This window comes from Pinus tabuliformis, chromosome 1_2, assembly GCF_031772625.1.
Source record: "Pinus tabuliformis cultivar Carrire ecotype Pingquan chromosome 1_2, CPIR1, whole genome shotgun sequence".
In the NCBI taxonomy this organism is placed as follows: Eukaryota; Viridiplantae; Streptophyta; class Pinopsida; order Pinales; family Pinaceae; genus Pinus; species Pinus tabuliformis.
This window is the reverse complement of record NC_142298.1, coordinates 34432602-34504690: the sequence shown is the minus strand read 5'-3', so window position 1 is coordinate 34504690 and position 72089 is coordinate 34432602. Positions and strand designations below refer to the sequence as shown.

The 72089-nt window shown below is 38.3% G+C and overlaps 1 protein-coding gene across 1 annotated transcript; it reads left to right on the top strand.

Moving 5' to 3' along the window:
• The first annotated feature begins 45120 nt into the window (after positions 1 to 45120).
• On the top strand, positions 45121 to 55947 carry LOC149204276 (ubiquitin-conjugating enzyme E2 variant 1D-like). The gene is made up of 4 exons (XM_089394676.1): positions 45121 to 45360; positions 45464 to 45603; positions 45732 to 45857; positions 55505 to 55947. Exons 1-4 carry the CDS (start codon positions 45327 to 45329, stop codon positions 55643 to 55645), a joined length of 441 nt encoding a protein of 146 aa, XP_089250802.1. The 5' UTR covers positions 45121 to 45326; the 3' UTR covers positions 55646 to 55947.
• The last annotated feature ends 16142 nt before the right edge of the window (positions 55948 to 72089 follow it).

The window sequence follows — 72089 nt, the reverse complement described above, 5'->3', positions numbered from 1 at the left end:
TGCAATCTAAAAGAGTTTCTACAGCAATTGGTAATAAAGATCATTCAATTGGTATAAGAAAAGAATTCAATAAAGATGAACTGTTTCGTATAAAAAGTTAGCCGAACAGTTGTGAAAAACATATCGCATAATAAGTCACTCATATTGTTTAGATAATCTTCGGCGAAATCACATAACCAATCTTTTGTCGACGCATTTCGAACCAACCAGTGTGGTTCATCGTCAGGACAAGTTCACAGAAGTCTAAATTCCTTAATAAGTCACTCATATATTAAGCATAAATAAATAGCTATCACCATATAAAAGTGCCAAATGATAACTCAAGAATTTAAGAATTCATACATAAATAACTGAACATGAATATCACCATAACACATAAGCAGAATTTGTTAAGAGATAAAAGTACCATTTATAACGAGTCCTACTCATGAGTTCCAGCAATAATGATTTATCTCTTCTTAGTCCAAATTCCACTAAGAGTACAAAAGTGCAACATCAGTAGTAGATATTAAACGCAGATATCAATAAATCTTGTTCCATTCATTCATCAAAACCTCCTCGGAGGGTGCAAAAGTGCATGTTCTGAGGACAAGTTTTTGATAAATTTCAGGACCCTTCTCTAAATGCATGAGAAGGGTTTAAATACTACTAGCTAAATCTAAAAATAATTTATTACAAAAATGTAGGATACGATTTAAATGACCGTCCTCATTTTAGGCAAAAATAAAGCAAGACTAAAACTAAAACTAATAACTAACTATCTATGTATCTGTTTCTTGTAGTCGCAAGTGTTCAGCATTTGCTTGAGGAGAGTTGGCTGGTCGACTTCTGACTTTAGCTGTCCTGCGAAAACGGAATCGGCAAGAGCTAGCACCATCTTCTCGGCAGAATTAATGATACATTTGAGAGTCATGCACTGACTGTGTGGTTTTACCAAGTACGTCCAGTAAGAATCCCAATTCAACTTGGTTAACCTTTTGATGGACTCTGCTTTTTCTTGAGCCTTCTGTCTCCATCTTGTTTGTAGATGATGTACATTTGGTAGATATTTACATACCACTTGAAGATATCCCTGATAAATACCACTGGTTTTTAAGTTTAAGTTTTTCCTTTCGCCTTTAGCACTTTTTCTACAAATTTCCGGGTTTACAGGCGACTGAGCGATTAGAGGCTTTCGATATTAAGAGGTTTTGCCTGGCGATACGTGATTAGCATCGGAAACTGCCTCGGTTTCTTGATCCAGGCTTCCTTGATGCTATTTTTTTGCCTCTTGCGTGCCTTTTGATATAAACCTTAAATTTTGTGGAAAGAACGACTTCGTACGTTCTTGGATCTGAGTCTTAAACTGTCTATTCGTGATATCAACGCTATTTAGTACCCATTTGACCATGTCCATGTATGGAAGGATTTTGGGCCTCGCCGCTATCCGGTGCAAGAAAGAACATGCTAGTTCTGTAATAGACGCTTTAGATGACCCGTGTGAGCCAGCAGTAGCTGTAACCTCCATTACCCTGGGATTTTCTTCCTCAAGTAGACTATACATGCCTTCCCAAGTAGTAATACTGGCATCTTTGTTACAAGTGGTGTCTGTGTATAAGGGCATCATCTCTTTATCTTCAGAACCAGGAGCTTTACCCTTCTTTCCCATGATATTCTAAACACTGCTATGTACACTGCTCTACTTTTCGCTCCTATAGTTTACAAATGAGGCAAGAGTAATGATAAGAAAAAAAGGTGACGGAAAAGCTTTAAATGCCGAAAACATATAAAATATATCACCCTACGTGAAATGGCTCCTCGATCAGATCAAAACCATATTTCATTAATGATTTCCAACTAACTCATTAATTAACATTAACGCGCATAACTGGGCATCGGTTTATGGAAAAATCTTTCTCGAACAACGAGCCCTGCAGATCTGCAATAAGGCAATTTTGCGATTTGCTTCGCAATATCGCAAATTCATTGCGTATGGCAATCATCCGTTATAATGTGTTTTCTGTGAAATGCGATTTGCGAGATGTGCCATCTTATGTCGGCGGTTTGAGGCATTTCAACTTAAGTGATATTTGAGGCATGTGATGCGATGAGGGTCTTTTGATGCGTGATCTCACATCGTGATTTCGCAATCTTAGGATTTCGCATGTAGGAAGGCATCCATTACCTTTTTGCGATGCGATGCTTTTTATTAAGGGAATGGTTTTGTTCGAACTTATCATAAAACTCAAGTCTTTTTGGGATTTTCGGGTATTCTCCTAGGTTTTATGATAGTAAGATTTATTCAAAAAGGAAATACAAGTCCTAATTTATTTTTTGAATTTTATGGATAAGGGTCCCCACTTATTCAGTATTAGAAATAAAACTAAATAAGAAGGGGGGTTGTTGCTGGCCACAATAGGTTCTAACTAGAATTATCCTTCTGGATCCACCTACAATACATACCAATCAAACACATGATCAACATCCTTTACATACTTATTAAGCAATGAAACATGAAAATCGTCATGGACTTTCATTGTCGGAGGTAGTGCAAGTCTATAGGCCACTCATCCTGTAATAGCCCTGGGTTAAAAATCCATGTAATAAAGTTAATAAAGGAAAAATAATACGAAGTTCGTGGGACACGTATTCCAATATGAATGTTGGGAAAAACATCCTAGTGTGGGTGTTCATCTAGTTTATTATGGCTAAGTAAATTGGCAAAGGCTTTGGAAAGGCAAAGAGGCATTAATTGGCATTTTATTATTGAAAATAATGGAAATTAGGAGAAAATGAAGGTGAAAGGTCACAACTTGCATGTGAGGAGAAAAATGAAGGAAAAATAATGGAAATTGAAGAAAATAGAGGCCTCATTTATAAAAAGGCTTATGAGGATCAGTTCACAACCTTTTGTCAATTCATTTTTGGAGTTCTCTCACTATTCTCTCTACTCTCTCATACTCTCATACACTTAGAGTATTCTTGGAGGACTTTAGTGTTAGAAATTAATTAACGAAGCAATGAAATACATAAAATATTGTGAAAACACAAATACAAAAATGAATAAAACAAGAGAGACCCAGATATAAGCAGTTCACCCAATTTGGGCTACGTCCACGAAGAAACAGCCAGTCCTTCCTTTTATATTATCTAGCCAATTAAGAGATACAACCTACAACAAATCTGTTGTAATTTCCTCTTCGTTCTCACACAACCTCCTCTCTCTTGCGCTCAGAATAATAATCCACAACCATAATACAATTGCCTCATAAAAACCAAGGGTCTCCTTCTACGGAAAAAAACCTAAATTAATATAACTTCTACTGTCATATCATGCACCTAATGAACTTCCCAGATTGACTATGAAATTTCAATATTTTACAAGGCAAATTTTCATCTATTTTTAGCTTTGGGGGCAACAAGGAAGATAATCAGGCTCCACACCCAAAAATCTCCCACTTGGAAACTGATTATATTAACTCCATCGTTGCCTCACTTGTTGGATAATGACTCCACTTGGACTTGGTTGTTTCTCATCTTCACCATCATACTTAAATACCAATTGAAACTTAGGAGAATCTCAGTTTCTCCTTGGTTACAACTTTTATTAACATATCTGCAAGATTCTAGCTAGTGTTTATCTTTTCTAGCTTGAACTGTCCATCTTCCAACATTGACCATATGAAATGGTGCTTGAGTTGTATATGTTTAGTCTTGGAATGAAAAGCTGAGTTCTTTGTAAGATGAATGGCACTCTAATGTCATTGTATCACCTACACATCTCCTCCTTCTTGCCCAATTCATCCATAAACCTTTGTAACCAAATCATTTCTTTACTAGTCTCTGTAACAACAACATACTATGCTTCCGTTGTTGAAAGTGCAATAATGTTTTGCAATTTTGAAATCCAACTAACATTTGTTCCATCTATAGTAAACAAATACCTTGTGGTGCTCCTCATGTTATCTCTATCACCTGCCATATCTGAATCAACATATCCTTGTAGAGAAATTTTTGAACAACCAAGCATAATTCTTAATCTATGGTACCTATCAAATACTTGAGAACCCACTTTACTGCCATCCAATGCTATTTTCCTGGATTGTTCATGTACCTGTTTAAAACTCCCACTGCATGTGCAATATCAGGCCTTGTGCAAACCATTTCATAAATTAAGCTTCCAGCTATTGATGCATATGGAACTTTACACATATAATCCATCTCTTCCTGAGTCTTGGGACACATCTCCTTACTTAGTTTGAAATGGCTAGCCAAAGGTGTACTAACTAGTTTTGCATTCTACATATTAAATCTTTCCAACACATTTTCTATGTACTTACTCTGAGAGAATGTTAATTTGTAATTTTTCTTGTCTCTAGTTATTCTCATACCAAGGATTTGTTTTGCAACACCCAAATCCTTCATTGCAAATGAATTTGCCAATTTCCTTTGAGCACATTTATTTTCTTCATGTTAGACCCTGCAACAAACATGTCATCTACATACAATAACAATATAATATAGTTTCCATCATTTTGCTTTTTAAGATAAACACAATAGTCAGGGTGACATCTAGTATAAGTTTGTTCAGACATAAACCTGTTAAATTTTAGATACCACTGCCTTGGAGTATTTTTTAAGCCATACAATCTCTTCTTCAATTTGCACATTAACTTCTCCTTTCCTTTAACCTCATACCCTAATGACTGTTGCATATTATTTCTTCCTCCAAATCCCCATGGAGAAAGGTTGTCTTTACATCTAACTGCTAAAGATGCAAATCTTATGTTTCCACTAGAATTAAAATAGTTATGATTGAATTCATTTTAACAATAAGACAAAATTGTTCATCAAAGTCTATACCTTTCTTTTGTGCAAACCCCTTCACCGCAAGTCTAGCCTTATACCTCTATTTACCTCCATCTTCTTCCTTCAACTTGTAAACCCATTTATTCTGCAATGTTGTTTTACCTGTAGAAAACCTGACTAAGTCTAAAGTCTGGTTATGCATCAAGGAGTCCATCTCTTCTTCCATGGCTTGCTCCCACATATTCCTGGTTTCTACCTGCATTTCTTCTTCATATCTTTCCAGTTCACTAGAATCAGTCAACAATACATAATATAATACAGGAGAGTATCGTTCAGGGGGCCTACTTATCTAGGAAGCCCTTCTAACACCACTTTTAGGTGTTTGAGGTGCATGTTTTTGTTGTGGTTGTTGTTGTTGTTGTTGTTGTTGTTGTGGCTGCTTATCATTATGATTTTCACGCCCCTTTACTTTTTCTATGATTTCATCAATCACTTCGTATTATTTGTTTTCTTTTTCCTATTTATTTCCCTGCATTTGATCCTTATACAAGAATGATCTAGGTGGATATTGGTGGCCACCTGCCTATTCCACCTAGACCTCCAGTCGGTTTCATCTATTTCCTTGTTTATTTCAGCATTTACTATTTTTAGCATTTTTTTGGGTCCTAAACTTCTGGAGTTGTTTTGACCCCCTAAATGGTGTTTTTTTGAGGTATGTTGCAAGCTCATTGCCATAGACAAGGGCTAGCCGCAAATCCTATAGTACTCAGAGAGACCTTTCCAACAAGGTATCGTATGTGCCAATGGAGATAATATGACCAAGTTACAACCCCGGGAAGTTGGCTGCCCAACTAACCCCAACGGGGCCCATAAAATCTTATTGTTACATCTTCTGAGGTTAGAGTTTTGGTTGTTTATGGTTTTCTCTTATTGTTCAATAATAAATAGGCCCTTGAGCCTCGTTGTAACACAATTCAGAAACATGTAGCCACCATCTCTTCTTAGAGATAATCTACCATCGCCCAAGCTAGTTTATTTCCATTAAGTTTCTAATCATATTTCAATATTTTGATGTTAGTGAAAGGAAGTGTTATTTCTGCTACATCTCTATATTTATGGTTATATTTGTAATTTGTTGCATTCTTGTTTAAGTTCAGATTAGTGGTATCAGAGTGGTCTGCTCTTTCTCTGTTTTTCTTTGTATGTCCCCAACAAGGTCAGGGTATAAGGATTTAGGGCTCGAACTGGTTGAACCGTTGCAATACCAGACTCACAAACCCAGACAACCTCCCATGGCGGAAGAAAAGAAAGACAAGGGGGCAGGAGATCCTTTCAAAATATTGCTCAAGGAAGCTCTCGAGTGACAGAGGAACGCGATGATGGATAACTTTGCCCAAATCCTTTAATAGCTACCCACAGCAATGCATCTTCATCCAGTAGCCACTCTAGAGGCGTCACTCCTTTTAAGGTACAAGTTAATTTGATATTCCCATATTTGAGGGCTAGATAGATGCAGACACCCTACATAAATGGTTGAATTTTTTGGAAGGATATTTTTCAGTTCATGGCTTTTCCATTAAGGAAAATATTACTTTTTCACTTCTCAAAGCCACCCCACACGTCAAGGACTCATGGAAAACCTACTGTGAACAAAAATACGAGAGGGAATCCTCATTGTTTTTAGCTGCACCCACTTGGGATTCTTTCCGAAATGCCATCAAGGAACAATATTACACTGTCGGGAGCTATGGAGATAAATACATAAAGTGGACCATGCTATGGCAGGGAAGGGACCAAGATGTATCGGAGTTGACAAATTTTGTACTCAAGTACCACAGTTGTCTACACAAGTACATCTAGGATGAGATGGAGTTCCTGGACATCTCCTTACTTAGCATGACATGCCGATATACAATCAAGATTAAGCAGAAGTTTAAACAGAAGAAGCGAGACTTTGGATCTACGAATATGAAGCAAGGAAAAGGCACCCCCAAATGACAAAGCAAAGGCCAAAGCCAAGGTGGGGTAACCCAAGACAACCCACCGAAGCCACAAGCAAAGAAAAACACTACGAAGACAAAAAAGGACATGGGAAAATGGTGTGAGTTCCATAAGAGCTCCACTCACAACACAAGTGATTTTTGGTCCAAGCAGTCACTGGTGGCCGAGTTGAGGGCTTCCGATTCAGACGCATGTTCCGAATCTAATTCAGAACCCGACAAAGGGAATGAAAAATGGAATCAAATCATTGATGCACAACCTAGTGCCACCATTTCCACCACCAAGATCTAGAAGAATGAGCATGGAGATCTAGAGGATGGGGAACACCTCTTCCACTCATAAATGTGGGTAAAGGGTTCTCTACTACAGTTCATTGTTGACAGCAGGAGCCAAAATAACCTCATTTCAGCAGAGGTTGTGAAGCGGTTGGACCTATCGACAACAACACATCTGCAATCGTACACCATCAAATGGCTGCACCAAGGACGAGATCTCTACATCAGCCAGCAATGTCGCCTTCCCTATAGCATCAAGCCCTTCACGAATGAGGTATTGTGTGATGTTGCTCCTCCTGAAGTTTGTGATGTATTATTAGGACAACCATACTTGTGGAAGTGAAGTGCTATATATGGGTCTAGACCTCACTCTGTGATTTTTATTTTGGGCAATAAGTTGTACAAGATACCGGAGGTAGCCCCGCCTGCTGCCATCTCTTTGATCACTACAAAGCAAATCAGTAAGATCATTTCCCAGACTAGGGAATTTGTTTTCCTTATGATTTTCCCTCAGGGAAAGAAGAAGGTTGTAGCCATGGCTTTCAAACAGGTCTCCTTCGCACAGCAGCAAGAGATGGACAAGGTCATGGAGGAATACAGGGACATTTTCGCCTCACCTATAGGGGTACCTCTGCACTGTCAGGTCAAGAACTCTATTGATCTGACCCCGAGCACGCCACTGCCTAATGGACTAATCTATCAATGATCTATTTTCAAGATCATGAGGTCAGGAGGTTGATTCAGGAGTTGTTGCAGAAAGGGAACATCAGGCCAAGCTCATCACCCTGTGGGAGCTAGATTGTATTGGTACAGAAGACGCATAGGACCTAGAGACTTTGTATTGACTATCGTGTGTTGAACAAGATCATTGTCAAGAATAGGTACCCAATCCCATGGATTGATGACCTTCTTGACTAGCTCAGGGGGCCAAATATTTCAACAAGATTGACTTGAAGTCGGGTTATCACCAGGTGCCTATTGAACCCTTCGATGTGTACAAGGTTGCCTTCAAACCGAAGGAGGGCCTTTTCGAATGGTTGGTCATGCATTTCGGGTTGACGAATGCCCTCGCAACCTTCATGAGATTGATGGATGACATATTGTGACCATTCACCAATGCGTTTGTGGTGGTGTATTTATATGACATATTGATCTTCAGCTAGATTTGGGAAGAGCACCTCCACCATATTCGACGGGTCCTTCAAACTCTGCGACAACACAAGTTGTCTTCCAATTTCGAGAAATGCACCTTTTGCATGACCGAGGTTCAATATCTGGGGTACATCATTGATGAGAAGGGTTTGCATGTGGACCCATCCAAGATTCAAGTCATTCAGGATTAGCCAGCCCCAACCACTCTAATAGAGCTCTGTAGCTTTCTGGTCTTGCCAATTTCTACCACAGGCTCATGTTGATGTTCTCTCATATCACTTGACCATTAAGTGAAGTCACCAAGGGTGGAGCGAAAAAAAAAAAAAATTTAGTCTGAAACCAAACAGAAGGCGTTTGTCGAGTTGAAGCATCGTATCTACTTTACACTAGTGCTCACATTACCAGACCTGTAGCAACCATTAAAGATTGAGACAGATGCCTTCGACTATGTTATTGGTGCAGTTCTTACTCATCAGGGACATCCAATGGCTTACCACAGTCAGACACTTTTTGACACAATCCGAAAGTATCCCACTTACGACATAGAAATGTATTCCATTGTGTAGGACTGTCGTCAATGGAAGAATTATATTATGGGGAAGGAAATGGTCCTCCACATAGACCACCAACCCCTGCAGCTCATACAGACACAAGGGAAGTTGCATAACGATCACCATCAAAAACAGTCCACCTACCTGCAACAATTCCTTTTGAACATTAAGTACAAGAAGGGAAGCACCAATAATGTTGCAGACTGCCTCAGCTGACCATCAGTCATGGCGTTGATCATTGTGCTCGACTCCTATGCGAACGAGACTTTGGGGTGGCCTCATCATTACCAGAGTGATCCAGAATTTGGAAGCACATACTAGACACTCCTGGAAGGGAAGAAAGCTCCAAATTTTCAACTTCAGGATGCACTGTTATGCCACCTAGGACACATCTGTGTTCCTGCAAGTGAGCGTGCCAAGATTATTTGGGAAGCGCACTACTATCAGGTCATTGGACATTTCAGAGTAGACAAAATAGTGGTGGTAATGTAGAAGTATTTTTACTGGTTGAAACTTCATCAGGATGTTGCGAAGTACATTAGATCATGCACTGCCTATGTCATTGCCAAACCAACCGTCAAGAAGCAAGGCCTATATACTCCTTTTCCTACTTCTAGTCGACCTTGGGAATCTATCTCGATGGATTACATGTCGGGCCTTCCTTCTACTAAGCATGGCAACAACTGCGTTTTCATGGTCGTTGACAAATTCTCTAAGATGGTCATCATGGTGGCCTGTAAGAAGAGTATCACATCAAAGGCCACTGCTAGGCTCTTCTTTGAGATAGTGTGGGTACACTTAGGATCCCACAGTCCATTGTCTTAGATCGAGACAGCAGATTCCTCAGTGCATTTTGGATAAGTCTCTCATCGATGTTGGATACAAAACTTACTAAGTCCACGTCTTTCCATCCCCAAACTAATGGCCAACAGAGATTGCCAACAAGATGATCATACACATTATGTGCATATAAAACTTGAAGAATCCACGCACATGGGATGAAAGTCTCCCCTATGTCCAGCACATCTATAACAAATCTTTCCATAGCTCAACGGGCCATAGCCCCTTTTAGGTAGGGCTGGGATTTCATCCATAATGTCCCATTGATGTGGCCATACCATTTGCAGCCACTCACGAAAATTCGGCTCACATCCAGTCCAAATATGAAAGGGCTAACAACTTCATTGAATGCATTTAACACATATGTTTCGGGTGAAAGCACCCTAGGGCTTTGGATTAGAAACCCAATAGAGTAGAAGCAAACTACAACAAGAAATACTCATATAGCTCAGGTAAGATGTTTATATTATCAAACTACATAAGAATGACCGTACTCGTATTTCCTTCGTTAAAGTAGGTCTCGCAGGGTTCAGACCCTCTGCAACTCCCGATGTTCTTCAAACTTGAAAATCATTCAATTCGAACATACATAGCAGCATAGAAGTAAAGCATATTCACGAAATTGACTTTATATCATATAAAAAAATGATTGATCATACATCAAAACGACATTCATATATGAATTAAAACATAATTTGATGCATAAACATAGTTAATTTCGGAAACAAGACAACATTTATTTTATTGCAGTAAGCTATAATTAACATGGAGAGAATTCACCTGAGTCTTTCTCTGGCTCCAAGCAAAACTGTCCTCCGGATTCGTCCTATCCCAGCCTTCAAAAATCTTCTTCCATCACCAACACCATGATATCTCAAGCAAAAGGAAGGATATCTATAATCAAGGAAACGAGGGTTTTCTAAAGCTTGGGGAAGTGCATGAGGCACAGGGATTCATCAAACTCAGTCAAGGATTCTTCTCCTCCTTAAGGCCTTCCCATAGAGGTATATTTATACCTCTCCCAATTAGTTTTTTAGTTGGGAAACAGTTGGGCCACAGGCAATAGGAGGTAATCAACAGGTAAAACCCGTGAACTCCGCCCATAATTAAGGAAATTTATTCTTTTTAAGTGTTTTAATACATATACGCGGGTTGGGTATTGATTGACCCGCGTGTACACGCTTTTAGCTCAGGGCAAAGTAGCATACAGGGAATAAAACACTGTTTTTTATATATTTGAACCAAGTCTGGAAGGAGGGGTTGTTGTAGGCCATAAACAAAGCATCACATATACCAAGAGTGGTAAATTGTGCTATAACAGATGCCCCCTAATATATGAGGTTAGAAGGGGTACATGATGGCCGAAATGCATTAAGGTATGGAAAGAATCACGTCGAGACTGAGAATGACTTCACCAGAATTCAGCCTGCCAAGCCGTCAAAAGAGAGTAGAAAGAAACTATTGTCTGAGGTGGGCATACCCATGCTCAGAGAAAGTAAAGCATGTCTACATATCAAGTACAAGTGGATCCAATATGTATACTAGTATAAAGGAACTGAAAGTACATAATGGATCATCTAATCGTGATCGAAAGAGTACATGTCTGAATATCACATATAAGAGGACGATCAATGATGCTGAAGGATGAAGCTGATCACTAATGTCAAAAACTGATCCCAATAGTACCAAATGAACATGACGGAATAAAATGATACTACATCGCAACCTAGATGTTAGCATATAAGATGTCGATGCGAAGAACTGCAACATATAAGGTGGATGGTGTCAATTAGTAGCAACAGGAGCAACTAACAAGTGAACCAAAACATGTTGATGCAACCCGAGGTCTTCACCAACCGCCGCGATACATTTCTACACAATGGGAATGAATGATCTAAGGTCAACCACGTGAGAAATCGTTTGATTATCAGTCATTGATGTATACCATTAACAGACGCGAGACTACTCACTGATAATGATAATGAGAGTCAAGGTACCCAATACAAACTAACAAGTGCGAATGAATGAGCTGAAGTCAAACTCTTTAAAGAATCTATCAATCAGGAGATAATGATGGTTTCCCACTGTCGATAGCGAAGGAATCTGCCACTGATGACTGCAAAGCCCAAGGTACTGCCAAATGGACTCTAGATCTTTTTCCCAAACCAAATGAGTTGTAGTCAATAGGAAAAGATCCACTAGAAGGAATGCATTAAGGCATCCTTCATCAATCTAGCGCAAGTGTAACCCGTAGGCCAATAATGTGGAAGAAATCGAATGAAAAAGATGTAGTAACCCAACCGAAGCACGTTTCTGGCGTACACAAGATGTAGTTAGCGCATAATAGAAACCCTCTGCACCAACCAATAATGAAAGCTGACACAGAGGCAAGGAATCCACCAATAGGGTCAAATGGAAACCAAGGCATTGCATGAATCCCAATGTGTGATAATGAAAGTTGATGTCGAACACAAGGGAACCACTCAGTCAAAGACCCATGATATTGATCGACGCTGAACACAAAGTGACCTATCAATAATGAAAACAGGGCTAGGGTGCGGCTCTAGATCTTCCCTCAGAGCAATTTGTCATGGTCGATAAGGACAAGACTCGCTAGCAAGAATTCAATGGAGACCTTCTCAAACCGGCACGAGCAAAGGACCAATATAATTGATGTGATGACAAACATGACACTGACAACCAGGGATGGTCGACTGAAAAATAGGTCAAGGGACACCACAGAGAGGCCGACTCAGGTTTACTTCCCTTGAACAAAAGCACGACTCAATGATGACTATATGGTAGCATATGATAACTCTGTATAATTTTTTCATGCAAGAGGCATAAGAAAACTCTCCATATGATTGGAAGAGGTAACCAATTGGAGGAGTACTGACTCAATAACAAGGTTAAGGCGCTCCTAAGTCAAACTAAATCCCACCCCAATGGAGGAGAGACTTTCTTTTGAGTTCTTTGTTCAAGGGCGACATGACTAACTCTAGCTGCCAACAAAATATGGAAATGTCATCCTGTTCCCACTATTTTTGGAATATATAATTTTTTGTATTTTTCTTTAAGCTGGAAAAAGAATAAAAGAATGCTATAGTACAGTGGAAAGAATGAGTGTCAGAGAAACAGATGATCTAGTTCCTGGGAGGGGAACATTCCTATGCTCAATGCAGGGAGGCAAAACTGGTCAAGGACACTCAAAGGGATGCTCTTTCCACGAGTAAAAGAATGCGTCAAGTTGCAGAAAGTAAGTGATTGCATGGTTGACTTTGCAGAAGACATGGTCAAATAAGTGGCTTAAACATGAGTCCAAGTGAAGCCAGCTCAAGGCCAAAAGGTGCAAATAGTCAAAATGCAATGCAGCAGTACAACTCAACACAAAGGAGCCTCTAGGGTATAAGGCCAGAAATTAGCGCGGAAGAAAGGAGAATGTGTCTTCAACGCATCAGTCATGGCGGGACTAAAGAGGACTCTCGAGCCTACTCAGTATAGCAGCATGGGCAACCAATGTCAGCGAGGTTCTAACTAAGATGCCCATGTAAAGGATGGCTCTACCATCGCATCATGATTTCAAAATCGGTGAGTGAAAATGGTTTGCTAACCAAGATACGATGGGGTCGACCCTACGGCTAATGTATCGTTGAATGGAGGCTAGTATGCAAGATGTAGCGGAAAATGGTTTTCCCTAACCTAAATGCCAGTGAGAGAATGATACCTGCCATGACGGGTCAACGGTCATGGGACCGAAACAACATCTTGAAGAAGTCTCCAAAATTTCCTGTAAAAACAACCCACTCTCGACAATCCAAGCCCACAGGTCAAAAAATCCATGAGACAAAAATCAATTTTTGAAAAAATATTTTGCAATTTCAAAGTTATATAATGACTTTTGGACTCATAGTTTTTTCATTTCTGTTTGGAGCAAAGAGCTGTGGAGCAAAACTAAGCAAGCTTTCCTCTGAACAATTGGACCATTCAAATCACCCCAAAGTCTCCAGGTAATCCTCAAATCCTACTTGTAATGCTTTATGATAGTTTTTAAAAGTTTTTTCAAAGTTTTGACCGTGGGAAACTATGCCCAAAAATTCAACTCTGTGTACACGTGGGTTGGATGTGAGTAACCTGCGTATACGACGGCCCTACATGCGACTGTGTGTAAAGGGAACCCGCATGTACGCGAGTTAAAGTTTTAACATATAAATTAACGGTTGAAACTTCAATTTTTTACAGGATGACTATCACTTGGAGGGAAAGAGAGCATACCACTATAGATAATGAGGTAAAGAATGACCAAAATGCATTGGATGCTCAAAGAGGCTATGGCTTGCTCAAATTCTTCCAAATGCTAAATATGAAAGCCAATATGCGCTTGCTAGAACTTTTGATCCACTACTGGAGCGCAGAGGATGACGCTTTCATGATCGACCAGATGCCTCTACGGATTGAGGTCGAAGATATCTATTTTATTACCGATCTCTCCCGAAGAGGGGAGGTCGTGAATTCGACAAGCAAGACAAGAGGTAGTCTTTTGGTGGAAGACTATGTCCATATATATTTTCCTGGACATCCAGAGAATATTGGAATTCAAATTCCAATCAAACATGTGGAAAGTCTATCCTTGAGGATTTTTCTATTTACCATTGCATGGGTAAATGGGTCAGCTTCCTTGCATCAAGCGTCACGAGTATCTATGAACCTAGCAGTGGAATGTCTTACCACAGTATTTGACTGGTGCATGCCTCTTCTGACTAACATGAAGAATCAATTGGCCTCTATACAGAAGGTCAAACGAAGAATTTTGGATATGGAACCATCTTTTGTTCATTCTTCTTCGATAAGGTACCTGAGCTACGTCCCAAAGTATCAGTGTCCATCAGCAGCCCTAGAGATCCACGAATTGTTAGATGGGCGAACCTGATGAAGCGCTTTGGGGGCGGTGACGTGCCCAAAACAACCTTTGATGATGAGTTTTTCACCTGGTGGGATCAATAGATCATCGCGGTCGATGACTACCCATATGCCGGCATGGATTTCCGAGGAGATCTAGACTTAGTGTTACCACCAAATGTGGCATGGGGAGACATAGGTAACAATTTTTAAGTTTTTTTGAGTTTTTAAAGATTTTTTGGATTTTTTAATATGAAGTGAACTTAGAAAAAATATTTTTGAGGAGACAAAATACTGACAAAATATAATGACCATGTTCCAGATGTGGGTCTAGTGAGACCTGATGGATTTCCGAGGCACAAGCGTCGCGGAAGAGGGGCCGAAGAGGCGGCAGCCGAAACAAAGAGAGTCCTTTATGCTAATTAGAGAAACTTGGTGAGACTAACTCACCAAGTACCTATGATAGTTATAAAGGATCTGCCTGACGAGATGCAGCGTCGTGTAGTAGGGGTACCACGGGATTGGGTCCAGATACTTCAACGTGTAGTCAACGCTGTGATTAACTTTTTAGTCGCTCATCCTGAGCCAGCTCGATAGATAGATCTATGTATGACTGGACATGATTATGGGCATAAGCCCAAATTTTGAGGGCATCCTGTCCCAATTTTGTATATTATTTTTTGAACACTCCATCTATATACAGGCGATTTTATGATATATATACAGATTCGATTTTTTTTTATGTTATTTAATTTGATGAATGATTAATGTGCCAATCTAATGCTTGATTAGCAATAGAGTCTGCTAATGAATTCTCAGATCATGGAATGTGAACATATGTGATATAAATAAATGATCGTTGCAACACTCTCACTCTAAAAAATTGGCGATATAAATAAGGATCGCGAACCCGATAAGTGTTATTTAACTGCGACACCACTAATTGTGAGTCTAGATAAACTACCAACGAATCAATCCCATAAGATATTGCTTCGGATAGTAAATTAAGAACGACAGTATATTTGGCAATGTTGTTCAAAGCAGGGCCAATACATACTCCCCTCGACACCATCAACTGGCCAGATGGATAATAAATCACCCAAGCCACAGAAGCAAGATTCTGAGTGTGCCTACTTGCACCATCAGCGAATACAAGATATATTGAATCGTCCATCAATACCTGCCAAAGCAGATCAAAAAAAATATCGATATCACAAAAACGCCATACAGATATGTACAAAGATACAATATATACAAACAAACAATTGCTCAGTCGAAGCCTAAGCAAAATAATTCCTAAGGTAGAGCCCATTTTTGGGCTCCGCCAACTTGTTCCCTTCAAAATCAATTAATTCATAAGCCCTTTTTCCAAAACACGCTTGACTATAAAGGGACCATACCACATAGATTTGAACTTGCCTGCCCCCAGGGCGTCTTTGTCTTGGTCATAGACTAAGACAAGGTTGCCTTCAGAAAAAACCCGAGGACGGACAGCTTTATCATATTGAGTTTTAATCCTCTTCTTATGGGCTTCGTTTATTATGGCTGCATCTCGACGCTGCTCATCAAGATGTTCCAAATGAACGAGGCGTTCTTCGAGACTAGATGTCTCTGGAAGAAGTTCTACAGCTAGCTTAAGGGACAGAATTTCACATTCGATAGGGAAGATAGATTCCAACCTGTAAACTAGTTGAAAAGGAGTAAAACCAATGGAAGTCTTAACTGAGGTTCGATATGCCCAAAGCACTGGGTACAACATGACGTGCCAATTGGATCGAGTTTTATCAATTGTCCTTTGTAGGATGGTCTTAAGGGACTTATTCATAGCTTCAACTTGACCATTGGCCTGAGAATAATATGGAGATGAATGCTGCTACCGGAAGCCCAACTCAAGATCCAATTTGGTCATCAGTTGATTTTGAAAGTGACTGCCATGGTCAGTGACAATCTCTCTTGGGATACCAAATCGTGAAATAACCTGGTTGAAGAAAAACAAGTTTGTTGTCTCGCTATAGTTTTTGAAAGTAGGCATGGCCTCAGCTCACTTCGTAAAGTAGTCTATGGCCACAATGATGTACTTGTGATTCCCTGCCGAAGGTGGATTACAAGTAGTAAAATCAATGCCCCACTTCGTAAATGGACCGACAGTGATAACAGGAAAAAGTGGAGCTGGATGCACGCGCATTTTCCGAGTATAAACTTGACAAGGATGGAAACATTTGATCGCTTCAATAAAATCTTTGAAAATTGAAGGCCAGAAGTAGCCTGCTCGCAAAATTTTTTGGGCTATTGCAAGCCCTGATAGATGATCGCCACAAGCTCCACTGTGGAAATCATTAAGTACTGACTCAGCTTCTTCCAAAGTTAAGCAACACCTAAGGATTGAGTTAACCCCTCTGTGAAATAATGTATCACCATAATAACATAGTTTTTGGCAAGGTGACGTAACTTTCGATGCTCATCTTTGGAGAAAGCAGGTGGAAACTTCGAAGTCTGGAGTTATATAATGATATCTTCGTACCAGGGATCCTGTGGAGAAATGAGGAATATATGTTCGTCGGGAAAATTTTCCTCATAAACAATAGCTTCCTCACAAGGTAGATTCGAAATCAATTCCACAAAATCTAATTACTTCTTAGATTTAGCTAACAAGAATTCGAGATCGAACTCTTGCAAAATAACAATCCATCGATTATACTTGCCCCCAATCACTCGCCTACTAAGGACAAACTGAAAAGGATTGACAACCGCTAAGACGAATGTTTTGCGAAGCAAAATGTAATGACGAAGCCGCTGGACAGCATGGACAGCCGCCAAGGCCAATTTCTCGATGGGAGAATAGCGTAGCTCAGGTCCTACTAAGCCTCGACTCAAGTAGTAGATTACATGCTCACTGAGAGCATCATCCTCCTGAACCAGAACCATACTAATGGTTGATTCTGTCACAGTGAGATACAAAAGGAAATCTCTGCCATAATCTAGTGGACTCAATAATGGAGCAGAGGTTAATGCTTTTTTCAAAGCATCAAAAGATCGTTGCATGAAATTGTCCCATAAAAATGGAACTCCTTTCTTAAGCAAATGCATAACTCTTTTGGTAATCTCAGTGTAATTTGCTATAAATCTCCTCAAGAAATTTGCCTTTCCTTAGAGACTTTGAAGTTGACGAATGGAAGATGGGGGAGGCAACTAAATTATTGCCTCAACCTTGAAAGGATCAACTCGAATCCCTTCAGTCGATACAATGAATCCTAACAACTGACTGGATGTGACCACAAAAACACACTTATTTGGATTCAACCGGATTTTATAAAAACGACATCTCTCAAAGACTAACTGAAGGTGGCTGGGATGATCAATTCTCTTGCGAGAATGAGCAGCTAAGTCATCCAAGTATGCTTTGATAACATGTTTGATGTCGTGGAAAGCATAAGACATGGGCCGCTGAAAAGTAGCTCCAGCATTTTTAAGGCCAAAAGGAATCTTCTTGTATGCAAACATGCCCCAAAGACAAATAAAGGTTGTCTTGTGTTGATCCTCTGGACAGATAGTAATTTGATTATAACTAGAGAATCCGTCCATGAACGAAAAAATTTCATTACTCGCACATTCATCAACAATTTGATCAATAAAATGTGTGGGGTAATTGTCTTTTGGACAAGCTTTATTTAAATCCCTAAAGTCGATACATACTCGGATCATTCCTTGCTTCTTATCTACCGGGACTGGGTTGGAAAACCACTCAGTTAGAGGAACGGGGTATATGAAACCCGCCTTAAGCAAATTTTCAACTTCAACTTTAATAGCTGCTGCTTTCCGAGGATTGACTGATCGAAGTTTTTGACGAATAGGTTTGGTGTTTTCGTATGTCTTGATCTCATGCTGGACTATAGATGGATCAATTCCAGGCATTTCCTCATAAGACCAAGCGAACACATCTCGAAATTATTTAAAGAGATCGGTGTAGATTTGAATTTCTTTAGGGGAACAATCAGCTCCGATGAAGACATTTTCAATTACGTTAGGATTCCTAGAGATGTTCACAGGTACAGTTCGTGAGATAACTGACATGTTACCTTCAGTAGAAAATTGTGTTGGAGCCAAAGGGTTTGAAACTGTACAAACATCACTAGTAGACAGATTGGACAAACTAGATTCAACTTCACGCAATGGAGGGAGAAAATATGAACGATGATGTAAATCCTCCCATGGTCTATCCACACCCATCATTGCTTCCAAAATTGCTTCTTCAGATGGTAAGACTGTATCCAAGCAATCCAGAGCTGAAGTAGAATCGAGGGTCCAAGCTGGAGCCACATCACCATCTAACTCCTCTTGTGAAAAAGGAGTGGGATGGTTGTCTACAGAGTTAACGATAGATTGATAAGTGAGTTCCATTGCAGACATGGGAAATGCCATTCCACCTACCTACCCTCCATCTAATGTGGTGGTAGATGAAGGTAAGGGCCAAGGGTCCGAAAAATAATGAGTTCGAAAGAACTCTTTCCGAGAAGGTCCCCTAGAGGATGAAATCACATTAGTTTTAGTTGTAGGAGCAGGGAGGTCAAATATACCCATTAACGAAGAGTACATCCCAACTCCTAAATTCTCAATAGGTTGATGGGGATTTTCCACCAATGGAAAGGTAGAATTTGAAGATGCGTGAGAGTCACCTGGAGAATAATCTATCTGATCAACTCTAACAATCCTCCCCTCATGAGAAAAACAGAGGATACAAAATAATGATGAAACAATGGCATCCATCTCGTAAATCCAATTCCTACCTAAGAGGAGGTTATAATCTAGGTTCGCATCGACGTTCTACCTCAATATTCACTACCTTTCCCCCAACACAGATAGGAAAGGCCGAGATAATCCCGTGCGGCCTATGAGAATGTCCATCAAATGTCGTCAAAAGAGTCAGTGAAGGAACAGCTGAAGGTGATCCAATGGCTTTCCAACATGACATAGACATCACACATGTGGAAGCTTCCTCATCTATAACAATCCGAAAAATATTGGTCTTTCGGTATGTGGACTTTATATGGAAAGCCATATGGTGAGGAAGTCTATTTTTGACATTCAACATATCAAAAGTGAGCACTAAAGAATTCTTTGGATCTATTGCACCGATTGCCGAAAGCAAAGCACTTCTCTGAGCAGGGCATGACTAGAGTACCTCCAATGCTAACATAACACAAGTACTTTGAGCCATATCTTCTACAATCGAGTAGTTCTGGGCTGCACTAGCATTAGGGTTAATAGTCAAGCGCTTTGCGGAGCCTTTCGGTATCTGAAGTATAGACTCAACAGGGGGCCGCTCAATATGAAGTGGTTCTATGGCTTCGGGAACAAATTTAGCTGTAGATGTTTCTAATTCACCATAATCGTGTGCTCGCGTAGCGACGTCGATATGACAGCTCATCATATAAACATTTGACGAATTTTCTCCTTCCTGGTTGCCCCCAACGGAGGTACCAACATTAGAATTCATGCCAGCAAGTAATTGCTGCCCTTGGGGAAAAGGGTTAGTCATAACAGCTTGGGAGATAGAGGACCCTTGTTGTACTAATAAGGGCTAAGTGTCTTGCATCTTAGGGTAGAGATGAGTCAGATGATCTCCATTGCATAACTTGCATGGAAATTTTACCTTTTTCTTGGACTCTTTCCTACCCTCTCCGACATCATTGCCGGGTTTGTTTAATTGCCTTTCCCTTCCTCGTTCTTCTTCTTACCTCGTCCCTTCCTCTTCCCATCGGATTGTTGATTTCCTTTGGGGTTAGAGGTCTAGATGGTGTTTATAAAGGTAGGTTGGGAAGGTGTAGGTACAGACGGTGTTGCCTGGGTAGAAGAAGCAGTTTGTAGAGACAACTGTTGTAATTGATTCAATAGGTTCACCGCATTAATATCAATCGATCTGACTATACCATCGGCATGGGGACCTGGTTTCGGTTTGGCTAAATCGACCTTAGATCTAGGAGCATCAGGTAGAATTTTCTGAAGAACCCCAGACTGAGAATATATCAGTTCCAATTGTTGGGCTCTGAAAATGGCCTGCTCTTCCGTATAAACACCGGAGAGAGACACATCCTTTGAGATCTCAGGTTGTAATGATTTGAGAAACCATTCGAGAAGGAACTCTGGTGGGATTTCAGCTTTGATAAGCCTTTTCCTCCTCCTCCATTCCTGGATGTGATCCGAAATGTGAGTTGTGGTGTCTTGCTGAAAGTTAGCCAGAAGTTCAGTTCCGGCTTCATATCAGACAGGCAACTGAAAATGGTTCAAAAAGACATTAGCCAAATCACAGAAAGAAGTATAGGTGCCCCCTGGAAACTCTATATACCATTTGGTCGCATTTTCGGTTAGGGTGCGCTGAAATAACCTCAACCTAATCGAATCATCTATCAGGGAGTTGGATGAGCACCATAAGTGAAATGTGGTTACATGGTCTCCCGGATATTCACCACTCTTCCCTTTGAATTTTGGGATATCCAAGCGAAGTTTATTTGGGACCGAAGGCCAAGCTGGATTGTACCGAAACGGATCATTTGTAAATTTAGTTAAGTATGGCAAGTTCAGCGTGGCCAGAAAAGGGAGTCGTGGTGGACCTTGGGAATTCCATCCAGTGCGAGCGGCTTTCCCAAAGGTCTGAAAAGAATGAATTGGATTTTGAAAAAAACTAGGTTGCCCGAAGTAACTCATAGAGCCTACCGAACCAAAAGGTGCTCCTTGTGGTCCAGCAAAATTCGGAGTTTGACTAACTCCTGTTGAAAATTCACTGAAACCAATGAAGTTACCCCCTAACGAAGTGTTAAAAGGAGCTGACAACCCCTGATAAGGATTCCATGCGTTAGCAAAGGGTGGAAAATTCTGAAACGAATTAACTAAAGAAAATGGCACATTCCCTTGTTGGCCAAAAAATTGATTCCCAGTTCCTATCCCACTAACCGCAGGGTTTGTCCAACTCTATAATGGGTTATTACCTTGACTTGTAAAAGAAAAAGGCATTGACCCTACTGTTGGATTGGGGTGTGGTATATGACCACTTCCAAATGGGAAACCCTGAAAAGAAGCAAATCCACTCATCATGGATGTAGAGGTGGTTGGTGGTATGTTCAAAGGAACTATAGGAATCCCGTGAGAAGCATTCCATAAGGAATAAATCCAAAACCAGATGCAGTAGCCTGAGACCTTCCACTCATTGACGGAATGGAAGTAGACCCAAATATAGCCTTGCTGGAAGTAATAGAAGGGATGGAAATAGTTCCTCCTCCTTGTACAGATATGGGAGTCTGCATGCTCTCAACACTCGTCATAGATGCCATGCTTCCAGCAGTGGTCATCGAAGGAATAGATGGGTGTAAACCTGGGCTCGAAGGCCTATGAGTCGGGGTTTCGACGTACAATAGAACGTCTAGATGATCAGGAGGAAGAGGAGAATTCAGAGCCACAACTGACTTTGAAAGCTCTTCAACTTCGATATTATCTTCCGACTGAAAAATTACTCGAGAAAGAACTAGTGTGTTCCTCTCTAACTCTCTACTGGTGCTAGGTCTATCTTGTGAATTAATGACCCCAAGCGGAGGATCAATCTCCGATGCGCCTGTTGCCACTGGTTGAAAACCACTGGCAAAATCACTCCTACACCTTCTAGGGGAAGGCTCAGGACTCGTAGGTGATAGCCCACGAAGTCTCCTAGACCGTCGAGATGGTCGATCAACCACTTTGAATTATTTAAAAGATCTACTTAAAGACTCAAAAAATTATAAAGTTAGGCCGACTAGGAGCAAAGAACACTCACTAAAAAGTCCCTAAAGATATCAGCAATCAAACAACTCTCGAGTATTTCCGCTTCAGGTGATTAGGACCAGAAACCTAAATACAAGAAAGTTAATAACAAGGGCCTTCCGAAAATAGACTGGGGTAATTACGCCCCAGGCCTACTAGCGAAGGTATCAGAGGTAGTTATGCTGACCTCCAGACAACAACCTTTGCCGGTGCAAGCACCCAAGCTTCGCAAGGGTACCCTCCAGAAGTACTGTTGAATGTGATACAATGTCAGCCTCAGGTGCCACGGGATTCCCCTCCGCAGCCACCTGTGTGATCCCTAGGATAGGCAACTATGGTCACCAACTCGTATCAGAAGCCGGGCGGAACAGTCGTGAGGCAGGATCTAACAAGTAAGAGAGGGGGTATCTCTTGTCCTTATCTTCACTCTCCCTCGTGCTTTACTCCCAATTATGGAGCTTTCTCGGTCTCCCTAACGCTATTGGATTTCTCTCATTAATCAAACTTCTATGTTTTGTAATTTTGAGCAGCCTTGGAGAGTTAACTCTCCTCTCGCCTAATCCAAGGCCCTAATAAGCCTAAACTTGTTGGTGTATTCTGATGACAACATAAAATTTCTAGTTTATTTTAATTAATCGCTTGATTTTAATGGTTGTTCTTTAACCCTTGGTAAAGATGGGAGTGAGACCAATGATGTTTGTATGATGCAACATAAATCAATGAAAAACTAACTACATGAATGCAATCATTTTTTTATTCGATGAAAAGATATCTCTAAATGGGTTCTATGAAACTTCTGCAAAGCAAAGTACTTTTTCTCTTCTTTTATTGAAACACGCTTCACACACTCAAAAACTAAAAGACTATGAATGCTTTAACAATGAAAACTACCATAATGCAAGATATAATGGAGATGCAAGATCCTAAATACCACTCAAAAAGCAAAAGCAATTGTTTACAACTAACAATGAGCCAAATTAAGTACTAAAGAGGATACAAATTTTGAACACAAAATTCTCTCCAAACAAGAAGGACAAATTGTAAAAGATCACTATTCACTTTCAACAACAAAAAGAAACCATAAACCAAACTTTGGCAAAAGAAAAACAAAAACAAAGTTTTTTGAGATCTTTTTTTTTTTAAAGAAGCAACCAAAACAACTTTTTGAAATCACCAAAATGCTACTAAAGATCAAAAAAAGAGCACAAGGAGTCTTTGCAAGTTACAAACTTGAAAATGAACAAAAACTTGAGCAAAAAGGCTTCAACTTGTACAAAACGATCCAAGTAGCAGCAAAGAGTTTGACAAACTGACCAAGAAGCCAGGAAAGAAATAGTTCCAAATTCGTCAAAAAGACTTTCAAAAAGATAGAAAAGCTATGAGGCCTAAAAACAAAGGAGAGAAAAGCAAGTAGATTTGAAATCCAGGCTTGACACTGAAACTGAAAATAATCTCGTGTTCTGGAGAATCAAAAGAATCAAGAACTTCAGAACGAAGTCTTGTGTGCTAAAACACAAAATAAAAACTCACTAAAGAAGCAAACCTAGGCCAAATCTTTTCAATGAGGAAGAGACTTTGAAATAGTAAGCTTGTAGAATAATTAAATTCTTCAGACAGCAATTGACCACACAAATATTGAAAAGACTAGGCAACAAATCTATCTGGGCTGAAAGATTTGAAAAACAATGCAAAAATTTGCATATGCGACTGTGTTTAAACACAAAAGCGTGCACACGCGCTTCTGACACAGGAAACTCGCGTATACCCAAGTTCACTTTACAGAAACAAGCGTGTATATGCTACTATAAACAAAGTAAAAAGTGTATACAAAGCTTTGCAAGAAAAAAAATAAAAAACAAAGTCTGATCCAAAAGATCAGACTTGAAGCCTGGGAGTCTAGTAGACCAAATAAGATTGTAACCACAAGCAAACCAAAGACTGAGCCCTGATTGAGAATGAATAACCCAAACCAGGAATAATAATATTGTTATGCCCAGTGGAGTCACCAATTCTGTTTTGGGTGAAAGCACCCTAGGGTTTTGGGTTAGAACTCCAATAGAGAAGAAGCGAACTACAACAAGAAATACTCATACAACTCGGGCAAGATGCTTATATTATCAAACTACGTAAGAGTGACCGTACCCGGATTTCCTTCGTTAAAGTAGGTCCCGCAGGGTTCAAACCCTCTGCAACTCCCGATATTCTTCAAACCTGAAAATCATCCAATTCGAACATACATAGCAGTATATAAGTAAAGCATATTCATGAAATTGACTTTATATCATATAAACAAATGATTGATCATACATCAAAATGACATTCATATATGAATTAAAACATATTTTGATGCATAAACATAGTTAATTTCAGAAACAAGACAACAATTTTATTGCAGTAAGCTATAAATAACATGGAGAGAATTCACCTGAGTCTTTCTTTGGCTCCAAGTGGAACTGTCCTTTGGATTCGTCCTATCCCAGCCTTCAACAATCTTCTTCCATCACCAACACCATGATATCTCAAGCAAAAGGAAGGATATCTATAATCAAGAAAACAAGGGTTTCCTGAAGCTTGGAGAAGTGCATGAGGCACAGGGATTCATCAGACCCAGTCAGGGATTCTTCTCTTCCTTAAGGCCTTCCCATAGAGGCCTATTTATACCTCTCCTAATTAGTTTTTTAGTTGGGAAACAGTTGGGCCACGGGCACTAGGAGGTAATCAACAGGTAATACCCGTGAACTCCACCCATAATTAAGGAAATTTAATTTTTTTAAGTGTTCTAATACATATACATGGGTTGGGTATTGACTGACCCACGTGTACACGCTTTTAGCTCAGGGAAAAGCAGCGTACAAGGAATAAAACATTGTTTTTTATATATTTGGACCAATTCTGGAAGGAGGGGTTGCCCTAGGCCATAAACAAAGTATCACATATACCAAGAGTGGTAAATGATGTTATAAAAACATCCACCAATAGGTCCATGATATATTGGATAGAGCCAATATTAAGTACAAGCAGCGCCATGATCAACATCGAGTGTCGCACAAGTTCCAAATGGGCGACAAAGTTTGGCTACATTTGTAGGAGCACCTCACTTGACCCCACTGCAAGCTTCGCCAGCTCCGATATGGGCCATACACCATCACCAAGGTTATCAATGACAATGCTTTTAAGATCAACATCCCGTCATTCCTTGGTTTGCACCTAATGTTCAATGTAGACCGCCTTCGGCCATACTTTCCACCATTGTTGGACACATCTGACATTGCAGAACAACTCACACCAACAGAGCTCAACCTGGACTACATTGGAATAGGCCACAACTTATCATCTCATGGACACGCAGATTAGGAACACCCGCCAATAGAGGATCCAGCTATATCGAGTTGTCAAAGCAAGTCAACTCCTTCACCAGGTCAAGTGGTTCACCAAGGACCAGGTTCAACAAAAATTTCCTCACCTCATGGAGGCTCTGCACATAATGTGGACCACTGCTTCCTAAGGGGGGAGGAATGATCTAGATGAATATTCGAGGCCACCTGCCTATTCCACTTAGACCTCTAGTCGATTTCATCTATTTCCTTGTTTATTTCAACATTTACTATTTTTAGCAGTTTTTTGAGTCCTGAACTTCTGGAGCAGTTTTGACCCCCTAAACGGCCTTTTTTTGAGGTTCGTTGTAGGCCCATTATGGGCCTATGGAAAATATTGTAGTACTCAAAGAGACATTTCCAACAAGGCATCATACGCACCAAATAGAGATAATATGACGAAGTTACGACCTCGGGAAGTTGGCTGCCCAATTAACCCCAATGAGGTCCACAAACTCATAGTGTTACATCTCCTGTGGTTAGGGTTTTCTCTTGTTATTCAATAATAAATAGGCCCTTGAACCTCATTATAACACAGTTTAGAAGCATGTACCTACCACATCTCTTCTCAGAGATAAACTACCATCGCCCAAGCTAGTTTATTTCCATTCTGTTTGTAAGCATATTTTAGTATTTTGATATTAATGAAATGAAGTGTTATTTTTGCTGCATCTCTGTATTTATGGTTATATCTGTAATTTGTTGCGTTCATGTTTAAGTTCAAATCAAAGACCTTTTAATTGAATATGACATATCTTCTCCTAATGATTTTGTGATTTTCATAATCATATAAGCGATAACCAAAATCACTTACACCATATCCAATAAAGGTACATTTCTTTGATTTTGCCTCAATATTTGTTCTATTTTCTTTATTTATGTGGACAAAGGCTTCACAACTGAAAGTATTTAAAAATGAGTAGTTTACCTTTTTACCTGTCCACGCCTCCTCTGGAATACCACCATCCAAGGAACTTGAAGGCCCTCTGTTTGTTAAATAAACAACAATATCTACAACATTTTCCCAAAATTGTAAGGGCAATCATGCATGCAATCTCATACACCTTGCACGCTCCATGATTGCCATATTCATCCTTTCTAACACACCATTTTCTTGTGGTGTTCTTGGAATTTCATGCTCTGAACAGTAGTTATCAAACTCTTTGATGCAGTATTCACCTCCATTGTCTGATCTGAGACACTTCAACTTATTTATTGTCTCATTCTCAACCAAATCTTTCCATTTCTTAAGAGTATCAAATGCATCAAATTTATTTTCAATACAATAAATCCAGGTTTTCCTAGTTGCATCATCAATAAAAGTAACATAATAGTGAAATCCACTAAGAGATGACACCTGAGTAGGTCCGTATACATTTGTATACACAACCTCTAATTTTTTTCTCTTGTTTTCCTTCCCAACTCTAATAAATCTAACTCTCTTTTGTTTTCCATAAACACAATTTTCACAGAAATCCAAATCAACATGCTTGAAACATAGCAACAAATTTATTGAGTGAAGAATTTGCAACCTCTTCTCACTCATGTTCCCGAGCCTATGATGCCAGAGTGTCGTATCTGCTCCAGTGGAAGTTAAAAAATTAACTGAATTAGAAATACCATTGCATAAATACAATGTACCAACCTTTTCTCCTTTTGCAATTACCAGGGATCCTTTAATTACCTTCCAGGTTTTGTCTATAAATGTAGTTACACAACCTTCACCTCCCAACTGCCCTATTGAAATTATATTTTCCCTCAGAACTGGAAGATGCCTTACCTCATTTAATAGCCATTAGTTTCCACTCTTATGTTTTATAAAAACCTTACCCATTCCAATGATTTTAAAAGGTTTATCATCACCCAGAAGAACCTGTCCAAAATCTCCTTGAACATAGTCATGAAAATGTTTCCTATCAAGTGTGGCATGGGATGAGGCCCCTAAATCTACCACCTAGGCATCAATAATATTTTCTAAAGAAATAATCAAAGCATCTTGCAACACATCACTCATCACATTTTCTTCATGATTGTTCTCTTGTTGTCCATATCCTTCTTTTCCCTTCCATGACTTATAGCCTTTCTTCAGCTGTCATTTCTTCCCACATTTACAACACACTCCGATATGGACTTGGATCTAACTTTTCTTGACTTAATATGATTTCCTGGTATCCTTCCTCTTTCTATTTTCCTTCCCTTAGTCTCTGCAGTCCAATCATTACCTAATGTCTCGCCGGAGCTTTTCGGTCACATTTCCTCCCTGAGGATGGCACCAACAACATCATCAAACTAAATTCTACATCACATCACTATCAGATATTGATATACCCTGAGAATATTGGTCTTATATATACCATTAGGTCCCGACAGAATTTACCGAGCTCTTTCCACCATAACTTGATAATTTCTTTGGTGGTTATGTTTATGCCGCCTACCATCTTGAATTGAGATATTCATGTGGTTTAGGTAGCTTGAAATAAATTTAAATATTGTCTTCCTGATATGAAGCTAATGGCACACCTTTAGAACTTTGAACTATCATGTTCTCATGATCCATCTATTGTAGGATCCATTCTATTGTTTTAGCAAAAAGAAGCATAGGAGCATGGGCACCAACTTTATGAAACTTGGACCTTTTGATGTTGATATAGAAATCTCTATCTTATTCAATCTTCTACCATTGGTTCTCAGTTTGCAGGAAGGAGACGAGGAGCTCGGGGGTTGGGGAGGGGGGGGGGATTATAGGATTAGGTGGAGTTGCTTGTTGGTCTAGTGACTCACTTCGGAACAAGGTATCTTTGGTAGCCAAAGATGATTTTTCCAGGTTAATGTGGATTCAGATTAGCTTCGAATTATCTCCTCCAAGGGACATCTACATTGCAGTTTGTTACTTTCCCCCAGATTCTTCATAATTTACCATCCATAATGGCTCAAGTGGGGACCCTTTATAGAATTATATACTGGAATCACCCAATACTCTGCTGATGGGGAATTCATCCTTCTGAGTGACTTCAATGCTCGTACTAGATATCTCCAGATCCCTCTCCACGATCGATCAAAGGATGTGTTTTGTACCCAAGGGATAGATCCAGATTTAGTAGGGCTTCACCAGATGTCAGATGATGTTTTTGGGCCCATTATATCTTATCGTAATAATTTATTACAGTTGGGGGAATCAAAAGAGTTGTTGATTTTAAATGGTCTCCCATGTTTCCCGGACTCCCACTTTTTCACATGCCGACCATATGGCAAAGGTGCGAGTGTAGTTGATTATGTCCTTGCTGGCCAGAACTTACTCCCTTTTATTCGCCATCTCTCGGTCTCCCCCATCCTCCATGTTCATCATGCACTTATTTCCTTCTTTCTCCACCTTGACACTCCCTTGCCACCCCATCCTTCCTCTTGGGGTCCACCCCGAACCACCTTTCTATTTAACGAAGGTGACCCTAACATCTTCTTCTCTAACCTACCGCAAGATGCTCCCATTAGAGACCCAGTTCTCCTTGTTTGATTCTGCTTCCACTAGATACACCTATATTTCATCTGCCATTTGGGAAGCAACACTCAAATCCTTCCCCCACTCCACTCACACTTCCATCTCCCAAAAATTTGGACCTTGCCCCATGAACAAATTGTACGATGATGAATGTAAGACTCTACATCAAAAACTTTGATATTATTTCACCCACTTTCAACCCTTCTACCCTGACCTCAAAACTTCTTATCATTATCTCCTCCATCGTAAGAAATGACACTTTGTCTCTCATACAAAACAAGAAATTTCTACTCTCTTTTCCCACTCCCATAAACAATTGTGGTGTACCATCCTCCAATGATGCTCCCCTATTCCATATGACCTCAACCCTACATCCATGTTCTCTCACACTTCCAACCTTTATGATATTCCGGGGTAGGCCCAAATTCATGTTACTTCTCATGTTACTTCTCCACCCTCTTCCTATTACCTATTCTCAAACAAAGATATTAGAGAGGTCATTTGGGTGAAAAACAACAAAGATGCATATGAGAAAGGCTATCAAGCAGAGTTCTTTAAGCATGATTTCCATGCTTTGGTTAACTACTTGGATGATCTCTTCAACCATGTAGTCCGTGAAGGTTTTCCTTCGGCATGGTCACACCACATCATCCATCCGATCCACAAATCAGGTTCCAACTCAAATCCCAACAACTACAGAATGATCATGGTGGACCACATGTTCTCGAAGTTGTATGCTACTATTATACATAGGAAGCTCTCCAGTGACCTTGAGCATAGACAGCTTAGAGCTAGGGGATAGGTAGGTCTTCAATCGACTCATTAAACCATTGACCACATCTTCACCCTCCATACTGTGATTGAGGAGGCACGACACCGCTCTTTGAAAGTCTACTATTGTTTCATAGATTTTCAGAAAGCTTTTGACTCTATTTCGAGGGAAGCGTTACTCCAGAGACTCAAAGATATTGACATCTAAACGACCCTATTGACAGTTATTGCATGCCTATATGAGTCTGTCCTTGGTCATCTTTGCATGGCTCAGGGGATGTATGATTTCATCCGAAGCAGTATTGGGGTTAAATAGGGTTGTCCATTGTCCCCTACCCTATTTGGGATCTATATTGATGAGTTGGAGGCATTTCTGCACTAGCATATCCAGGACACTGACGGCTGCCTTCTTCACCAGGTTCTGATATCTATTCTACTCTTTGCTGATGACGTGGTCCTCCTCTCCTCATCCCTAGAAGGATTACAAAGGTAGTTGGATGCCTTAGCTCTGTTTTGTGATCTTCGACAGTTGACGGTCAACCTAGGTAAAACCAAGGTTATGATCTTCAATGGGGTGAAGAAAACTTCGAACCTTCACTTCCTATTTAGAGGGGAGGAGGTTGATATCACTAGCATGTATACTTACTTGGGGGTGCAATTCTCAGGTCCTCGCTTTAGTTTGCGACTAGCGCTTCAGCCTTAGATCAACAAAGGATATGGATCCTTAGCCCTTCTCGAGAGACAGTTCTCTCAACATCACTTCCAAGACATCTTGTCCAAGATGAGCCTCATGGACACCTTGATCCATCCCACTGTTCCATATGGCTTAGAGATTTTGGGACCATCTTTACTTGAGTCGAATTGGGTTTCAATTGAGACAGTCCATATTCTTCTTCTCTTCTGCATCCTTAGATGCAAACAGATAGTACCTCAACACATCATCCTTGCAAAGTTTGGAGCTCAGCCCTTTCATCTTGAGACAATCTTCAGATTGGTATCATTCTTGCATCGTGTCCAGGGCTTTGCAGAATCGATAAAGAGTAGGGACAAGTATCATTACTTGGCATATTGCTCCTCTGAGACTATTGCCCGTTATACTCCCTCAGGTTGGGCTAGATGTTGGTTTACATGACTTTCGGATCTGTTAGAGTCAGTGGGAATTTAGTTGGATCATCTCCCTCCTTTCTGATATTCATTAGATGCTCATGGTCACCTTTTACCTACTAGACAAGAGCTGAACAAGATCATCACAGAGGACATCTATAGGCAGTTTGAATAGGTCACCTGGGTCAATCCTTCGGGAGGGTTGCGCCTAAAGATGGCCTTCTACGTTGAGCACTTCTTGGAGGTGAGTGAAAGGCTCATTTTTTGGCCCCAGTATATGTTTCGCCACTGGATGTATGCTCTTCACATTCCTCTAGGCCAGTTCAGAGTAGGTTCTCATAGACTTCGGGTAGAGACAGACCACCAGATTGATAGACCAAACATAATATTATAGGTATGTCATTTATAGGAAGGGGAGACCGAGGTTCACTTCATTTTTGGATGCTCTATCTACTACAAGATCAGAGGAAGGTTTCATTGCTTGTCCAAATATTCTCAGACCCTCGCCGACTTTGTCAGGTATCCCGATCAGAGATGTTTGGCCTTATTTATGCAGGATGCTCTTAGGTTCTGAGCACATATTCTTCAGTCTCCCATCAGACCAGACCCCACATAGAGGATCATGACATTCTTTAGGGTACTACCTTCAGACAGGGGCACTAAGAGACTAATCAATACCAGTTCATATCCAGACTCTTAATTAATGAAGATCCATGGGACCTCGCCCCACTGCATGAGATTGCAGCATAAAATTTGTCTCAGATCCAATCCTGGGAGACATAATAGATCCTCCAGACCTTAGCAGTGCATGAACTCCCCTAGGAAATGATTTAGTGGATAATTTGCACTCTCCACTGGCCCTTCATTAGGCCAACAAACTTTGGGAAGTTTTTTTCGGTGTTATTCATTCAACCTCAGATGTTAGGAGAGATGGCTCTAATCCTCAGACCCATTAGATCCTGGATCTTCTCCACCAGGGAATTCCATACATTGTATCTTTTATGTTCCTGCATTGTATCTTTTATATTCATGCATTATATCTTTTATAGGAGACTATTTGGTTCTCTCGCATTGTAAGGACATCGTTGTACTCAATAATCCCTTTAACCTACTTTGTGGTGAATAGTTGGACATAAGTGTAATTATCTTATATTATCTTATCTAGAATCTCTTTCCTAATAAACTCCTTGAATATCCCAAGCCATGATAGGGATATTGATTTATCAATGGAGAATGTCATGTCCTTCAAAATGGGCACTATGGATTTAGGGTTGTCTACCACCCCTTCAATGTTGCTTTCAACTACTTCTCTAGTTGGCCCTTTTCTTGTTATTGGTGGCATACTTTTGATAGATGAAGGTACATTAATGGATTGTAAATCTATTATCCCTAGAATTTCAAATATATTCATTGCAACAAGAAAAATTTAGCATAAGAACCTTATTATAGCTCCTATTTTGTTCATATATTTTGCCTATAAAACCACAATGTACTAGGAGTCACAGTCACAGTTTCCTGGGATAAGGTATGACTTGGGCACAATAAGAGTTTTTAGTGCGAGAGGGATCGATATAAGGTATTATTGGCTAGGGAGCATGAGTGCACTAACAAGGAATGATGAACGTGTTTTAATTGCAAATTGGAATTTACAATGATAGAGTGATAGGGTTGTAATACTAGGACATAATAAAGTGCTAGCTGAGAGAAAGAGGGAAATCGTTAGTGCGATTAGGATTAGTAGTGACAAGGGTATTGGGGATAAATTACTAAGCTATATGAGCATGACAAGCAAGGGTAGGGGATTGAAGTCAGTTTTAGTCGCAATTGACCCTTGCAAAGGTAAGGATAATGAGCTAATATGCGTGAGGGAGGTACGAGAAAAGTTGCATTCACATCTCATCAAAGAAGGTTGCAAAAGGGAATGCTTGGGGTCTAAAGCGCACAAGTGCACCAATATGAAAAGTTATAATATCATTTGGGAAATCAATTGATTAAGGAAAATCGTGATTGGAATTTGCGAAGAAATGATTAAACATTTTGGTTCTCTGAGACATGATTGAGCAATTGAGGAGATCAGAGTTTTTTTAGGGTAGTGCACCAATAATAGTTAGAATGCTAACTTCCTAGGCATATATAGGTTTTTCTAGGTATAAGAATCTAAAACATCATGGGAAGATGAGAGGTCATGTGCAAATGACAAAATCAAAAATTTCAAAAGAACACGTACAAATGACACATTTCCAATGTGAGAGGATTTCACCTACCTTGATTAGTTGCTCAATTGCAGTCGCAATCCACAAGGGTAGACAACGAATCTATCAAAAAAATCTACGCATATCTCTTTAAACTGAAAAACACAATGAAATGAGCTATGGGTTCGAAGCCCTTATATAGTTCTACTTCACACGTGCAAGGGAAGATGAAATTAATGCTCATTTGCATTTTGAAGTGCAATAAGGTTGGAGATAACATGAAAAGATTTTCAATGTAGGATTGCCACTAGAAGATGTGATTGCGATAGCTTTCAAAGGTGTGCTAAGATTAAGAAATGTGACTACGATTTGTTGAGGCAGAATGCAACAAGTCCTTGATAAGCAAAGAAACTTAAGAGATTTTTGGAAGTTTGTTCTTTTGAGAATTTGATAAGGGGGCTCCAAAATTTGAACACATTGAAAATTTTGGGGGTTGTTGTAGTTGCTACAACATGATGATAATAATAATAATCTAATTTTAAGGTCATGGTTAATCTAGACACCAAACTAGTGTATGAGATCCTATTATTTGTGGGATAAATGATTCACCTCCATGTAGTGATTTCGATTATTGAAGTCTACATGAATGAATAGTAGATTGGCCATATTTTGATTCCAAAACTTTCTAAGACCCCTTCCTGATGGAAACATTTCTTGAAAACAACATTTCCATCCCATTGCATAGACCTTCACTGAAAATCACCCCATTGCATTCTTTGTATATATAGATAAAAACAATTGAAATAAAAAACATACAATAGAATCACTTTGTTATTAAATCACAAGTGTATGTTTATACCTATTTTTCATTCATTTGGTGTGGATGAGGATAACATTGTTTGAACAATTATGGCGGTAATCCAACTTGCATAAAATTCAACAATCTAACCTACTATGCATATTAACAAAAAGTCACCATCTTGTCCTTATCATATATCATAACATCAACATTTGATACTATCATTACAAATATAAAAGCCACTATCTGATAATGCCTTTACACATATCAAAAACATATCCTAAAAGAATACTAGAGTCCATCAAAATATCTCTTATGGAATTTTAACATCTCTTTACATTTTTTTTGTAAAGTGAGCTTCTATTACCTTGAAGACATAGGGTTACATCTGAAAACTACATAGTCCAATCCGATCTCTCAATGGGGAGACGGGACCATAGCCAAAATTGGACTCTTCATAGAGTCATAAGTGACATACAAAACATAGCATGATCAAATTGAAACAAGCCTTTATGATGCTACTGGTCAATCCAACTACAAATAAAAACATTTGCAAAAAGGTGATTAGAAACTCGTGTCTTCATCCAATCAAGGGAGAGGGTCAGAGTCCAATCGAACTAGTGAGATTGGGTTTGCTTGGTTAGCCAGGGGTCAAGGTGTTGTCAAAGGGATCCCAAGGTGATTCTCAATTATGTTCATTATGTGATCCATCTGGTCCAGGCGATGATCATAGTACCTAAGATGGCCATGCATGTGCTCCAGGGTTTGTTGCATTTCTATCTGCGATTCTTGGCTATCCATCAGCGCTCTGCAAAAAATGAATTTGATTTTCCAGTAAAGGTCAATGGATTGTAGGTATTGTCTTTTTCTTCTTGGGTTTGACCCGTGTTAGGGATCTAGGCTTCCCATTTTTCCCTCACTGTTGCATTATAGAGGGTAGCTTATTGAGTGGATGCTGCCCTTACATATTGAGTTAGCTCTTCTTGAAACTGTAAAGGAAACTACTCATGGTATCACGTTGTTGATCCTTGTGCCCTGTCTTGGAGGTGAGAGTTGCCTCTACTTGCACGAGTTGCATAATACACCAATCCCCTTCTTGGTTTTCCCTTCTCCTTTGGCATGATGATAGAGAACTCGATACTTTGGACTATGTAAGAGAGAGTCTGTAGAATTGAGAGATATGTTTTGTTGTTAGAATAATTTGTGTTGGGTACTCCACATTGTATGGTACAATTGTCCTATGACAATAGGTGATTGTCTCATCACCCCGTTTAATATCTTGATGGCGTGATACTAGTTGTTCCCCTCTTAAGAGTTAGTTCCATACCACTATAGAGAAGGGCTCCCACCATTTTTCAAACATGATAACAAGATGACCCAAGATACAGTCTTGTGCAACCTAGCCTCTTACCCCTCCTCTACCTTCCAGATTTTGATTCTTAGAGACATTGTTCTCCATCAATGGAATCTGTCGCTACTTACCTATCCCTTTACTTTCTCTACTATGCACCGAAATATAAGGCACATGAACAACACAATGGTATTTCAATTCCCCCAAGAAGCTATCATTAAGGGAGTGATATTTCCAGTTAAGAGTGTTAAAAAGCTGGTTGCAACCATGAAAAACATAGAAGTTTTGAGCTTCAGGAGAAATGATACTTGGGTAGTATACACAATCAAGTCATCCTCTGAATTTGTAGAGCCCACACTTATACCAACTCAGGATTGATTTTATTTGTTGAGTTTTGATCTACAAGAGTTCCACCTTCAAAACATTTTCCCCCTCGTACGCCACTAGTTCTACAACATAAATGCCTAGTCCACAATCTTCCCTTCTCCTGTAATCAACTTGACCAATACTCCAATTTTTTCATTAGGGAGGTTATTTGTGGGTTGGAGAGCTCTATAGTGTGACTCCTCCTAACTTTATCATTTGAGTTTAACCCAAGCATGAATTTCTCTATTACAAAATCCAAAGACTATCCGAGCCTGCTTGCTAATTCCTAGGCACCATTATTATCTAGCATGCTCTCCATAATTGTTGGTACAACTCCACTATCATGATCATTATTGCACTTTGTTGCCCTACGAGCCACCAGGAGGCACAATGTATGAATCCATGCAAATTGTTGGCTGGTCGCAATACCTCAAATGATACACCCTATCTTTGTTATGCCCATCAATATAAATTCATGCCGCCTTGGCACTGCTAGTATCCTTCCTTCCCATGGTGCTCCACCTAAATTCCCTAAGCCTAAAGTGTGTTGACTGCATCCGTTCCCATGCATCATTAAGTTTCTTGGGTGTGCCAGCTACATGGGGAATGTTGTCGCGGCCTCCTACCTATTGGTCAGGTGAGGTGGTGGAAACCCCCCACCCCTTGCTCTATTCTCATCACCCCATCCCTCCTGTATCAATTTCTAGCAAGCTCTTTTTGTGGGGGACATCAACCAAACCTCCCTCTCCATAGTCAAGGATGTAAATGTTTCCATAAATTTGAGATTAGCAAGTAGATCAACAACCTTGTTCCTTGTTCGTCTTATATGGATCATGATGATAACTCAGATGGTAGGAATAAGATTATGCACCTGATCCAACATGGATTCTAGTCTCAAACATCTTGAAACCTCATGTATATGGGATCGTGACTACATTTTACAAATCATATTTATAATTAGCTAAGAGTCCCCTTCTATGTAAAGGCTCTAGTATCCTTGATTCTGTGTGAATTCCAGACCATGCTTCAATCTCGAAAGCTCCACAACATTATTTTTTTAGTGCCAATCATACTTGAATAGATTAATAAAGGTTTCCATGTGTGGTCTTTAATGATACCTCCATATCCAGTCGGGCCAGGATTTCACTTCGCTGCTCCATCAAAGTTAAGTTTGACAAAACGAGGTAGGGAGGGGACCAGATCAATGGAATAAAGATTGCAGCAGGTGACAAGGTGATAAGTGAAAGGTCCATAAGAATGGAAGGGAACCATTTCTGCATTATACTTTCTTCAACATTTGTTTCTTTCCAATCTTGGGTTGACCACGTTAATGCAAGAATAGTTTCCTTTACATTTGTGACAAATTTATTCCATAGAGTCTCCATTGACAAGGCACCCCCTTTAAATATTCCCCTGTTCCTTTTGTTCCAGATACCCCATAGGAGGAAACCAGGAGAAATCCTCCAAATGAAATTAGGGATAGAGTTATCAAACACACACAATCTCCAATTTCTAATAGTTTCATGGGGACTTTCTTTGACCCAATCTAATTTTGAGAGACATTTCCCCAGCTTTCACTAAATACCTCTAAGGTAATAACATATAATAAGTAGGTGTTCAAAGGTTTCACCACTATTTATTCACAAGGGACATTTGGAAGGTCCCTATATATTTTGTTTTTAGATATTATCCCAAGTTAGTGGCTTATTTTGTATTACCAACCAGATGAAGATTGAATTTTTGGGCCATAAGTTGTGGTTCTTAGTCTAGACCTCCCCTGTCTGCTAGGTATGGTGTCCTGCTTCCAAGTGATAGGATTCTTTAACTGAGAAGGTACATTTAGAGCCATAGCCCCATATAAGTTTGTCTTCTTATATTGAAAAGGGGATTCGCTAAAGTTGTAAATCCTGCTATAAGTTCTGCCATATTTCGCCGTGTGTCTTGGGGTTCCATTTCTTTAGATTCAACCATTTTTTCCTTTCCTGGTTGGCATATCCTTCTCCTATTAATCATCTATTCTGATTTTTCCTTAGGTAGTCATTTGAGTGTTCATCTCTTCTAGTTCCAGTTGGTTCCCCATTTTTTGTAATTGTTGCCACGAATATTCCCAAAAAAAGTGTTTTCTCCCATTTTTTACTTCCTAAAAAAGTGTTTTTCTCCCATTCTTTACTTCCAAAAATCTATGGTTGTGTACTTGCTCCACTCCCTTTTTGGCTAAGGTCTAGATCGATGATCTTGGGCCGAAACCACACTATCGAATGAGTTGTCACAATGGTATTGTGGGGGCATATTTGTGAGTCCATATATTTTTCCAGAGGTCCAGTCCACCCTAAAGCCATCTCCACCAGATCTTTGTCCCTAGCACTTTCACCATTATTTCAAGATCTTGCAAGCCTAATCCTCCCTTCATATTTGGCTGAAACATTTTTTAGCACGCCACTAGGGGAATTTTTTTTATCCCATCTTGAGCCAACGCATAGGAAAATTCGTTGAAATCTTCGTATTTCCTAAAGAATAGATATAGGGGCCATCAATGTCGAGCACATATAAATAGGGAGTGCTTGTAATGCTCATTCTAGGAGGACTAAGTGACTTGCCACATTGAAAGCTCTGAAGGTCCATCATATTAATTTCTTCTGCATTTTTGTTATCAATTCTTCCCATACCTTCTACCGTAGGGAACTATCTACTAGGGGGTGCCCAAGTACTTAGATGGCAGAGTGCTTATCTGGATTCCCAGGATTCTTGCAACATTCCTATACACATTCACAAAATTATTAAAGAAAAATTGTTAGGGTTTGGTCATGTTTAATTCCATACTTGAGGCTAATGAGGTGATGGCCAGGATACTATTGAAAATCCTTGCTTCCTGTACGGTCAACACTCCAGGGCTCATTGTATCATCAACAAAACGTTGGTGGGTTAGGGGTAGGTCATCTCCAAATAGGCAAAGACCTTCCAGTGTATTCTCTATTGTTGCATTTTTAAACATTCGACCGAGGTCCTACACTGTGTGAATGAAGAGAAAGGGAGATAAAATATCCCTTTGTCATATACCTCTGGATGATTGGAATAGAGTGGAGGGTTATCCATTGACCATAAACAAAAAGACACCGAGGAGACTGGTTTGGAGACCCATTGGATCCACTCCTTTGCAAATCCAAGGGCCTTGAGGTTACGATATAAGAAATTCCAGTTGAGCTTATCATATGCCTTAGACAGGTCTAGCATAATCATTATCCCTGGTTTTTTGGTGGCATTTAATGAATGAATTGTTTCATGAGCCACCATAATTCCATCAAGGATTTTCCTTCCTTTTACAAATCCAGTCTCCTCTGGGGATACAAGTTGAGGGAGGAGTGGCTTGATCCGGTTAATGATTATATTGGTTATGATCTTATACACCACATTACACAATGCAATCGGTCGATATTCACTTAGGGATTTTGCCTTCTCTTTTTTTGGGGATCAAAGCTAAGAAAGTCACATCTAATGCTTTCATAATAGTTTTTGCTTGCCTAGATTATTCCATTGCTTTCCATTCATCCTCCCCATTTGTTGACCAACACAAATGAAATAATTCAATGGTAAAACGAACAGGTCTAGGAGCCTTGTTAGGGGGCATCACTTTGATAGTCACTTAAGTCTCTTCTTATGCGATTTCTCGAAGAAGTGTCTCATTTTCCTCCGTTGTTACTATTATGGTAATGTTACTGGTGACCTATGTAATGGCTGCCTGCCTGTCCATGTTGTGCTCTGATAGAGTATGTTGAAAAAATCTGACTATTTCTTGAGAAATATCCTCACACAACTCTAATTTTTGTCCATTTGCTCCTTTGAGAGAGGAGCTTCAATTGGAGTGTCGATGTTGTAGCATTGATTTGTGAAAAAAGAAGGTGTTATTTTCCCCTTCCTTTAGCCACTGGATTCTCGTTTTTAATCTTCACAATATTTCCTCTTCTTTTTGGTGCTCCTCAAGATCTCGTAGGGTCTCCACCTCAGCTTGAATAAGGGATTATGATCATCCATTTGCAAATGCATCCTGCTAAATAGCTGACATTTTGAGCTCTAGTTTTCTCTTTTCCTCTATAATGTCCCCAAAATTCTCTTTATTCTAGCCTATCACTTCCCATTTCACATATTTGATATTTTTGTGAAGGATAAACATTGCAAAACTTTGTATTTGTCTTTCTTCTTCCCACCATTTTTGAATGTTTGTGAGGAAGTTCGGGTGTTGGAGCCATTAATTTTCAAATCTTAACAAGTGATTCTAGGGCCACGTCCTTAGGTCTAGACTTAGCTTGATTGCCCAATGGTCTGAGCCATGGCTTGGGATAATTGAAGCTTCAATGAATGCGTCCCATTCCAAGATATTCTTTGTTATAAAAAACCTATCCATTTTGGATGCAATTTGATGTTGACCTATTCTTGTGTTGTTCCAGGGGTATACCTCATTTATTGTATTGGTCTCAATGAGCCGCAGACCATCTGTTCTATCTTGGAACAAAGCGGATTCAACATCCAACCTCCTTATACCCCCTTTATTTTCCTCCAAGGATCTAATTAGGTTAAATTCCCCATCAATTATCCAAGGATTTGGGGAGATTAACCTTCCGATTTGAGCAATTGACTGGAGAAAAGTTGTTTTTATCTTGTGGGTTATTGGGTCCATATACATTGCATAGGAAAAATGCTCCCCTAAGCTATTGAATTGCATTTGAACTGTCAAGATTCTAAAAGTAGAAAATACATTAATCACTTGAACCTCTTGTTCACCCATATTATTGTTATTTCTCCTTATATTCCATGTGCATTAACCACCATTGATTGTGGTAGGTTCCCCTAGAATTTTTATTTCTTGAATCATTATTACTGTGGGGTTTTCTTTAGTCCATATCTCTTTTAGAAGCCTTTTCTTGCTATGGCTGTTAAGGCCTCGCATATTCCAGTAGATGATTTAAATGGATGGGGTTTGTTGAAACCACGAAAAACATCCTTGATGACCATGACTCTTCTCGAGTTTACCAAATCTTCTCCAATTTCATCTAGCATCTGTAATTTATTTTTCCTTCCCCGACTCTTCATCTCTAACATCTCTTTACATTCTTTCAAATAATATTAAGTGTAAAATTAATAAAAGCTTCTCTAAACATTGGCAAAAGATTAATTTAAATTTAATCATAACAAAGATTAAAATTAACAATTATAATAATCTAATTTTAAAGTCATGGTCAAGCTAGACACCATATTGGTATATGAGATCCTCTTATCTGTGGGACAAAGGATCCACTTCCATGTAGTGATTTTGATTGCTAAAGTTTACATAAATGAATAGTAGATTGACCATCTTTTGATTCCAAAACTTTTTAAGATCCCAATTACCGATAGAAACCTTTCTTCAAAATAGCATCTACATCTGATTGTATAAACCTTTCTTAAAAAAACAACTAAATCCCATTACATTCTTTATACATATAAATAGAGACAATTGAAATTAAAATTAAAAATAATATAATCACTTTATCATTAAATATGTTTATACTTTGTTTTCATTCATTTGTTGTGAATGAGGATAAATATTATTGGACCAATAATGACATTAATCTAATTTATTTAAAATTAATTAAATAATCTAATGCATTATGAATATTAACCAAAAAAAAAAATCACCATCTTATCCTTATCATATATCATTTGATAATGTCATTGCAAATACAAAAGCCACTATTTGATAATACCTTTACACATATCAAGAACATATCATAAAGGTCGATTAGAGTCTATCAAAATATCTCTTATGAAGTTTCAACATATCTTTACATTCTTTTTAAAACCACTATATGATAATACCGTTACACATATCAAGAACATATCATAAAGGTAGATTAGAGTTTATCAAAATATCTTTTACGAAGTTTCAACATCTCTTCATATTCTTTCAAAAGCCACTATCTCATACTACCTTTATACATATCAAGATCATATCATAGAGGTAGATTAGAGTGTATCAAAATATCTCTTATGAAGTTTCAACATCTCTTTACATTCTTCCAAATAATATATAGTTATAAATTAATAAAAACATTGGTAGATGTTAATAAAAGATTGATGTAAATTTAATCATAATAATGATAAATAATAATAATAATCTAATTTTAATGTCATGATTAAGTTAAATACCAGGGCTCGGATATGCTCTAACACTGTTTCTGCTTGGCTAAGAGTTCATCTTCCTCATATGTAAGGAAACATGTTAATGACCCAAGACCTAGGGATATGCTCTAACACTGTTTCTGCTTGGCTAAGAGTTCATCTTCCTCATATGTAAGGAAACATGTTAATGACCCAAGACCTAGAGACATCTGGTAGGAGTGAAAGCTTGCCCCCTTACGGACCACCAACGAGTTATTCCAAGTGGCGTGGTTTTCCTTGAATAATAGTAATGAGTCAACTTGCACTCGCGATTAGCAGCTAGAGATGGTTGTCCCAACATGTAAAAAAATCAAGCTAGACACCAAATTGGTGTACGAGATCCCCTTATTTGTGGAATAAGATATTCACTTCCATGTAGCAATTTGATTATTAAAGTCTATATAAATGAATAATAGATTGGCCATCTTTTGATTCCAAAACTTGCTAAGACCTCGATTCTTGATGACAACCTTTCTTTTGATTCCAAAACTTACTAAAACCCTAATTCTTGATAACAATCTTTTTTGAAAAGAGCATCTACATCTCATTGCACTATTTATACACTGTATTAAAAACAATTGAAATAGAAAAGTAAATAATATAATCACTTTATTATTATATCAGTTACATGCTTATATTTAGTTTCATGTTCTTTTAATTTTAAGGTTATGATTATGCTAGACACCAAATTGGTCTATGAGATTCCCTTTTTTGTGGGACAAGAGACCCACCTCCAAGTAACAATTTGATTGTTAAAGTCCACATACATGAATAATAGATTGGCCATCTTTTGATTCCAAAACTTGTTGAGACCTTGATTCTTGATGAAAAATTTTCTCTTGATTCTAAAACTTACTAAAACCATGATTCTTGATGATAACCTTTCTTGAAAAGAACATCTACAACTCATTGCATTCTTTGTACATATAATAAAAAAAATTAAAATAAAATAAGAGAATATAAAGAGACCCAACTCTAGGTAACAATTTCATTGTTAAAATTTACATACATGAATAATAGATTGACCATCTTTTGATTCCAAATCTTGGTAAGATCTTGATTCTTGATGGCAACTTTTCTCTTGATTCCAAAACTTAATAAACCCTGATTCTTGATGATAACCTTTCTTGAAAAGAACATCTACATCCCATTGCATTCTTTGTACATATAAATAAAAATAATAAAAAGAAAATAAGAGAATACAAGAGACCCCCACCTCCACGTAGCAATTTAATTGTTTAAAGTCTACATACATGAATAATAGATCATCAAATCTTTTGATTCCAAAACTTGCAATGGCCTTGATTCTTGATAACAACTTTTCTGCCGATTCCAAAACTTACTAGAATCTTGATTCTTGATGATAACCTTTCTTGAAAAGAACATCCACAATCTTGATTTTGGATGATAACCTTTCTTGAAAAGAACATCTACAACCCATTGCATTCTTTGTACATATAAATAAAAACAATTAAAATAAAATAAGAGAATACAAGAGACCTACCTCCAAGTAACTATTTGATTGTTAAAGTTTATATATACGAATAATAGATTGGTCATCTTTTGATTCCAAAACTTGCTTTGAGACCTTACTTCTCCATGACAACTTTTCTCTTGATACCAAAACTTACTAAGCCTGATTCTTGATGATAACTTGAACATCTACATCCCATTGCATTCTTTGTGTATATATATATATATATATATATATATATATATATATATATATATATATATATTAAAATAAAATAAGAGAATGCAAAAGACCCATCTCCACATAGCATTTTGATATAAATAATAAATTTGCCATCTTTTGATTCCAAAACTTGTTATGACATTGATTCCTCACAACAACTTTTCTCTTGATTCCAAAACTTACTAAAGCCATGATTCTTGATGATAACCTTTCTTGAAAAGAACATCTACCTCCCATTGCATTCTTTGCACATATAAAATCAAATAAAAATAAAATAAGAGAATACAAAAGACCCATCTCCCCATACCATTTTCATCATTAAGTTTATATATATATATATATATATATATGCCATCTTTTGATTCCAAATCTTGGAATGACCTTGATTCCTCATGACAACTTTTGGCTTAATTCCAAAACTTACTAAAACCATGAATTTTGATGATAATCTTTCTTGAAAAGAACATCTACATCCCATTGCATTCTTTGTACATATAAATAAAAAATTAAATAAAAGAACAAATAATATAATCACTTTGTTATTAAATCACAAGTATGGGCCTCGAGCATGCCTTAAAAGTGCCTCCTTGTCTTCCTCGTACATAAGGAAATAGGGTAATGACCCAAGGCTCAGAGGCATTTGGCAGGAGAGAGAGCCTGGCCTCTTACAAACCACCAGTGGGTTATTGCAAGTGGCGTGGTTTTCATTGATTAACAGTGATGAATCACCCTGCATTCACAGATAGCAACCAAAGATAGCTGTCCTCACTGGTTTGACAACAAAGTTATGATAGATTTTCCCACTGTGTAAAAAAAATAAAAAGCCACAAATATATAATTATACCTCATTTAATACATTTATTGTGAATGATAACAAGCATTATTGAAACCATTACTAAATTACACTTTGACACAATTTTGATAATAACATCACATAAAACCATTACTAAATTTGATTTTGTAAATTTTAATACTAACATCAAACTAATAAATAGATCATTCTTCCATCCAATAAATTTACAAACTTACCAAACCTCACTATAATTAATAAAAAAATCAATCAGAATCCTTGTTAGACCATTCACAGCACAACCAACAAACATAAATATACAAACTGACATCCATTCACAGCACAACTAACAAACATATAATTGCAAACTGACATCAATTCACAGCAGAATCAACAGACATAAATATACAAACTGACATCATATCATATGCCATATAGGATGATACACTCCTCCCAAGAATACTTATCCATTTCCGTTGGTTTCCAATATGGAATCAGGACTTTATGCAATCGTCACTGGAATTCGGTCACAGTATTCTACTCAAACTTTAAGAGAGCAAATATTCTCGAATTCGTCGGAAATTGAGGAAGTGGGCAAACTTTGATACCCGGATTTGAAATCTCATAAAACGTCCCCTAATGTTTGTTGAGTCCCATCACCTTTATGCTACAGAAATGGAAGGGCCGGCTACCTGTGGTGGTGGTATTTGTTTGGCAGAGATTCGGTGGGTGCATGTCTTCATATTCTATTCTCTTTCGCTTTCCCTTCCACCTGCTATTTTAGAGGCCAAAGAATGACAGAGGAGTGTGCCTCTCTGTCAAGTCTTGCTCTTGTATTTGCATTTGCCCTTGCGCTTTGCTAACAAATCATCTCGGCATCTTTTCTTATTTGGCGGTTTCATCAATGAAGATGGGCTCAGGAGGTTCCAGTGTGGTGGGTGAGTATGTTTTTCTTCTTTGTGCCTTTCGGGGCTTCAATTATTGTTCTTGCTTTTATGAGAGATAAAGGGTGGCCAATAATGGTGTCTAATGTGGGCGCAGTGCCAAGGAATTTTCGGTTACTGGAAGAACTTGAGAGGGGAGAGAAAGGAATAGGCGATGGAAGCGTCAGCTATGGAATGGACGATAGCGATGATATATACATGCGGTCATGGACTGGTACAATAATTGGTCCTCACAATGTGAGTTTTTGTAATTCTTTTTCTCTCAAATATGCCCAGGGACCTATTGAAATTGCTTGTCATTCTTTATGAGCTGGGATGCATTCCTACTTGCACTGATTGGGGTTGCTGTTTACTGTTTTCTGTAGTCGGTGCATGATGGGCGAATTTATCAATTAAAGCTATTCTGTGATAAGGATTATCCCGAGAAGCCTCCCACTGTAGGATTTTGTTCTCGGGTCAACATGACTTGTGTTAATCAGGAGACTGGACGGGTAAGATTAGATTTCTCCTCTGTTATTTGTCTCTTTTTAAATACTTTATTTGGTATAATGTGTTTTCCTTTATGCACAAAGAGTATCATTACAACAGGCAACCTCATCCATGCACTAGCCACCCTCTACCCACTCTCTCACTATGAAGGTGTGCATTTGTTGCATTTTGTACATACACATGCACATCTTCACCCATGAGCAAACATGCACACCTATACCTTCACCCCATATGAGTGCGCATGCAAACCCTCACTCTTGATGGTGTGCATTTGTGCACAACTTCACCCATGGGAGTACACATGCACAACTTCATCCCAGGAGTACTCACATGCATACGTTGACCCCACAACCTACCCTAATGGGTGTGCATTTGTGTGCCACAAGCTGCCCACTTCATGGATCCCCACAACGCACCCTAATGGGGTGCAGTTGTGAATTTGTGTGTCACCAAGCTGCACACTTCATCTTCATGGATCTTGAAAGCAAACGACTTAAAATGCTCCTCCCTCTGAGTAAGATGCCTCTGTTTCCTGTGCTCTAGTGTGCAAATTTCCATTTCCTCTATTTGTAGAGTCCTTCTCCATTTCGAGATGCCCAGGGGGATGCAATGCGAAAGGGATAGCGCGGGAAAAAAAAGGTGGTGAATTGAAGCACCGCCTGCACCTTGTGCTCTAGCCTCTATGGGAGTGAGACATGTCCAAGTAAATGTACCACCAGGGACCTTGTATCTAGCCTATAGTGGAAAGACACATGTCCAAGACTATTTTCCAAGCATCCTTTTCAACAGATGTGGGTCATCAAATCATAGGACCCAGGCATTTTTGCAAGAGATGCCCCTAGTCCTCAAGGTTTTCTAGTGATGATTCAATCAAATCCATTTGGTTTCCATGAAGCGTTTGGTTCAGTTAATTTATAAGGTCTATATTCAATTTCTAATCTTCAAAGATAATCTTTTGAGCCCCATTTCAAAGATTCATTAATGCCTTGGATCAATTCTGCCATTTCTGCCTGATTATTTGTTTTCACACCAAGAAAGTCAAAAGTGATCATATGATACCACTTCTAGGTTTCCTGAAAGCATCACCTGCACCTATTGCTCTAGCCTTTAAGGGAATGACACATGTCCAAGGCTATTTTCCAATCATCCTTTTCAATAGGCGTGGGGTCATCAAACCATAGGACCTAGGCACTTTTGCAAGAGATGGCCTTGTTTACTAACCATTTGAATGAACTGGTTAGCCCATCTTCTTAGATGGGCAAAGTTTTAGTCTTCAAAATTTTATAGTGATGATTCAATCCAATACATTTGGTTTATATTATGCGTTTGGTTCTCTCCGTTTCGATGATCTATAATAAAATTTGAATCTTTTTCAAATATAATCCTTTTGAGCACCCATTTCAAAGATTCATTAATGCCTTGGATCAATCTTGGCGTTTCTGCTTGATTATTTGTTTTGACAGCAAGAAACTCGAAAGTGATTTGTATACTACCACTTCTAGGCTTCCTGAAAGTACTACTTGGAACTCTCTTGGCCTGGGTTATTTATGATGTGGGGTCCATAGCTACTGCCAAGACTTTTGTTATAACTATAATTATAACTATATCAAGCCATCCATTTTTTTTGTAAGTAATGCTTTATCATTATTACCACCAGCAGTCTGTTTTTGCAAACTCAGCTGCCTGCACAGGCTTTACTATCGTTAAATAATCAAACTCACATTCAACTAAGTTGTTACAATAAGAGGGTATCTCTTTTGTTAAATTTACTCTGGACTTGCATCTGGATCCAACCATGCCATCAAAAGTGGGGACCTCCCCTGGATCAGATCCTTGGTCAATAATGGAACAAACCATCATCATTACCAGTGAACCAACACCCCACTGGCTTCAAAAGATTTCATATCTATGAGTGCAAGCAAGCATTCATGTAAGAATACATGCATTTAGGCATGCAAGAAAAGTACACATGGGAAGGCGTTGTTGAAGATGGATATAGTTATCTACCATGAAAATATGTTTCTGCTTTTGCAAACTCAACTGCTCATGAAGGCTCTATTGTAATGAAAGTATTTAAACTTGGTCAATTATGCCATTATGATGAGAGGTATCTATTCCGTTAAAATCACTTGCAAGTTTGGACTTCCACCTGGCTTCTGAGAGTGATAGTATGTTCCGTAGATCAACCTTGGTCAATGGAAGAACACGCTATCATCCTCATCAATGACCCAATACCCTATTGGCTTCAATCCAAAATTTAAATAGTGTCAACAAAATATATCACATCTACTAATGGAAACCAACATTTATATAAGCATGCACGCATTTTGGAATGCAAGAAAAGAAAGGCACTGTAGTGAAATATTTGATACAACTTTCTTTTCCAAGAAAAGAAATCAGTATATTTGATATTTCTAGATGAAATAAAAATATACATTTTGATGTGTCATTTTGACACTCTACAGGACTATGTCACTCTGCTGTTTGCAAAATGAAAGAGGAGACTGTGCTGTCCAAGCACAGTCTTCCAACAAAATCTGGCTTTATAGCCTTTAAAGAAACTAAGTAACTGCTTATAAAGACAGCTTCTAGCTACCTGCTTCAAAATCCCGAGTACCCTTCTTGAAACTACAGATCTTCTAGAGTAATGCTTCCTTTGATACTTTATCTGCAGTTTCATTGAGTGTTTTGTAAACGTATTGAATGTTATACATTCAATCTAACTTCTTTTTTCATTGACCCTTTCCATGACTGGAAGTAACAACAAATTTTCCAGATTTTTCCCATTTGCCCCATCAATAACAATTTTACCATCACTAAACACCTGTAAGTTTGTCAGTCCTCTGTTAGCTGCCAGTTTTATCAGAATCCACAAGGCACATATTTCTGATTTATTGTTGGTTTCTTGACCAATCACTGCTTTAAAGCCCATGGATTGATTTTTGCACAGAAATAAGATACCAGTGACACCACCTGAACCACAATTACCTGAGGGGCTTTGACAAGCTCCATCAAAAAGTCCCCAGGACTTTAAAAAATGAATATCGGGCTGTTTAATTGTTCTCTCAGTTTTTACCCTCATTGGAAAACCCAAAATACCACCTTATGCATATCTTATCTGTAAGAAAACCTTAATGGGAATGATGTCTTTTCTAGCAATCCATATTTTTCACATGCTACTGTGCAGGGAAGTGCTCTGTGCTCTATGATTTTTCTCATTTCTCACACCATCTCATGAAACATTCTAAGGTGGATTCTCATTCCATCTTTCCATCTTCATTGGCCAGCTTCAAGGCCTTTTTCCAAAGTTCACTTGAAAATGTTTGGTGAATTAATAAATGATCGACCAATTCTCTCTATTGGTTTTGCATAGGATGCAATTGCTTGGTCCCTCCCAAGATCTCTATTTGCAGTCCTGTCATATAAGGACTTAGTTAATGATAGCTAACTAGAAGCAAATCCTGGTTTTTAGAGGATATTTCAATTTCCAAATGATCTGCCCCCACTATGGCTTTTCAAGACCCACAGATTCTTCTTTAAATCTTTTAACCTTGCCTCATAGCCTACCTTAGCAGTGAAGTTTATTGTAGCTTAATTTTTAGACCATACAATTACGTCATCCTCTTTCAATTTTATTTAACATAGTTTGAGTTTGTGTGTGAACTGTGTCCATTCTTCTGCCAGTTCTACTTGGATACCAAGCTGTAAATCTGATACCAACCTTGACTCGATAATGAATTAGCTTCTGGTTCAGCTACATCGGCTAGACTGAATGTCTCGTTTCTGTGAAGGATATTGATTAGATTACCTGATAACCTGAAGTTTTCTGAGCAACTCAGCCAGGGATCTCCACCTGTTTTTAATTTGTTTCCTCCTCCAATTTTACACACTAGCCATTACCCTATCATAGGAAATGCCCTTACCATTGCTTTCCAAACTATTGATACCCCTCCATGGCCTTTACTTTGTTTTTAATCCACTTCTTGATTGATCCTAGATTGATGTATTTTGCCAGCAATATTTCTCCCTGTAGTCCTTCATTGTGCAATAATCCCCACAATTTTTTAGCTGCTAAAGCTATTCCAAACAGATATATGTTTTTAAACCCCCATCCACTATCTTCTTTTGGTCTGGCCAACTTCTTCCATTTAACGAAATGGATACCCCCCTCATCCTCTCTTTTGCCTGTCCAGGTGAAGCTAAAGCATTTTTTACAGGGTTCCCTTGGGAATATGGACTATTGAAAACCAGTATAGTGGTATTTCTTCCAGTACTGATTTCACTAGTGTTAGCGCCCTGTTGCCCCCCTTATCCTCCTAGACAACCATCTGTAACACCCTGACTCTCTTCTCTATTTTTTCATACAACCATAGCGAGTCTCTAAACCTGTAGTCATTGTGCTTAAGTTTGAAGTGAAGATATTGTACTCCATTATAAATGGTTACCGAATTGAAGGGAAGAATAAACTTACATTGCCTTTCTCCTTCTTTGAGACTATTGAATAGAATAGAAGACTTATTATTGTTCACCTCCATCCCTATTGCTTAGCTGTAGAAGTCCAGGATCTTCTTGAACCTTTTTGCTTCTCTTTTGGTCCTATCTCCAAAAAAAATAATATCATCCACATATAACATGTGAGACGATGAGACAGAATACCCCATACTTGTACCTTTGATAGAAACTTATCTTTTGCATGCTCTTAGCACTCTGCTCTGGCCTTTTGCTACTGGGAGGAATAGAAAGGGGGACATTAGACAGCATTGTCTTAGACCTCTTGTGGTAAATATTTCTTGAGGCCAGATCCATTAATTAGCACAACAAATGTGACTGAAGACAGGCACCATCATGATCCAGTTCACCATTTAAATGCTCATTCCTATTTGGAGTAGGATTATGTTTAAGTATATTCTATTAACCTTGCCAAAAGCTCTAGCCAGATCAAGTTTCATTACCATAGCTGTTACCTTCTTTATTTTGATTGAGTGCAATTCTTATTGGGTTAAACCCATCGCATCAAGGATTTGTCTACTGTGGAGGAACCCAAATTGTTCATCTGAAATTACTTCTGAGAGAATTCATTTGAGCCTGTTTGCTCTGATTTTTTAATAAATTTGTAAACCAAATTACAGAGTGAGATAGGCCTATAGCCATCCATTGCTTTAGGCTCACTCCTCTTGGGAATGAATGTTATGAATGTGGCATCAAGGTCCCCAATACATTCCACAACCTTTTGGATTCTTCAATAACCTTGAGTTAATAATCCATAAAAATTAAAAAATCCCTTGTAGAATCTGTTGTCCATCCATCCAGGCCTGGACTTCTAGCTCTCTTGAAAGATTCAGGCTGTCATTTTGCTGTTCATTTACTAATCTGTGCAAGTATGAGGCCACCTTGAGAATCTTTGTTATGTTGTGTTCTGGGGGATCTTGGAACAAAGTTTTGATATGTTGACATTTCTGCTGTCTCCTGGAATGTTCTGGTCTTAGAACCATCATTTTCCTGATCTCCCAGATTGTGTTGATGTCTTCCTGTGTTTGGCATAATTGTGAAAGAATTGTGTATTGTCATCTTCCTTTGCCAACCATATGTATAGCTCCACATTCTACTTATTGCTTTATATATATGCATATATTGCTTCTTCCTTTTTTTCAGATCAGCTTTTTCTGTGTCTGTAAATATGTCATCTTTGTTCATTCTGTATATTGATTTGATTTGATTTTCTGTTGTTGTTGGCACTTCCTGGGCTTCTTGAGCATTCTTTCTGGCCCATTCTACCACTTATCTTTTAACCCTTTTTAAGCATTCTGCAAATTGGAGCATTGCAGATTCTCCTAGGATAGGATCAAAATTCCTCCATTCCATAGTTACCATATATCTGAACCTCTCCTCTCTAGCCATTTATCGTTAAATTTTGAAGGGGCCAGGGGTATTTGATCATTCTTTTCTATCTAACAAAATAGGAAGATGGTCTGAGCCTCCTTTGTCTCCCCCATGACTTAGGTCTATCTGCTTCTTCTAGAACCCTTTATACCACTAGAAATCTGTCTAAACACTTGACACAACTTTTCTGCTGCTTTTAAAGTTTCTCTATGTTAGAATTAATTCATTTGGTTCAACCTAGGCTGCTTGGAAGCGGGAGTGGGGAGTGACAATTTTCAGAAGCTTCCTGGTCGGGAGCGAATCAGGAGTGAACTTCTGGGTCGGGAGTGAATTTTATATAATATATATTTTATATTGTCAACGAAAACATGTAAAATGATGAATTAGTTATAAAAAACATAAAAACATGGATTAAACCATATAACATCAATCATCTAGTAGACATGGGATCGCACTACATGGGATCATCAACATGAGCTACATAAACATCATCTGGCTTAGAGTCTAAGGATTCCTCAGACTCCTTTGCACCCTCAGTAGTAGTAGCAGCAGCAAAACTAGACATCAAAACTACAAATCACTGATCAACATGATCACTCATGAAACTCATCATTGATTCAGCACTACTAGAAATGGGATCATCAACAAGAGCTACATTAACATCATCTAGCTCAAAGCCTAGCCAATAAGTGAAGGGTTCATCTCCTCAACTTATAATATGGTAGAAAAAGCTTAGAATGCCTAACCAATTATTTTCCTTTGAGTGAAGGGTACATTTTAGTTAAGGCCATGGTAGAGGAGTTCAACAAGCAATACCACCAACATCAACGAAGTTCAATAATCAATGACACCAACATCAAGGTAATTAAAGGGTTTCATGATCTTGATCAAATGCCAATCTCATACCTTCATGCATGACAGAATCAATTGGAAACATTGCAATCCCCTAAATCTTGAAATGTCGAAAACCATTAAGTCTGTTGGATTTTGAGTCACTTTTACTTTAAGAATTTAACATTACCATTGATTGCCAACATAGCTAGGGTTGAGAATCTTAACCACCTGTGAAAGCACTAGGGAGGGAGCGGATTTTTTTTGGCAGGAGTGACCAGGGAGCGAATTCTTTTTGGCAGGAACGCACTCCTGAAATTTGCTCCCAAACAGGAGTGAATCGGGAGCGCGCTCCCAGGGTTGTTCCCCTAGCGCTTCCAAGCGGAGTGCGCTTTGGGATTGGATTCCAGGGGGGGGGGGGTGGGGGTGTTGCTCCCCACAGGCTTGGGTTCAACATCACAAAGACCTAGATCTTCAAACAATTGGGTAAAGTAGCTAGCTAGGGTATCCTCTTTAGCTCCTTCTCCCCATGTTCCTGCTACCTTCATTGTTAGATTAAGATCTTCTCCTAGAATTATGTTGTCATCCTTGATCTCATCAACTTCTCTAAAGTTCTCCCAGAACATTTTCCTACCATCATATGGCCTGCACAATTAAATAATTGATAATTCTTTCCCTAAGTCTTTGGATTTTAGGTCTGCCCTGATACCTGCATGTAAGAAGGACACATTAGGGAGATTGAATGATTCATTCCAACATGCTAAAAGTCCTCTTGATCTCTCTTCAGAGTCCAGAGATTCAAAGGACCCTTTTTAAAGTATGGGTGATAAAATAATCTTTTCTTTTTCTCAACTCACATGGAGTTAGGTTTTTTGTGGGTGCCCCTTATCCCTCTCACATTCAGAGATAGAATAATCGTGGTTTGAACATCCCTGAAGCTTTCCCTGCGGTTTCCTTCCTTAACCTCCTTAATGGCACTATTTTTGCTAGAGAGGGAGATCATTTTTATCCTACTGTAGGAGTTATTTCATTGTCCTTAGCCATGCCTCCTTCAATCCTCCCTCTGTCCTTTCGGGGGTTATTTCTTTTGGATCTAAGGTCATATCTAGGGCCATATGCCCCCATCGTCTTCCAAGGACTAGCATTTGGATTGCTTGGATACGGAGGCAACTCTGGAAATCTTAGGATTGGCTTTACTATCAGGCACTTTTCTAACAGAATTTGGGGTAAGAATTCTGTCAGCTTCCATTTTTTCAAGGGTTTCCTTTTGGGTTACTAATCCTTCTTCCTGACCTGGAGAACTGCTGGAGATTGAATCTATTCTTTCCTTTGAATTAATTGAGGCTGAAAGGGATTGAGAGACACAATTAGAAACAACACTGTTCATACCTTTTATCATCATTTGAAACAGATTTTCCCATGAAACACCAGTAATGTTGTTGCTCCCCAGGGCTGTGATGACTTCGAACCCCACATTTTCTCCCACAACCAAGGTAACCCTCTCCTTCCTCTTGTGCATAATCATCCCTTATAAGGTTTTGGATTGGCTGCTTTGCATAGTTAGCTCTTGGGCTTCCTCCAGTCACTTTTCCCAAAATAGCACGTCTAGCCATAGAGGGCATTTCCTTCCACTTCCATTAACTGGCAGATCTCACATTTTTCTTCTTGCTGTAGTACTTTGAATTTTGGTTAAATGGATGTCGATGTGATGAATCTGGTCCCTTTATCTATGATGTCAGCATCCCAAGCATGGTAGCATTCATTGATCTCAAAAGGCCCCATACCAGCATACTGTAGGTCTTTTCCTGTGTTATTAGTATTGCCTCTGACTCTGACAAGCCTTCACCCTTAGGCTAGAGGTTTCTCCAGCGAGCAATCCTTGCTGAAGACCTTAGAACCTTTCCATGGATCTAATTTTTTGTCTCTAGTCACGAAAGTAGACTATCTTTAGAGTTGTCTACTATGTTTTCTTCCATTGCCGCCACTTGTTACCTTGAAGAAGTTGGTGGAGTTGAGAAAATTTCATTATAAATTTGTCCAGTACTTCGGTCATAATTTAAGAAGAGTTGCGAGGGTTCCAAAGATTGATATAGTTATCTATTATAGAAAAACATTTCATAAATATGTTTAGGATGATGTTGAAATTGTTGTCATAGCAATTACTTTCTGTAAGTCAGTGCGAGTTGTATGTCAAAAAATTGTCTGTTTGATCAGGTTTTAAATCAGTAGAAATAGTGTACAAGAGCACTTGGTTGGGAGTATTTTTTAAAAGAATGGTTGTATTAACTCCAATCATTAATTAAAATTGGGTAGGCAGACTTGCCCTATAAGTTATAACTGAGGGTGTGTCTAAACACCTCCTTGCATGTTACTCCATATGCCGACCCGGGGTGGACATGTGTGTACATATATTGCTTTCTATCCGTCCATCCTTCTATTTTCTTGTCCTTGGCGTACAGGACATAATTGGGAGGCAAGTTTAAATGTTTTCTTTAATATTTATCTTTACGAAAGTACCATATAAGAATGCTAGTAGGTTAATGACCTTGTGACCCAACATGGGGAGAAACTATTATAGTTTAGAAATCAGAGCATTCTATTAAAATACCATATGGGAATAGTTTATGACTTTTTACTTCTTGTGAATGTTACATTTACTTAAACTACAAAATGCATGTTCAAGTTCATTTATATTTGCATATGTGGGTGTGTGTATGTTTGTTTGCCTTTGTGTGGAAAGCTTTGATCTGCTATCAAACAAACTTGAAGATTGCATTTTATTTGAAAATTTTGATTGGAAAACACAATGATGTTGGATCTATATGACAAAACTTGGATGGATCACATTAGTGATATCAGATATGCAATTGGTTTTTGAGCTTTCATCAGATATTTTGGTAGCTTTCTGATTTTTTGACCTAATGACTACAAAATGCAGGTTGATCCAAAGCATTTTTCAATGCTTGCAAATTGGAGGCGTGAGTATACAATGGAAGACATTCTCACACATTTGAAAAGAGAAATGCTGGCTTCTTACAATCGGAAGTTGGTACAACCTCCGGAAGGCACATTCTTCTAGGAAGTTGTCTTATATTTCTCTTTCTATTCGTCACTTTGAATTGCAGCTTTGGATAGTCTATGTAACACATTATGAGTGATAAGTCAAAAGGTCTGGGTCTGTTCTGTACTGTATACGTGAATTTGAAGAAGGCTTATCTGTACTTCCTTGCTTCTGTGAGATACAGATGCCATAGTTATATACTATTCCTAACGGTTATGATCTTTCTGTGAATTTGAAAAAGGTTTATCTGTACTACGTTTCTTCTATGAGAAACAGATGCTGAAGTTTATACTATTACTTGCGATTATGACTTGATACAATGTGAAGAGTCCATGAAATCTTTTCGCTGAAGTTGTAAGTTTATTGGCTGGATGATGTTGAACTGCTTTTATCCTTTCGATCTTTAATGCCTGTGCAACTAGGGTCACTGAGCATGTTTGATACAGGCTTGTATAGTTAATACAGGCTCTAAAAGGAGTATTCAAAGACTTGCATGACACAACTTCCACTCTTTAAAGGTTATGCTTGTCTGGAACGTGTAAGTCTTTGGTTCTATTTATCTGCAAAAGCAGGTGATTGTTCTTGCTGTTCTCTTGTAGGCCGTCTCTGCTAAGTGATAAAAGGTGATGAATGAATTTAATGGTCAAGTCCGGTAATCTAGTTGTTTTGTTTGTTGCGTCCTGAGATTGCCAAAAGAGGAACTGAAGTGACTGCTGCTATATCAGCAGTCAACTATTTTTGTAACAATTGATAAACCTGTGGACTGTAATACTGGTTCCATGTAATTTTTATTTAGATTGTCAATTGACTTTAGTTTTGATTAGCATCCCCTTGGAGATTCATCAGTACAATGAGTAATAATCATTGTCATTATCCTGCATGTTTTTACTATTTTCTGTTGGTTTGTGTTTGTGAGGTATGTATCCTTTGTCTTGTCAAACCTTCAGCGATAACGGACGTAGCCAAGCCTCTATCTGTTACAGGCTCACATTTTTAGAAATGTTTTGTCAGCCTCCATCGCAGGTGATTTGAAATTTTGTGCTGGTTGTTTATATGAAAGCAGGATTTGGACAAATCTCCTGTTAAGCTGGAAGAGAAAATGATAAGGATGTCTTACCTCTTGAAAATTGCACTTTAAATGGCTTCTGATTGTTCCATGCGAGGTTATATATGGTTTGTTAATGATGTTTTAAAATAGTTGTGTCCAAATCTGGAAGATAATGACTTGAAACTTGAACAGTGGTGATCTGTTGCACTTTTTGAAAGCGATTAAAATCAGATACATTCTAGAATACTTATCCTTGGTTCAGAACTTGAACTTGAACTTGAACTTGTGGGAGGTTCATTCCAACTTACAAAGGATTCTTAAATGTTCTGTATTTTGACAAGCTTGCCTCCATCCAACTTTGACTGAGATGAGAAGCTTTGGATATGGGCAATTTTTCATGTCTGGCAGGATGTTTTGATTACTGTTTTTTTGTAATCCATGTATGCCGGCTTAAATGACAATTTTTGTCTTGCATTTATCATCACTTCCTGCACCTTTATGGTACTTGACCACGAGTGCCAAAACATTCTTTCTTGGATATCGGTTTAAAATCTTCTGGTCTAGTGGATTAATATATTCCGAGGGTAGCTGAGGGAATGAAGGTAAGAGGAGGTTTGCTCTCGACATATTATTGTCAAACAGTTTATCGACTGTGAAAATTTATTATAGCATATATAAAACCAACATATTGATTTTTCTCTGGTTAATTGGAAATTTGTGTTGCATTTTGAAAGTGTTGTTCGAGGTTTTCTCAGTTTATTGTCAGGAAGAAATTAGAAAAATACTAGAATTTGCTCCCGTCTCTCTGGTTTGTGGCTCTGGTGCCATTTGTTTAAATAATACGTTGTTATTAAAACATTGTATTACCAGTTTTTATGGAAGATTTTAAAAAACAAAAACTGTCTAGTTTTTCCAGCGGACATTTCACTTTTAAGGAAGTCAAATATAAGTTTAAAGTAATCGAAAATAAGGGAAATGTAAGTTCAAAGTAATAGAAAATACGCATATCATCTGCATTACAGTTAAAATACTGTATTAACTACAGTATTTGTGAAAGATGGGTGGGATCTAGTTTTTGAGTGGATACTGTGATTATTACAAAGAAATTAAACACAAATTTAGTATTCAATGGAGCATATTACTGAGCATATTCAATGGAGCATATTACTAGTTTAGGACCACGGTATTTTAGATTTCTCCTTAAATTTAAGGTTATGTATCTTTGATATTACGATATATAATTTCCAATGTGCTTTACTATGTAATGCTCACATACATATAGATATAAATGTATAATACATATACTTCATTGTTTATAAACATTGAGTAAATACACATAATAACTATAATAGAAATCATTTTACATAGAAAGAATTTATCTTGGATTGGAAGCACCAACACTTCATTGAGTAAATACACATAATAACTATAATAGAAATCATTTTACATAGAAAGAATTTATCTTGGATTGGAAGCACCAACACTTCGTAGATCTTAGATGTTCCACATAGCCAGATCTTAGATGTTCCACATAGCCATATATTCCATTGCTTGGGCTCTCTCAATAGTGGGTCACCAAAACTTAGATGTTCCACATAGCCATAGATTCCATTTCTTGGGCTCTCTCAATAGTTTATATTGGGTCACCAAAACTTAGATGTTCCACATAGCCATAGATTCCATTTCTTGATTCCATTTCTTGGGGCTCTCTCAATAGTGGGTCAAGAGACCTTGGACGTTCCACAAAACTTAGATGTTCCACATAGCCATAGATTCCATTTCTTGGGCTCTCTCAATAGTGGGTCAAGAGACCTCGGATGTTCCACATAGCCATATATTCTATTATTTTTACTCTCTCAATAGTGGATCACCCTTGACCACTTCAAACTATGTTCCACAATTGCACAAACAAGGTAATTGGCCAAGGTACCTAATTGTGGTAACCTCCAACCAATAGTGTCTTGTTTCTCATCCATCTACACAACCAAGTAATGCATCCTTTCTTTGTACTTGTAGTCCATTACACTATGCCACTACCCTTTTGGTGTTTCTAACTCAAGTTGGTCAGGGACTCTTGGAACCTTGTGGCTTCTAGGTGCATTCATGAGTTTCACAAGTATTTTATTGGGCTCATACTAGGTAAACCTATACTCGTACCCAAATCCACATAGGATTAATCGGGTAACAATATCACAGTTTTACTTCCTTCTCCCTTCAATGGAAGCCTATTAACCAACCATGGCTAGAATGATGGAATGGAATCATCATAATGAATAAAACAACACTAAAATTCCTCCTACTTAACCTATCCTCGTACCCAAATCCACATAGGATTAATTGGGTAACAATATCACAGTTTTACTTCCTTCTCCCTTCAATGGAAGCCTATTAACCAACCATTTAACCAACCATGGCTAGAATGATGGAATGGAATCATCATAATGAATAGAACAACACTAAAATTCCCCCTACCTAACCTATCCTCGTACCCAAATCCACATAGGATTAATTGGGTAACCTATCCTCGTACCCAAATCCACATAGGATTAATTGGGTAACAATATCACAGTTTTACTTCCTTCTCCCTTCAATGGAAGCCTATTAACCAACCATGGCTAGAATGATGGAATGGAATCATCATAATGAATAGAACAACACTAAAATTCCCCCTGTTATGCGCATATGCTCTTTTTGACAAGTGACACTAAGTAAAGTTACTTTATGTGCTTCGGATAAAATCATGTTGCTCTTGATTTTAAAAATATTTTAATAATGACAAATATTTTAATAATGACTTAGCCCTAGAGGCTTAAGCCTTAAGCCTCTCATCACTTAGACCTTCACCCCTTTTTCTACTCGTGGAGCCCTACCCCTAGCACTCTTTGTTTGACTTCGTCTACAACAACATATTTTATCAATATGCATGTGACTACATATTTACAATGCTAGGCTCATTGACTTTTTAACACATAAGGTAACCTAAAACCAAGCAACGATTTTGATCTCAAACATATAAACATAGGCACATTGACTTCAATACACATTTACATGGCCACGAAGTTCCCAAAACATTTCTACGTTCATTAACGTAAACTTGGTATGTACAATACACACATAAGGATCATCATATGCCCATTACATTCCTCTCCCCTTTATTTATGCACTTTGCTCAGTGCATTATTTTTTTTTGCCTTAGGGAAAAATCGTAATTTTTATTGATATTAAGAAAATTACATGTTGTAGATGCTGAGTAGTATACATTGTAAGGTTGGGTGACTCGCCCATCAAAAAATATCAGAGTACAAAAATGCTCCCGATGGGAGTGCAGTAATAGTTCTGTCAATATATACATTAAGATGTTATAAATAGTAAATATGTATTGATAGATAATAAAAAATATAACCCATAAAACCAGGCCCATCGGGCCCTTATGCTATGAAATCCATATATGGTCTATGATAGTATTGGTAGTGTTCATCGTTCCTTTGTTCTTGAATCATCCATGTGCCTCTAGGTTGGATCACAACTTCCTTGGATCGCTGATCGGAAATCTGGTTGCGTTCCCTGTATATATGATGGCAAACAATGAAGTCAAAATGTGCTTTAATTCTATGTGCTTCATCCAAAATGTGACTCAGTGAGAATGTATGAGAGTTTGAAGTATTGTTGAACCAATTGATTATGATCTTTGAATCCCCAAAAATTTGAATATTTCTACACTGTTTTTTAATGCAAATTGAAGTATATGTTTGATAGGTATAAGATAGCTCCTCCCCCACAACCCCCTTCTTGTGCAGACCTGTCGAAATATGCCCAAGGGTAATTTTTGTTGATGGTTTTAGAGATAACAAGCCTAGTAGAAGGAGAGATATTATCATCAGGAATAAGATTATAAGTGGCCATTACCCGGGCATAGATTATGTGCCAGTTTGGAAGATGATTTGAGAAAATGATCTGGTTCATGGTTAACCAGATGGGGCCCAACAGACGAGGGTAGGTATGTTCCTGGATTTTAGTGGATTCGCTGATGCCCACCAGACGTGCCATGCTTGCAAGACAGTATTGCCCTGCCATCGGATGGGGATGTGGGTGGCGGATAGAATCATGTGCCACAATTCCAATGTGACTAGGCATTGAAGAAAAAGGTGATATGTAGATTCTGTGTTGTTTCTGCATAAGCAACACCAAGATGGGCCATGGAAGGTTCGTTTCAAGAGGTTGTCCCCAGTGGGGGCCTTGTTCCTGAGCACAATCCACTTGAACAATCGTGATCGAGGTGGTGCCTTCAATTTCGATAGTTGACTCCACCACTTCTCCAAAACTGGTGGTCGATGGTCTGCGAAGATGCTGAGGTACACTTCCTTGGGAGAATACTTCCCGTGTTTTTCCAATGCCCAAATCAGTTCATCTTCGCCGTTGGTAATCTTGATATGTGATTCAGAGAGAGCATTTATATATAATCCCAATGTTTGATGCCATATTCCGGGGAGGTTTAATCGGTGAGCAAATTTCCAAGCTTGTGAGAAAAGGGTGGTGTTCTCAAGATCCGCTATATGATCTAGATGTGAGATGCCCGAGTTGGAGAGGTGCACAATTAAGTCCTGAGGGAGCCTATATGTGTTGCCACTACCTATCCATGGATCCAAACCAATTCGCACCGAAGAGCCATAATGTATTCTCCAGGTGATCCCTTTCCGAATATGTGGAAGTGAGTTGAGGACAACTTTCCATATATTAGATATCCCTATTATGTTCCATGTGGGGAGTCTGATCCAATCCAGAGTGTTGAGAGGATGAATGTATTTTTTGGAAACAACCTTCATCCATAAATTGCGAGAGGTGAGAAGTTGCCACCCTAATTAGGGCAGTTGAGAAATGTGACATACTTTTAATTTCCCATCCTCTCCATTTCTTAGGTAGTGCTAACAGTTCCCAACGGGCCCAAGCAAAAATCCTACCTTCCTGTCTACCTTTCCAAAGGAATCTGCAACATAGGTTTTGTATTCTGGAGAGTATGCCTCTATGGATCCATGCTAGGGACATCCAGTAGATAGGTGTGGCCTCCAGAACAGATTTTATGAGGACCAGTGGCCCTGCTCTTGATAGATATTTGTGATGCCATATGCAAAGTCTTCTCTTGATCTTAGCAACCAACCATGTCCAATCAACAATTCTATAGTTCTGTGGTTTTAGCCGGTATCCACGATATTTTAGTCCATCATCCAGGGTGTGTAGAGTGAAGGGGAACTTGTGGAGTGCATATAGAATTTCATGAGGAGAACAACCTGATGTATAGATGGTAGACTTATTGATGTTAATCTCCATGCTCGTTGCAATGCTGAATATGGTCATTACAGAGTGTAGCCCTGTCAGAGCCCCAATACCCCCATTAAGAAAAATCAGGACATCATTTACAAAAAGTAAATGAGTCAATATCCAATTATTGGTGATCTTAATACCCTGTAATCGGCCCAACTTGTGTTCTTCCAAGATAAGCCTGCTAAGACCCTCCATAATCAACAGAAAAAGTAGAGGGGAGAGGGGGCATCCTTGTCTGAGTCCCCTTTCCGAGTGGAAATAAGGTGAGGCCGAACCATTTATGAGAACGCTAAAAGAAACTTTAGTAATACAACACATAATCCAATTGATGAAATTCAGAGGAAAACCTAAATGAGTTAAAAGCATTCTTAGATATAACCAGCTAGCGCGATCAAATGCTTTTGAGAGATCTACCTTGAGTATCATACCTTTCAGCTTTTTTGTCTTGATGGTATGCAATACCTCATGGGCTGTACTGATAGCTTCATGTATCTGACGATCCTGAAGGAATGCAAATTGTTCAGATGAAATGTGTGAGGATAGGATGGGGCGGAGGCGGTTTGCAATGATTTTGTATATACAGTTGCATAGTGAAATTGGATGAAAATCATTGAAGGAGTCCGAGTTATCAACTTTTCTCAGTGCATTATATATATATATATATATGCAAAAAGATGAGGGTAATCTTCCCTCATGGCATCTTTGTGCTCCCATGTAGCGTTTTTAAGGTCAAAATGCATACGCTGCACTTTTACTAGGGTAATGGATCAATTTCGGAGCACCTTGACCTTTCTATACAAAATATCCATTGGTTGATAGTGAAAATCTCCCTTGTGGACTCCATTAGAATCATTTTCTAGTCAATTATATGATTAACATCATGAACATATTTTTTAAGTAATCTAATGCGAAACACATTATGAATATATATGGACGCTGACAATGTAATTCTATATGTAATTGGGCCAATCTTCTGTAAGATCTCTAATGAACCACAAAATCTACTTGCCAACTTATATCAACTTCCTCAATTTAATGAACTCTTCTTGGCCTTTGCTTTCAAAAAACACGGTCACCAACTTTGAATTCTCTATTTGTCGTGTTCCTATCTGCATATTTTTTTTGTCCATCATATTCAACATTTAAGTTCTACTTGATTTCCACCATTTGCTCTTTCATTTCCCCAATCAAATTTGGCCCAACAATGGCTTTGTCCACTAGTTTGTCTCAACACAAGTATGTTGGATTTTTTTACCATACAAAGCTTCAATTGAGCTCATCATTAAAGATGTTTGATATTCATTGCTATATGCAAACTCTATCAAATGCAAATACAATACCCATTTTGATGGTTTATACATCACATGCATCATCAACATATCTTCAATCACTTGATTAACCCCCTTTGTTTGTCCATCTGATTCTAGATGAGATGTTGTACTAATGTTCATAATGGTTTGAAAACCCTTCTGATTGTTTGATATAAACTTGGGATCCTTGTATGAAATAATTGTTTTAAGCACCCCATGTAACTTGGTAATTTTCTTCATACACATTTCAACAATATTTGATGCCTTATTTGTTGACCTTGCTAGAATAAAGTGGACAATGATAATGAGTTTATGCACCACTACCGTGGAACAGTGTTACTTCACAATCTTGGACAAATTTGTAATAGAATCAATTGAAACGATTTCCCAATTACATATAGAAATAGGTATTGGTTGTAGCAATCTAATTGGATGCATATGTTCAACTTTCACCTTTAGCATTTTAGACACCTAGCTATACAATCAACCACTTTCTTTTTCATCCTTGGCCAAAAGTGCTAACTTTTAATTGCTGGAACTGTTTTATGGTGCTTTTGTGCATCTCACTTGAAACAATTTTTTTTTTAATCCCTGAGAATTTGACACATAAGTTTTGTGTTTGTACATGAGTATTTCATCATCTTTTAATTCTTGTACTTTAGCTATAAATTATCTTGTTGTAACTCTTATTTTATTTTCATGTATCACTGCTCTAAGTTTTCAACCTCTAAAAGTCTAATTTTAATATCATATTTGCATATATTTATGGTTGTAGCGTGTATTGTAGGCACCCTTCTCCCGAGTACATCAACCACCTTATTTTCCTTGCTTTTTATATATTTGATTTCAAAATTATAATTGGCTAGAAATTCCAACCACTAAATTTGGCTGACATAAAAAGTTGGATGTCAAAACAAATGCTTCAAAATGTTGTGGTCTGTTCTCAATTCAATTTTTTTTCAATGAGATAACACCACATTTTTAAGGCTTTAATGATGGCTACCAACTCCAACTTTTGAGTGGAAAAAATTCTCTCATGCTTCTTCAACTTCCTTGACTCATAACATATTACATGCTTATTTGCATGAGGATTCCTCCCATCTCTTTCTTGCATACATTGCTTCACATAATACAATCTTTATTTGGATAAACTATTCTTAATAATGGTGCACTTGCTAATAGCATTTTTAAATGTTGAAATGTCTCTTCACATTTATGAGACCACTCAAATTTTATACCCTTTTTTTGCAATTGTACTCTAGCCGTTTATGTCAATTTGACATCACTAATTTGGTTATCCTTTACTTAACCCTTGTAGCAAGTTGACCTAACCAAGTCCTACCATGCTTGGTTTTCTTGAAATGAATCTTTCAACAAACTTAGGGTTAACAATTGTTGTTAGCTCCAAAATCAATTAAAATGGAAAAGGGTTAATTATTTATCTTACCTTTAATTTCAATCATGTGAGTATAGTGATAAGCCCACCAGTTGTCCAATGTTGCATTAATTCTAGGAACACTTTTGTCTTTGTCATCCACTATATTAACTCTTTATATACAATGGAAATTCTTGATTTTGTTTCCTTTGTGAGCATAATCTTTGTACATGTGTTTTTCCTTGAGACCGCAACACCTGATGGGCTAAAATCTTGTCTTTTTTTTTTTCTTTCCTTTGGATCAAATTTCCTTAGTTCACTATGGGTTGGCCGAGTTTGTTGATTTGCTTGAAAATTGCTCCCAAAAAATGAAGGTTTATATCCCTTCTTTTTTTGCTCAATCTTGGCCTTCTTTGTGTCATCCCAAGTTTTCTAGAAGATTAACTTATTTTTGTTATGTTCATAAACATACTTTTCCTTCCTCGTAGCTTCATCCAAAGTCTTGGGCTCGTTGAATTTAATTTTTTGTCACTGTAAAATAATGGTAAACCACTTAATGCTATCTATATTTTGATCTATTCATCATTATTAAAAACCAACATACCTTAGTAATCCAACAACTTTCCTTTCATACTCCTCTAGTGTCATGCTCCTTAGCTTGAGTTCAAGGAACTTCTGCATTTTCCTTTTATATTAGTGCTTCGAAAAATATTCTCTTTGAAAATACCTATTGAATGACGTCCATGATATCTTTTTCTCATCCAAATGGTTAACTTCCTCGCGCCGCTCCCACCACATCTTTGCTTTGCCCTTTCGACCTCCAAGTTGGATGAGTAATAGTACAATTGGAGATACGTCTTTATCTCCAACAACCAAGCTTCAACTTCTCCATACTTCTTATGCTCATGATTAAATATAAGAGACTTAATTTTTCTAAGCTCTCCTTACAAGATATCCAATTTAGATCGCCTTCTTTGTTGTTTAATTGATCATATACTTGGACTACTCCCAAATTATGAGGAAACATAATCCCTCTTGGTTGATTGTCTTGGTGACTGATGTTGATGCCTATCGACACTTTTAGAATATTTTGAACTTCCAAGATCCTTTCTTTTAACTTAAGAATTATGTTTCTTTGCACACCTTGACTTCGATTTATTTTCCATTTTTCTTCGTAAATGATTTTAATCCATGTATTAATATGGTGTTTCTTAATCAACCTTTCATTATTAGTGTTATAGTTGAGCAACTCCATTATGAGACCCCTCATGGTCTATATTCCCCGAATTACCCCTTCCATGTCCACTTGACTTTGCCTTAGTGTTACCCATGCTAATGTGCATACTTCTAACCTATTCTTCATGGTTGTAGGACCTTTGAGTGTCATCCATACCCTTGGTCCTCATGTTGAACCTACTCTTGTAGACATTAGAGGCCTTATCTTGGTTTTCATGAGAAAACTCTCAGTTAATAGATATATTTTACTCAAATAGATTTATGTTGACTAATCACTTAACTAATTCTGATCTTTGGGCTAAAAGTTTTGGCCTATTGAAGTTTGGCTAATTTTGCCCAATTTGGTCCTCTTTTGCTACAACACTTTTTGGATAATTTATTGAGACTTTGTATACCCATATTTCAAATCTGATTCCATGGTTGTATTTTATTACCCAATAAAATTTCCATTGACTACTTCTATTTCCCAATCGAAGCTTTGGTTAGAGAGTGGTGCCTTCTAAAAGTAAATCAATCCCTGATTTTTCCCCTTTACTGTTTCAGTCATAACTTTTTCATACATACACTCCTTTGCAGGTGTAATATCTCATTGGAAAGCTTTCTCCAAGTTCTTTCATTTAAGTTGCATACACTTTTTGTGCCAATAATAAACACATTTGTCATTGATTTTTGCCATGTTCAAGGCCTCAAAAATTCCTTGCAAGTTAATGACCTAAAAGTTGGAAATTTTTTTGACAAAGTTTTCTTTTTACTGTTCTAACACTTCAAATCAATTAAAATCCTTTGCAAGTTACTTTGTTTTGTAATTGTCAATAGTTATACGAAATTCTTTTGTATCTTATGACTTTACGAGCTTACATATCCTTAGTTCTCATTGGACACAAATTGAATTTGCATGTCCTTCCCCAGACAATTAGCACCCACGCATTTTAGTCTTATGACAACTTTTCTGCCTTCGACACCTCTTGGGCCTCATTGATCAAGTGCTCAAAATTAGGCTCAAAAATTGAAGTGTCAAAATCTTGATAAACTTAGCTTCAGATCGAAGAGCTCGTCATTCTGATTCCAACGGTGCGAACGACATTCAAATTTGAGTTCATATGCATAAGTTAGAGCAACTCAGAGTTCAAGTTTGACTTGGACACATGGCAGGATTGGATGATGTGGCAAGGTCCTTCAGCGAATGAGGAAGATATTAGCACTGCAAACTAATATTCTAAATTAGATCAATTTGGTATCAGAGCACTAGGTTTTGCTTTGTGAAAGAAGGATTTAATTATTTGCAAGTTTATGTCATGCTTACAAGGTTAAAACTCAAAAAAGGTGAAGGAAAGCTGGTTGGAAGCCCCGAAGTTGGGTCAAGGGGAAGGAGAGCAAGGTTGCCACAATCTCCAACACCAATTCAACCTCAAGTTGCAGTTGAGAATCCAGAAATCATGTCTCATGAAGGAGAACCTACAAACATGACAAAAGATGAGAAGACCTTCAAAAAGGCTTTCTTTGATATGACAAAGATGGTGAAGCTCCTCTATGAAGAGAGGAATACCAGGTTGCCAGGAGAAAGTTTCAAACCTCCCAACGAAGAAGGCTTTTCACGAGGAGGTAATGGAAAATGAAGTAATGGAAATGGAGACAAACCTCCACCCTCTCCACCATCTTCTTCATCTTCTTATTCACAAGCATCTTCACACTCTTCCACTAACACAACCCTTACTCATACTCATCATCATTCTTCAAAAGGCACTGGTAAATCACATTTTTTAAAACTTGATTTTAAATTCGAGTTGCCCATGTATAATGGTGAAGTGAATGCAAAGAAGCTAGATAATTGGATTCATTAGTTGGAGGTATATTTCATGATTCAAAACCTTCAAGAGGATGACACAAAGATTCAATTCGCTTCCTTGAGAATGGAGGGTGCAGCACTAGTATGGTGGGAATCAAAGACCCAATAGGAGATAAAAAAAACACGGTAAGATCTCAATTTATTGGAATGATTTCATTGGTGCAATTAAAAGGCAATTATACCCTCTAGCTTATATGCAGAAAGTCATCATGAATTGGCAGAATTTTAGACAACTTAAAGGTCAAAATGTGCAAGATTACACTCAAGAATTCAACAACAGGTCTCTGATGTTAGGTATAGATTTGCAATCACAAGACACATTGCTGAAGTACATAGGAGGTTTACACAGTTACCTTAGGCATACTATCTTAATGTTTAATCCAGTAATCTAGATGATGTGTGTGTGCAAGCCACTTATCTTGAGGCAAGAGAGAAAAACACCCCAGAAGAAGGTAGTAAAATGCCATTTAAGGGTAAAGAGAAAGAAAAGGGTTTCAAGGGAAAGAAAAATGCATCCACTAAAAAGGCAGGAGATAAAACAATCTGTAAACATTGTTCCAAAGAGGGTCACGATGAAGCTCACAGTTGGAAGCTTCATTCCGAAATGAAACCAAAGAAATTCAACAACAAAGGAAAAGAAAAGATAGTTGCAATCACTCAAGAAGAGGATTTGGGATCTGAATCAGGCAATGAAACAAAATTCACAACCATGGGGTTTCAAGGAAAGGAATCCATTTCCATCACTAGTTCTTCAAACTCACATGATGAAACTCCAAATGAAAAGAGGAGAATAGAATTGTTTCACATAATGGTGATATTGAAACATAACAATATTGATACGTTGTTTGATAGCGGCTCTCAAGCCAATCTTATCTCAGAAAACATTGTCAAGAGTTTAAATTTGGAAACTGTTCCACATCATAAACTGTATCCACTTGGATGGGTATGTGACAATGTGCAATTGCAGGTTACGAGAAAGTGTAAACTGAAATTCGCAATCACTGCAAAATTCATAGATGAAGTGGAGCTTGATGTTGTGCCGTTAGATATCTGTGGCATCGTTTGGGCAGCCCATACCTTTATGACAGAAAAGCTATTTTCCATCGACATGAAAACAAATATCACATATTCAAGAGTGGAGTAGAATATATTGTGAGAGCTCACAACAAGAAAACAAATCTTTCACTTGTTAATGCTGGGCAGATGAAAACACTGGTGAATTCAAGAAAGAATTTTATGCTTCTCATGATCAAACCCGAGAATGATATTGATTATGAAGCATTTGATGGTTGTAATTCGAATTTGAAATCTAAATTGGTTGACGTTGTTAACCAATCTGATGAAATGTTTTAGGAATCAAAGGGATTACTTCCCAAGAGGGTAATCCAACCTGAGTTATAGTTGCAACTGAAGTAGGGTTGTTGAAGGAGATATACGGAAGACGACATTCAAAACCAGGCAAGGTTTGTTTGAATGGCTTGTTATGCTTTTTGTTCTTTTCCATGCTCCTACTACTTTTACGCATATGAAGAAAAATGTGTTGAAGCCATTTCTAGTCAAGATAGTCTATTTGGATGACATTTTCATTTTCAGAAAATTTCATTATGAACATGTCATGTGTGAGAAAAAAATACTTGATGTCGTATGTCAAGAACATTTGTTTATGAAGATGTCAAAGTATATGTTGGATAAAACTTCTTTGATGTACTTGAGCCGTGAAATTGGTTCTTCCAAGCATGTTTAGGTTCCCAAAGGCTTTTTGGCAGTCTGCATGGGACGTGGAGAAGGTGAGCTGAAGCTAGACCTCTCCAAGATTGAAGCCGTAACAATCTGTGGTGGTATTGACTCCATTCCTGTAGACACAGGTGAAAGAATCATACATCCCCATGAACCTGTAGGTGCCTTTGCTCTGCTCGTAATTTACACAGGCATGCTCAAGATAGTCATTTGGATAAGAGTTTTTTGCGAGTAGCCCAATGTTGGAGGATAAATTTTGTTAATTTTTCTTCTATTGTAGTTCATTTGCATTCGTTGGAAGTTGTGCAAAAGGTCTTCCAATGGGGAGGAAAACAACGAGAGGCATTTGATGCTTAAAACAAAAGATCAGTACAACTACAGTTCTCGCTTTTCCAGACTTGAGACAGTCATTTAAGTTTTAGGTTGCTGTATGTGACTATGCCATGGGTGCAGTCTTTTTGCAATGTGGTAAGCCCATTTCTTTTCATTCAGAAATTTTCAATGATAAAATGTTTAAGTTTCAACGACAAAGCACTTCCATTGGATGGGTTTTCTTCTACTATTCCACTCAGTCAAAAGGTATAAGAAAGGTATAAGCGACAAGTTTTTTGATGTACTTTCTAGGCCTATAGTTTGTATAACTACTTTCCTCAAGCATCGTTTTGTTTTACATGAAAATTATGTTCAGAAAAATACATACTTTCAAGATGTATATTCAAGCTTGAGTTAAAGGAATCAAGTGGAGGAATTTGTTTACCATTTGCATCATAATGTATTGTATCATCTTGGTAAAAAATATGTTGCTACTGATAGTAACATGGACAAGGCCAAAGAGTTCATTGAACGATTCCAAATGGTACATCAAACAATGCAAGAACAACTTGAAAAGGTTAAAGGCAAGTACACAGAAAGGAACGATAAGAATTGTGGAGATCACAAGTTCCAATTTAGTAATCAATGGATCGAGATTGGAAAGGTGAGGGAACTGTACCCTCACCTGCTAGTCAATTGAAAGTGATCTTTTGGGGTCTAAAAGACTTCTAATGGGGAGGAGTGATCAGGTGCTCAAAATTAGGCTAAAAAATCAAAGTGTCAAAATCTTGATAAACTTAGCTTCAGATCGAAGAGCTCGTCATTCTGATTCCAACGGTGTGAACGACACTCAAATCTGAGCTCATATGCAGAAGTTAGAGCAAGTCAAAGTTCAGGTTTGACTTGGACACATGGCAGGATTGGATGATGTGGCAAGGTCCTTCAACGAATGAGGAGGTGCCAAGTGGCAAGCCACCATTGGCCCCCGCATGTCGCAAATCACAATCGCAAGCAGGTCAGCGTTAAAAATCGACCCCTGAACAGGGAAGGATTGCAATGTGATAAGGCAGGTGGAAGGCATTCAAGAATCAGCCGGAGGCGCGATGCGATGGATCACAATCACACATCGGTGTAGGGAGGTGTTACAGAATTGGCCCTGAAAGGTTCGGGTTGTGGTGCGATATCACAACAGGACAAGTCCCGCATATGTATAGGACCACTGGTTTTTTGCCGATTTGTGATAAGTTCTCGGATGCGAGATGTTTATCGGTTCTGGTTAATACTCCCGTTGGGTCTGCCACATCGCAATTGCAAATCGCTCGTTGCGTTCATAGACCATAAGACCGCCAGGTTTTTACGTCGATTGCGATTTGCGATAAGACAGTTAGCCGATAGAATATGGCTCACCGTGCTGCGAAATTTTCACCCAGTTAGCGTGTTTTTGGGGCTAATTTGTAGGATCAAGCCGAAAATGGCACAATTTGTGGAGTGAATAAAGGAAAACAGGGGGAAGTCATAACGTTTTCAATTTTTCACCAAATTGGTTGCAAAAAGAGGCTGGATAGCCATTTTTTATCATTCTAGACAGATTGGACGAGGTTTTAGAAGTGTTTGAGCATTGTAAACACATATTTTTACACTTTTGAGCATAATAGAGAGGCCCAAGCCATTGGAAGATGGACCAAGGAGACGTAGCCCAGGAGGGGTGAACTCCTTTATCATGTGCTTATTGTAATGTGTTTTTGATGATGTTTTGTACATGTTTATGCTGCTGTCCAGTTTCTGATTTATGTTAAATTGCTCAAATTAACATAAAAACTCTTCATTTCACTTGCAAAAATTCATGAATCCTTAAGCACAATGGAAACATTTTGTTTATAATCCGAGGAAGATCTTAGCATTGCAAATTAATATTCTAAATCAGATCACTCATGGTTCATGTGATAGCTCATTGATCCATGTGTCCTTTATTTTTATTTTTTAATTTTGGGAGTGAACTAAAATGGTTTTTAAATACTACTCGGGGGTATCAAAATGAACATGAAAGCACCACGTCATTCTCTGGGGTGTATTACTACCTCAGTAACCTAACCTATGAAATCTCCCCTTAATTCAAGATTATACATCTTTGATAATATGACATACAATGTTTAGCGGGCTCTCATATCAAATTGGAAGTTAATTGTTTGCTCTTTGATACATGCCTGATGCAAATTTCATGCAATGTTAACATGCATATAGCTAGAAAACACATAATACACATATATCATTCATCACCC

What these genes read in the sequence shown, in the direction of transcription:
- LOC149204276 (XM_089394676.1), top strand. Translation starts at nt 45,327, where the DNA reads ATGAAGATGGGCTCAGGAGGTTCCAGTGTGGTGG. An exon ending in AGGAGGTTCCAGTGTGGTGG is followed by an intron (nt 45,361 to 45,463) that starts GTGAGTATGTTT and finishes ATGTGGGCGCAG; the next exon opens with TGCCAAGGAATTTTCGGTTA. An exon ending in CAATAATTGGTCCTCACAAT is followed by an intron (nt 45,604 to 45,731) that starts GTGAGTTTTTGT and finishes TGTTTTCTGTAG; the next exon opens with TCGGTGCATGATGGGCGAAT.